This window comes from Rhodamnia argentea, chromosome 3, assembly GCF_020921035.1.
Source record: "Rhodamnia argentea isolate NSW1041297 chromosome 3, ASM2092103v1, whole genome shotgun sequence".
In the NCBI taxonomy this organism is placed as follows: Eukaryota; Viridiplantae; Streptophyta; class Magnoliopsida; order Myrtales; family Myrtaceae; genus Rhodamnia; species Rhodamnia argentea.
This window is the reverse complement of record NC_063152.1, coordinates 13,533,184-13,594,148: the sequence shown is the minus strand read 5'-3', so window position 1 is coordinate 13,594,148 and position 60,965 is coordinate 13,533,184. Positions and strand designations below refer to the sequence as shown.

Sequence of the window (60,965 nt, the reverse complement as noted above, 5' to 3'; positions counted from 1 at the left end):
AACGCCAAAAGAAAGATTAATAAGATAGGAGAGAGAAATGTAGCGACCAAAAAAATAATTTGTGGCTTATTTAGCAATGAACAAAACAATTCGTCGCTAATATTTTCTTTTTTATTTTTATTTGTATCATATTAGCAACGAATAATACATTTCGTTGCTAAATTAGCAACGAAAAAATTATTTTCGTCGCTAAATTGAAATATTTTCTTTTTAATTTTTATTCACAGTGCTAATTTTGCAACGAACAAAATTGTTCATCGCTAAATTAGCGATGAAAAAGCTAATTCGTCGCTAATTTTAATATTTTATTTTTTACTTTTATTTTTATTTATAGCATATTAGTGACGAAAAAAGAATTTCATCGCTAAATTAGCAACGACAAAGTTAATTCATCGCTAAATTGAATATTTCCTTTTTTTATATTTATATAAAATTAGCGACGAAAAATATGATTCGTCGCTAATTTTAATATTTTCTTGCTTATTTTTATTCATAGTGCTAATTTTGCGACGAAATCAACGTTCGTCGCTAATTAGCGACGAACGGCAATTTTCGTCGCTAAGTTTTAAGAAGAGAATTTGCAACAAATTAGGGACGAAAAACGTGGTTCGTCGCTAATTAGTGACGAAATAGGTTTTCGTCGCTAAATGATAGCAACAAATTTGTGACGAAATTTGGTTTTCGTCACTAATTAGTGACCAAAAACATTGCTCATCGCTAATTATTTTTTATTTTTATTGTGATTTTTATCTATATCATATTAGCGACGCAAAATAAATTTCGTCACTACCGTAGCGACGAAAAAGCTAATTCGTCACTAAATTGGACATTTTCTTTTTTATTTTTATTTCTATCATATTAGCGACGAATAATATATTTTGTCGCTAAAATTAGCGACGAAAATAATGATTCGTCGGTAATTTTAATATTTTCTCTATTATTTTTATTCAAAGTGCTTATTTTGCAATGAAAATAAAAGTTCATCGCTAATTAGCGACAAACGTTGATTTTCGTCGCTAACTTTTAAGAGAAGAATTTGCGACAAAAAAAGATATTCGTGGCTAATTGGCGATGAAGCCTATTGTCGTCGCAAAGGAGATTGCGACGAAATATTTTTCGTGGCTATTTTCATCACAAATTAGTGATGAATTATTTTTCGTGGCTATATTCGTCGCTAATTAGCGACGAAATTTTTTCCGTGGCTATATTCGTCGCTAATCAGCAACGGATTTTTTTTTCGTGGCTATATTCGTCGCAAATTTTTCGTGGCTAAATCCGTGTTTTTTTTTGTAGTGGTACTACTCACTGAGCCGTAATTTTTTTTTTTTGTCGGAACCGAGTTGTGATTGATCATACCATTCTTTTTAACAAAACTTCATCTTTAGCCAGCACATAAGTGGGACGAGAGCACTATCTACAAAGAGCTTTTGATAGTTGCATTTTCGGATATGAGTTAAGTTGAGATAGTTTTTTTTTTTTTTGTTCAAAAAGTTGAGATAGTTGAATGGATGGTATTTGTTGGGTTTAGTTGAGTTTGGAGATACATGTTGTATTAGGTGGATTTTAGAACTGTGCTTCTTCCGTAACAAACTCTCTATTTTCCTAGATATATAGACCATGAGGTTTGTGTTAGAAGTTACGCTTTTCAAGTAGAAGAACGGCTATGTCATTATCCATATATTTGTAAAAGTTGGAATGTGAGACTAATAATGTATTACCAACACGTATGAGAAAGCCCACTCCGCCCATGTTTGTTCAAGGCCAAGCCGGACCCAAAAATCCCTACATAAATTACATGCGATAGGCTACCTTGGGCAACAAATTAGGCTCGGGGGCCAGGCCCGAATCCGCCGAATGATCACCTCTAATAGGGTTATATGCGAATCTCCCTTGTACAATTCGTATTTCAACCCAGTGCCGTTTTGTTTGTCATATAAACGAACCGTGTCCACCATCGCCTGCAATTTCACGTGACTTTCGCATCAAAACTCCCACGCTGACCGAACTCTTGTCCGACGGAGGAAAGAAGGCGAGCGGGAAAGCCAAAAACCCAGGTGGGGGAGCAACAGAAGAGAAAGGGCGGTCTCCGGACCACTCATCTTCTTCCTTCCTCGAAGCCGCACGTGCCGAGCGCGTCGTTGCTGAGCTGGCTGCTCGGCCCACGTGGCTCCACCCTACCGGTCGCTCCCGTCTCGCCAAAGATTCGATCCCAGCCGCCCATCTGTTCCCCGCGGGAACGACTCCATTTCTTCTGCTGACCGTTCGTGGAAGTTAAGAGAGAGAGAAAGCACAAGTCTCATCTCCTCTCTCTCTTTCTCTCTCTCTCTGATCGAGCTCTGCAGGAATGTCCGGTTCTGCGACTCGTCGGAATTCTCCCTCCCAATCCATCTTCGCTCCGCCGTCGGTTCGTGCTTCGAGCTTCAGTGCGTGATCGAGTCTTCTTAGTGGAGACTTTCAGCTTCTTGTCGTCACTGTACAGCTGTCGTATGAACTCCTATCTCTCTCTCTCTCTCTTGCTCGCTCGCTCGTTGAGCTGCTTAATTTGTGCTTCCTGCGATGTCCTCTCCCTCTGCTTCTCGGAGCTGCGGTTGTTTTGGCCGTCTTTGGTGGTGTTTGCGTTCGTTTGTAGAGTCGACGACTTTGGTTTGACTTCCATGCTCTGGCCGTTATACTCTCAGATTTGAGGATTTCGGACTTTGTGCGGTCTTTTGTTACTGGGTTTTTAAGGGGCGCGCTGTCTCTGTCTCTTTTGTTCTTTTCTTCCTTGGTTCGTTGTTGGTTTTCTGCTTTTGTTCAATTCTGTTGTGATTTTTCAACATGAGAGCTGAACTGAGACTCCATGAGTTCTTTTGCTGCTTTTCGTTTTGGCTTATTTTTGTTAATTTGGATGAATTTTCTGTACGCTGGTTTGAGTAAGTTGACTTGGTCTCTGTGGGCGGAATTCTCGTAAGCTCGTCAACTTCTCTTCTAATTGGGTGGATCATAATAACACGCTTCACTTAATTTGATCTTTATGGTTTCCTTTTGCTCATTCTATGTTTGTGCAGCCCTCAAAGTTGCAGTAAAGCATATTGCGCCACTTCCTTTCCTCAGAATTTTTGCTGGTGTTCTTCTTTTAGATGTCATCTAGTCCTGTTTTGCGGTTAGGTGAATAGTTAAAAGCAGAATGTCAAACGGATGGTGAGTGAAGTTGTTGAATTGACTGGGCAAGGTTCATTTCTTAGTTTGTTTGAGGGATCTGAGGTCATGGTTTATCCTGAGGTTATCATTCAAAGGAACCAAATAAAGGGTGGGTTTATTTATTTCTTTTTCAATTTAACCCTTCTTAAACTAAGCAGTTGCATTACTCAGTGTTCCAAGTAGTGGATCTTTGTTCGTGATTTGGGTGCACAAAAATGGATTGTTCGTCTTTATCACCAAGTGTGTAAATACGTCATGTTTGGCATGTGTGTGGGTGTGGTGTAAGCCTCTATCCCTATTGCTGAGAGATATATGATATGACCAAACCATGAATAAATTTAGATCTTTGTTTGATATTGAGAATACTTATTTTAGCCTTGGGTACTGGCCAACTGTTGGCCATCTTCTAGGACTGGGTTTTGTTGTGACATGAACAGAGATTGTACTTTCTGTGTCAATGGTTTATTTATGAGGATTATCGACTTTGACTATGCTTGCTCCTTGTTTGGTTGAGAAGTTGCAAATGCCTTCTAAGGAGGAGGACATTACAAGAGCAATCGTGGACAGCAGAGGTGATAAGGCACCTGGTCTGGGTGCTTTCACGTTGAATCTTCCAAGATAATTTGGAGTTTGTTGGTGGAGATCTATTGAAAGTTTTCAATGAGTTCCCTAGTTGCAGAGAGATTGTGGGTAGCCTCAATTGTACGCTCCTAGTCTTGATTTTTAAGAAGACAGGTGCAATACTCTCAAGGATTTCCATCCCGTAGTCTGGTGAGCATTGTCCTATAAGATTAGTGTGAAATTCCTGCTGGTTGTTTCAAGAAGGATTTACCTCATCTAGTAGGACTGTACTAAAACACTCTTTCGGAAGGTAAACATATTTTGGATGTTGCTCCGACTGCCAGTGAGACTTTAGACGATTGCCTTGGAGAAAGAAATCTGGAGTTATTTGCAAGTTGGATTTGGAGAAAGGCCAATGATCATGTCTCATGGGAGTTCAGGATGTATAATGCTGAAATGAGTGGGCTTTGGCAACCAATGGTATCAGTGGATTCCAAATGCATTTCATCACCATCTTTCTCAGTTTTGCGCAATGGGGTTGAGGAGGTTATTTCGAATCTTTTAGGGGATTAGAAGCAGGGGGATCCATTGTCATGTTCTTACTTGTGTTGGTTATGGAGGGATTTAAAGCCGTTGGTGAAGGTTTGATTAGTTTGTTCAAGGTTGGCAATGCTTGTAAAAATGTTTCCATTTCTCATCTTTTATTTATAGATGTCCCCAACAATTTCATTGACAATGATATGCAGCCAATTCTACACTTGAGTTGCAATGTCTTATCCTTGAAGTAGTATCAGGACTGAGAGTGTCTTATAAATCATTGCAAGATCGACACACTAAGAAAAGAGTGTTTGGAACCCAATCATCCAGAAATTAGAAAGAGATTTAAGTTCGTGAAACTGTAAAAGAAGGATTATTTGTTCAATGGGAGAAATGCGTATTTTTCCATTGAAATTGGTTTGATGGATTTGGAATACTGTTTCTGCAATCTTAGTAGTAATGTGGGTTATCTGAAGCAGTTCCCATCATGAACTATGGGCTTGCGGAGGGGCCATTGATTTGTGTGTTGGAAAGAAGAAATAGTGGTAGATGATTCCTCTCCTTGTATTTTGACTCATTTGGGAAGAAAGAAACAAGAGGGCATTTCAAGGAGATAAATCCTCTTGGGATTCTTATGGAAATAATTAGTTTTTACACGCTTCACTTCTGGTATTGTGGGTACATTGGATTGGTACTTCGTGTTTGTTGGAAATGTTAGAAACTCTCTGTTATGCATAATTGAGTGTATGGTTGGCTTCCCTTCTGAAGCCATTTTGCATAAGGGAAGTAACCCTTGGTATTCTCTTAATTGCATTCTCTTTATCATTAAAAAAATCTCCTATAAGAAATTTCTACGAGTTTTTAAAAGGATTGCCTTGGGTGAATGGTTCATTGTGGATTTGATGTTTTTCCTTTAGCATATCCCAGGACTTAGAGATGCTTCATACCATTCTTCCCTGTAGTTTTCCAACATGTGTGTTTTATTGTTTATGCAGGCTTTCATAATCATCATGCTTCTTCTGCTGGTTTGACTGCAGTTTGATTGATTGCAGCGGGCTTGCTTCCTAAGCGGATGTTTCTGGGTCAAGATTGTCATTTATACCAGATCCGTCAATCAAATGCCAGCATTAAGAATGAAAAGCAAACCAGGCAAAGCCTCTTTACGAGAAGCAAACGGTCTTTGTGTATGTCCTAAATCATGTAAAGTTTCAAAAAAATCATGTTCTGATTTTTCAACTACTCAACAAACTGCAGAATCTGACTTTTCTTCTCTGGATTTCTCCACTGGTACGCAATCACAATCTGTTGTCTTTTATTCTTTAGCTGTCATTTTACTAACTGCATGAAAGTTTATCTCTGTTTTTGTTGTTTCCTGTGATGTGTCCCCAAGTTAAAATATCAGGTGAATCGTTAATAACTGTTCTCTTAACTGCATTTTGTTCATTCAATTTCCTTTCCCAGTTAAAATGCAATCTAGGGGAAATCATTTCATATTTGTTTGATAGACTTGATTGTGTTTATAGCATTGATGGAAAATGAAATAGTTTCAATATAATAGATTTCCCATGATGTAACAATTGATGGAAAATTCAGTTACCCACTTGTTGTTGATTATTGTATATGTTGAATTTTTGAACTTTCCTGATACTGAATGTATTAAATATGAACATTATTTGTGTCACAACTTGCATTAGTTACACTGGATACAATGAAGTGCAACCAATGTATTTGCAGACAGGCAGCAAATTTTGTAATCATTTGCATCATCAGCTTCTCTCGATTGAGCATTCTGTATTCTGTCCCTCCTATTTCAGACAGAGAAGTGGTCACTCAAGATAGTGACTGTAATGGAGCCATTGCCAAACTGGAACAACTCAATGACGAGAAGGGTTATGTAGAGAAGCAGGTGTCATTTCTGGCTGATTCATCTTCTTCAGGCAAAATGGTATTTTACTCTTTGGATTTCACCACTCCATCTGTTTTTCTGATGAGCAAAACTATTTAAAACTTAATTTTATGTCTAATTTTGTATGGGTCATATTGTGGTTGAGTTAGCCTTTCAATTTGCCAAAGACTTCATCAGTAGTTATACCAAAAGTGTGAATGAATTTACTAATCCCTCAAACCTGCATGTTTCTTCATCAATAACTAACACTAACAAATGGGCAGGACGATGCTACAGATAATCAGGATAGATCTGACAAATCTAGGTACTTGGGAGGTGTGGGAGAGCTTCAGTCAGGATTTGCATTTTTCGCTTGTTGTTTTTAGCTAGATATTAACTTGGTTATGCATTCATTTTCTGTTTTCTTTGTCTGGAATGAATCTATAGGGCTAGCTTTTCCTTTTGGTTACCTGGGTGATGCATATATTTTTATATTCATTTGCTTTAAAATATATGTTCAAGTGAGAAAATGCAGGGAGGACTAGAATGATTAGTTAGGTGGGTACAAACAACATGACATATTATCTCGTGTTAAGTGAAACTCAAAAAGATCAGAATTGGGAACTGTATTATGAAAAGTTGAAACATCCAGATATTTAACCAAGGAAATTGGCTCAAAGAAGTTAATTTTTGTTTTTTGAAAAGCAGTCTTCGAATTCCATAAATGTTGTCTTCAGTGGGGCAAACTTGTCAGCAATTTCTAATTCTGTATCCAATCTGCAGAGTCCAGTTTGCTTCTTCAATATGTTCTGAAATAGTCATTACCGTCCTGGATCCTGTGCTAATGTAACAGTTGGAGTTTGCTAATTGCAGGAATATGCCCATTCGAGTCCAACTAATTTGGAGACTATTTTTTCTCCCATTTTGGAGCCTGGTGAACTACTCAACATAGAAAGTGTCTCCATTGGTACTGTTTTGACTCTCATCCGTCAAAGATGTTCCTTCTGCTAGATAGTACCGTTTGTGCTCTCTCTTGTCTTGTCATCTGTTTACATTCATTTTCTTACTCTACTGCAACTGCAATGGGGGAGAGAACAAGTTCTTGTTGAAGAGATTGTGTAACTGTTGTTTATCTAAATTGATGTGACTAATAGCCTGTTTTTCCCCTACCTTTCTTTTAAGCTCTATTTTTTGGGTATGGCATTGAGATAAGCATCCCTTGCTGCCAAGGATGCCATAATTTTACCTGATAGTGTATTTGATCGCCCACAGGGTGTTTCTTTTCATTAATGCATCTGTACTCCACGAATTTTATCCCTTGTCTCAATCCTTAAAATTCTAACTTCTTAAAGCAGGCTTCATTATCCTTTTCTTGTCAGATCATACAGTTACTTCAATATTTCTCTTGTATGAACATTACCTGTTTAACAAGGAACTACTTATTCCGCTTGTCGAGTTGAGGGTATTTTATTTTCCTAGTGCACATGCCTTCAGAGAGTTCTTATTTTGTTTTTGAGGAGCTTAATTCTAATGCCTGTTTTCATTGGCAGATTTGGTGGGGAGCACTTGTGATTTTGGTGTGGCATTGTTGGAGGCAGATGAAAGCTTTGAAAACAAGGGTTCACGTGACTACCAAAGTTGCAGTATATCAGATTTCTACATTTCTGACATGTTTATAGCGGGTTTACGACCTGATGATGTTACAGTGGATGATGAGGATGCAACTGATTTAATGCCTTTAACTGGGTACAAGGGTGATGAGTCAAGTATGTTGTTTGATGTTTCTGAAAAATACATGATGGTACCACTTCTAGGGAGTACACTTATTACTAGTGCAATTGAAGATACCAAGTCACATGAAGGAGGAACAGTTGATGCAGATGGATCCAGCTTTTATATGTCAATTGATCAGATGAGATGCTACAATTCTGAATCAGAATGCCATTCTGTTTTGGACGAAGCAGAGTGCTTCGATCCACATTTGTTCATCAGAACATTACCTGACTTGTCCGACGAAGTGTCGACTTGTCAACCCACAGCATCGCACATGGAAATTCAGAAAAGGAAGTCTGTGACATTGGTGCTTGATCTTGATGGTAAGAAGCTTAGTTTGTAATCTCTCTCTCTCTCTCTCTCTGGTTGAAGTAAATAAACAATCATAACTATGTGTGTGGATAGGTAGACTGACAGAAAAATCTGTCGAGAACAATTTTCCTAGCCCAGGGAGAAACTTTTGATCCTGCATGCTCCTCTCCTCTTTGTTTCTTATCCCTTCAAAGGAAAATTTTGTTGCTCTTTTTTCTCCTTTAGAAAGAAAAGCGTCAGAATCCAAAGTCAATGTCTTGTGAAGATACTATGATACCTCCTAAGGTTCTGGCACTTTTAATGTCAATTTGTGAACTGATTAGCTAGTCAAACGCTACTTCTAAAAAATATGCAGTATTCATCTGGGGTTGCCTTTCCTCTACTAATCATCACCTTTCATAGTCATGTATCAATATTTCTTGTTAGTTTCATTGTCTTATAAAAGCCCTTGATAGAGTTTTATCTGTGATTTTTCCCATCAGGAAAAATGAATATTGTAAATATGCTTATATTAGCTGTCTATTCTAGAAGCAGAGAGCCAGACATATTATATGATTTTGAGTGATAAGCACAATTTTGTATGAAACTTGGGCATTCTTGCCAGTTGAGCATGATTTTTACGTATAGTAAAAACGAATCATATAAATTTAATAGGTAAACATGATTTTGTAGCTGTCTTGTTCTTTTTGTTGCCACTGTAACTGGTTTATGTGTGGTAAGAGAAGTTTCAGAACTCTAATGACAGGCAACTGTGAATGTGAATGGCAACTGTGAATGTGAATGGCACATGTTCATCAAACTATTCTTTCGTAAAATATTTTGGAATTTTCCCCTTGAAAATAAACAGGTAAACCTTTTTTTTCTCAAACAGTTAAGTATGCTTTCCACTATTACACTTTTAGTTTACGATGTATTCTGGGAAAGAAGTCCAAGAATACAAAGTTGTTCTAAATTATTCACATTCATACAAGCACTAAAGATCCCATTGAGATAGGGTGTTATGTCAGCTAACTTATAGGAGTTCTGAGATTTTATCCTGTCTTTTTTGGATAATCACGTCGTCGTGGTCTCTCAGTTTGAGCAGCCACGTCTATCAGCACTAATGATTACTGACATCTATATCTGATTGCAAAGGAAGTATTTGCCATATCCTCTGAGAGCGTCTGTGAGAGAGAAGAGAGGGAGGGAGGGTCTGATAAGTGTCTGCCCAGGGTTCCAAGCAGTGGCAATGCATTGTCAAGGGTGTGCGCTCTCTCCTATCCTTGCCCGTTTTCGCATGGGCAACTACAGCCCCCCAATCAATGTCTCTGTCTCTGTGTGCGCGCTCGCGGAACTGCATTCACATAAAATGTCAAGTTTCTAAAAAGTCAGCCATTTGACAGCGTTTAATGTCAGTAACGGCCAGCGATAAAGGGACTCATATCAAGTGTGGTAGATTACCTGATTGCCCCCAAAAAAGAAAAGGAAAGCTAGAAGAAAGTGCACCAATGACACAAGTTTGCTGACTAGGTCTCAACCCTTTTTAAGCCAATTAGTGTCTGTTTGATAGAATTAACCAAAAATCCAAGAAGCTCTGTAGAATTGGCAGATATATTCGTGGTTGGCTTCTTGCATATAATTTACAGGCATAAAAGCTGGTGTTTTCCAATAATTCTGTGTCCGTCATACTTAGCGTGGATATTATTTCATTTTTTGTCTGTTCCATATTTAATTAACCGAGAAGATGCTTTGAAATGCATCTGCTGGTGAAATTGATTGCCTTAATTAGATTCTCTTATTTCTTAGCCCCATGATACAGATACACAAACAATATCTAATTATGAAGTGCCATTGCACTCGGTTGTGGTTGTTGCAGAGACACTCGTCCATTCTACATTGGAGCACTGTGATGATGCTGATTTTACCTTTACTGTCTTTTTCAATATGAAAGAGCACACTGTATATGTCAAAAAAAGGCCTTATCTGCAAACCTTCTTGGAGAGAGTTGCAGACATGTTCAATGTCGTAATCTTTACAGCCAGCCAAAGCATCTATGCAGAGCAACTGCTTGACATACTGGATCCATACCAAAAGCTAATATCACGTCGAGTTTATCGTGAATCATGTACTTTTAGTGATGGCACTTACACGAAAGATTTGACCATCTTAGGTGTTGACTTGGCTAAAGTTGCTATTATTGATAATTCTCCCCAGGTACTCTCCTGTCCACTTCCTATTTACTTACTTTTTGCCTCTTGATGACTTCCACTTTCATTTTCCTTATCATGCTTACCATGAGTACTCATCTTTTTTGTGGTGCCAGTTGTGCTTTACCATTTATTTCGATTCGATTACCTTCTGCACTCTCTAGTTTAAAAGCTTCTGGTTTTCACCCTGAAAATTGAAGTCTAACTGCAATTCAAATAATCCTCTGTGAAATTGTCAGTAGTTCTATTGGTTAAATCTGTCTGAATATTTGAACTATAAAAAGTTAACAAACTTGGTTATTATTTGTGGTCCAGGTCAATAAAAATGGTGTTGATTCGGGAATCCAATTTGTTAATTTGCTGAGGGTGCGCACAAAAGGTTTAAATCTAGAGAAGAGGGTGGAAAGTGTAAATTTGGAGTGTTTTGTGCAAGTTCATCCAAATGATACATACTATATTTGCAAAGAAGTGTTGTGAAGAATCATAGAAAATCTTTTGCCTTAAATAGAATTCTCACTTTTGGGGGTTACTCCACTTTGATTATTTCAGGTATTCCGGTTGCAAGTGAATAATGGAATTCCTATTAAGAGTTGGTTTGATGATCCATCAGATTGTGCATTAGTATCACTCCTTCCCTTCTTAGAGACTCTGGTTGGGGCTGATGATGTACGTCCTATAATTGCTAGAAGATTCGGTAACAAGGAATAAGAACCCTCGTCATCTACATTTCTTAAATAGCAGTCCCATGTCCCTATTGTTTGCCCTCTACTGTTGTTTTCTTTCACTTGGTGTTTAGATAATTGTTATAGGTCAAAGCATAGATTTTCATATTCTTGAGTCTCCTTCAATTGCTTCGATGTTTTTCCATTTTTCCCTTTTTATTGACAGTTCCACGGAGTGTATTGGCTAATTTTGTAAAAAGAAGGTTCCAGAAAGGGCTTGGCAATTTCTGCTGTGGTTTAAAAATGAGCTATAGCATTCTTCATTCGGGTGTGTAAGGAAACTTCATATTATTGATGTCAGCATTTCTGATTCTGGCTTCTTATGTCTGGCTAGGAAGCTAAATTGTCTTGATCTCTTGAGACCTTTTTCCCCTGCATAAAGGAATTAAAACATCTTTAATTAAAACGGGATTCAGATGCATAGATGTGTTAACTGCTAACATATTACCTTGACAATATCGTTCTTGGTTACAGGATCTGCACTTAGTTTATACTACTTTCTAGCTCCATAAAATGTTGTTTTGTAATTTGCGACTGCTAGGAGATGTTGAGATTGCAATAAAAGCAAGCTCTTGCTACTTGAAGCAGAGTTTATTTCGTTGAAATGGTGCTGTCTAGCCTTTTCGAAAGAGGATATGAAGTTCTTAACTGTATTATGACTCAAATATGTGAACAAAATGTAAGTGCAGGAACTTAATGGAAATTTAGTTGCGGGTAGTTGTGGAAATACTGGACCTTGTCATGATGGATAGAGAGGGTGTTACTGAGCTATAACATTCCTCATTAATATGAAGATACATGAATGAATTTTCCAAACTTTTTTTTCTTGGGTCTGTTCTGTCGCACTATGACCTGCAGATATCTTCCTAATTCTACATAGTTGAAGAATTTCAAGACTATTTATCTGTTTTAAAACACATTAATGTGTATTAATTTGGTGTAATTCTTGTTGGAGTGTGCTTTTGAGGGATATCTGTTTATGAGACGTCTATAACTTTGTAAAGAAATTAATTTTGGTTGTTTCCTCACTTTCTTTGGTGATGTGACTGATTATGGATACAGTAGCACCAGATCTGGTTCTGTTTTCTTTTGGACCAGCAAGAACAGTCATCATATATTCCAGAGTTGTAAATTTGTAGAAAGGTGCTGTAGTTGAAGCTCCATATTGACAGAGACAGGTTGCTACATGAGTGGCAACTGGCACTAGACATGGTTGTTTCTTTGATCGATATACGCAAAAGCAGGTAAAAGTTGCAACCTTCATGATGTTAACTTGAAAGTAACTTCATGTGAGAAGAACCATTCATCAGAATATTTGCTTGGGTGAATTATGAAATGTCAGATGAAACAGAAAAATGATCAATCATGTTTTATTGAGGAATGATAGATCGCTCTTAGGATCCAATCAAGGATGACTCCTGTTAGGATTTGGTATTGTGGCTCTGTCTCAGGTTCCATTTGGGTGTTCTTGATCTTACTTTAGTTGACTGTGGTCAGCTCAGGTAAAGTTTTTTGTTTTTGCTTCTCAGAATTGTCATTTACTGGCTACATAAATCCACCCACTTGCTTTCTTCACTCCAAGTGAATTGATTTTCTTATGTATTTTACTTCTTATTGCTACTAAGCATTTGTACCATTTTCGGGCATCCTCTACCTTTAACCTTTCATTGGAGCAATTATAGAACACATGCAGATAATCCACCATGTTCATCATCATACTTTCCTTGGTTTTAATCATGTTGGCATATTTGATGATAATTCTAACCTTTGTCTCTAACTCGGTCTAGGGGAAGAGAAGTTAAGTGGCTGTCTTAAGAAAATGATTTTAGATCTTCTGGCTGTGTGGAAAAATGTTTGTCACTGACCTTTTGGCTAGCACCCCCTCTGTTGATTGAAGAATAGGGTGTCAATATATTCTTAGGGCATCAAACTTCGGAGCATCATTTTCTACTAAAAACAGCTTGGATGCCAATATATTATTGAAAGTATAAGGCTGTGGTCTTCTGAAGCTATAATGTTCAGCATTATTTTACCTTTGTCGTAGAAAGCAAGGACAGGACCAGGATCCCAGGATCGAAGCTTAATTTATCTTAAAAAAATCGAGCTGAATATTTGGGATATACGGGGGACTTTATTGGTGAGCATTAGAGTTGGGAAGATGCATCTAAGATTAAGAATTTAGCAGTGTGCATCGAATTGCTAAAAATTGTTTGAATTGGAGCAAACTCATTGTCGCCTGAGTGTGAAAAACTCCCGTTAGAACCTATTGGGCAAAATTGAGATGTGTAGATGATAATATCAGCAGCCAATTATGCTACAAGGGGGACGTGTTAAATCAGATGTCATATCGGTTTTTCTAATCAATTGGTCTGACATATTCTTAATAATTATACCGTTAATTTCTTTTTCCTCCAAATGTTTGTATAGGCAACTTGCAGGTCCTCTGGAATCAAGAATAGAGTTGCTGTAGTGTATGCTGACTTGCTTCTTTTAGTGAATCTATGTGTCCACTTGACCGATTATCGAACTCCTGATAGTAACATTCCCGGAAGTTTGATAACCGAGCAATTGTTGTACCCTTTTTTTCGTGGAGTTAAATTGTGTAAATTGCGACTTAGTACTCTCTTTGCTAATATGTTTGCTTATTATGCTTGCTAATTGCGATTTAGTATTGTGTTGCTATGCACTCATGTTCCTTATTCTGCTTGTATTCGACGGTTTGCCTCCATGTATGTTCACTGTCTCCCAACACTAGTTTTATGAAACAAGATTCGGTCTTCTTGCTACAATCATCAGAAGATTTTGTATTTGGAGCTGTGAACTTTTTGATAATTTGAACTTTAAGAAACGCCTATCGAGCTTTTACTATCTGTACTTACTATCCGTACTTTTTATTGGCAATGCGTATTTTATCTGTGAATTATGTCAGCCATTTAAAGACATCATGTACTTGGGTGTCTTCAATGGTCTTATCGGACTCACGTGAAAAAACTATCCACGGAAGCAATTTAAGGGTTGCGATGCATCATCATTGGTGGCCATTCAATTTATCCGGCACTTTCTCTTCTTACTTGAAGGATGCCCCTCCTTCACCTGAAATGTCACATGGTACTTTTCGCCCTTTATTCGGTAGTTTTTTCTTAGCCAAATTGCTTGCGGCGTACGCTCGTACTTATTTTCACCCTTGATTTACACAAGTTTGCTTTGAGGTGGTCAAACGACAGAGCACTTTGCGTTCGCACCTTCTTTCAAGGTAACGCTTCGATTTCATTGGAAAGGAGTTCCTCTAGCTTGAGGGTAACATTTTTCACTCTTGACCTGTTTCATGGAATGGTTGAAGAGGTTCGCACGAGAACATAAGAAGCATAAGTGAGAAATCTTTTTTCTCCTTAATTAAAGAACTTATACACTCGAGGATAGCAGAGAGTAGCAAGATGCTATCTTCATTAACCAGGCAGCTCTATAACTTCACCAACAAAAGTTTTAATCAACGAAGAATTGATAATGTTGCAGAGAAACGATTTGGGTCTATGAATACCGCCGCTGCAGGACCAGAATTCAGCGGCAGCCCAAGAACAAATGGTACACAGAGATCACTAATCCAAGATAAATACGATAATGTAGTGAAACCAAAAGGAATAAAAAGTGTTTTGAGTGGTTAAATTTCTGAACTCATTACAAATGACTCGAGTCATTTCTCACTCGAAAAATTACTCCCATCTTATTGAGGAATCGTGGATTCAATGACCCCACGATATCGACACAAAATAAAGACCACCAACATCAACCCTGCGTCATCAAGAAAGCGATTTCCTTAATGGTTCCGCACCAAGTCAGCGATCCCAGATCTGCACAAAGAGGCACCCATGCTGCATCGAATGAAGAATCCACAATACTTTTTTTATAATCTAAGCCCTACGCCATGTGATTGATTATCTTGTTGACACCTTTATCCGCTGGCTGTCCCCATTTTTTTCCCTTGAGTGTAGTAAGGTGAGAACAGAAGTCAACATAAGAAACTAACGAAGAGACTAAACAACAATATCCCGTTAGGTCTTCGCAAAACATGTTTACGACTAAAAATATTGTCAATAACACTAGAAGATATAATTCAGAACCATGCAAAAGCAGAATAGACGGGTAAAACTGGTGTCCTGTGAAATATTGTTAACTTTTTTTTTATTTCTTTCTTGACAAGAAAAGAAAAAGAGAGAATTCTGATGGTCCAATTTACAATCCAACAGAACGATCCAGTTCAGTTTTGGGACAATAACTATATCCACAGTTCACTAATTCCACATAACAAAACAAAGTTTTATGCCACCTTCGAAGTAGAAGAAAAGAAACTAAGAAGTGTCACTTCTCGGCCCAAACCGAACTCAAGGAAAAGTACATACTTCTGAAAAAAATGTCAAAGTGTAATTCTGCATGGACGATTTCTGGAGGGCACGCTTTTTTACCCAGTCAACTTCTGAAAAAAATGTCGAGTAATTCTGCATGGATGATATCTGGAGGGCCAGCTTTTTTACCTAGTCAAAGGTGCACAGACTTGTAAATTACTAAAGTTACTCACAAAATCAATCAGTAGGAACTAGAATCATGTGACTAAAAGTTAAAAGTTGAGTCTGAAGGACAGAAAAATGTACTTGAGCTAGCATGAAATACTCCATGACTCTATCAAGTTGTGGTTTGACCCCAATCTGATAAGTCTGCATGACTGCATTATCAAAGCATCTATTCCATCCTACGGACAAAAAACAAAAGAGAAAGTTGTTTTAATTGCACTGGCAAGCAAATGAAGAAGCCATTGGAGCATACAAGTTCGTCATTTTCCACCTAAAACTTCTATTAAGATCATGTCCAGGAGAGTGAAATTGAGTTTCTTGACAAAGCTTTTAACTTAAAAATCATTCGTCAAGGATGGCAAGAGCAGAAACACAACACTAAGTGCTATGATCAGATATTTAAAGCCGAAAACAGCATATAAACAAGAGATAAGCATTGAAGCATTGTCGCAGGAAGAGTATAACGGCATTTAAATCACTAATCCACCTAGAAAGTCTTTTGGTTGACTCAATCAGGGTTTCACTTTACCAAAGAAGACGTGTCCTGGTAAGTGAAAAGAATAACAGCATGGCACATGCGACTTACTTTCAAACCAAGTCACCAAATAGAGATGCTGCAGCCAATGACCTCGCCAGTGGTCATTACATGGAAGCAAATAGGCCAGCAGAACCTCAGGATCACCATTAGCAGTTGCATGGGTATTACAATAAGGGCAAGGGTGAAGAGATCCCTTTTGTGATGAAGAACACAGACAAATTGACAAGTCATCCAGTACAATGCTCCTAAGTAGCCAAAGATTAAATCCAAGCGAATTGAAAACTAATTCTTTATTTAGGCTGCTTTAAACTAGCGTTTGACTTACTAGGAAACAAAAAAGGCTTTGGAAATTTCAAAGGTCACAACTACAAACTGAACATCTAATCCAAAAGCAAAACTGCAAGCATATATATTCTTAACCAAAATGAAAAGAAAAAGGTCAAAAGCCAGTGCAAAATAATGGCGTGGTCCAACTACAAGATATTAGACTGGTAAGACCAGTTAAATTGGAGATGACACCAAAGTAAGGCAGTAGCCGGAATATTCTAGATCACAAAGTAATTATGATCTCAACTATTTACAATCAGTTCAATCTCATCAAACTTAGTGTGGCAGCAAACAAGGTAAAACATTTTTGTAGTGTGTATAATGCAGCAACTTTCATTCAAGAAATTTTGTAGCCTGAATTTACAAACCTGATCTATCCCGCAGTTTGATCCATGTCCCGTGACACCATCCCATGTCTGTGCTCTACAAGGAAATGAATCAGAAAGAACAGCAATATAATGCTGCCTTGGTCCTGGGATGGTGAGAAAAGGCATGAGTCGAGAATTCAGATAGAAAGACCCATAGATAAACGTTAAAGAGTATTAGACACATGAAAGGAATAAATGGGACAAAAAATGTAGCACAACAGACATTACCTGCAGATCGAACAAGAAGAGCATGTCCAATAGAGCAAAAGGAAGATCCACATAAGAAGAGAGATGCTCTTGGTATGGATCATAGGCAAACCATCCTGCTTAGTGAAAAGCTTATAATTTCTCACAAGACATGAGCAACTTGGTCTATATTGAGGAGAGAGATTTTTTGCAAGAACTTAAGTCCAAAAATTCAGGTAATTATCTTTCCACGATGGAGTTGACGCAGCTTCCATTGCTGAACTGTGTAGCCATGCAAACTTTCAGCACCGTGTTCAGCCATGCTAACTTCCAGCATTTTTATCCAGCTCCTGAAGCAATGGCTTCATGACTACTTCAAATGTATAGGCATCTGGAATTACTCCATTGAGGACCATGTAGTCATGGAGTTCAATCACTTCCTGAGGACTGCAATTTTTGTTGAGACTGTTTATCAGAGTAGTATAAGTTATAGAGTCAGGAGACATTCCTCGTGTACACATTACCTTCATAAGTTCCTTTGCATGTGACATGCAGCCAAATTTGCAAAGAAAGTTTATCAGTATATTGCAAGTGACTATGTTCACCATACTATTTACACCACCAATTTTTGATGCCAAATTAAATACCATGTCGACATTCCCACTCATAGAATAGCCATGTAACAAAGTGTTATAGGTCATGGAATCGAACAATCCCATCCTCTCCAATGAATCCACCAAAGATTCAGCCGCATCCATTAATGCCACATTGCAGAAACCACTTAAAACAGAATTGTATATAACAAGGTTAGGATGTTTTTCCAACTTGGCTATGTTATCATAAACTTCAATTGCCAGTCTTATATTCCCCTCCTTGCAGTACGCATCGATCAAAGTGCCATATGTTACAATGTTAGGAACTAGACCATGGACAAACATGCTGCCCACAAGTTGCCAGGCTCCCAAATCCTGCTTGCTTCTACAAAGATATTTGATTAGGACATTGTAACAAAAATTATCTTCAGCCAGGTTCTTTTCTAGAATAAGCTTGTGGATTATGATAGCTTCATTCATATGTCCACTACTGCATAGCCCCTCTAGAAGGATAGCATAGGTGAAACTATCAGGGCATATACGTTTTTCAATCATGTCGGACAACAATAAAGATGCACCCTTCAAATCTCCTTCTTTGTAAAGCCAACATAATAAAGAATTGTAGACAACAGAATTGGGCATCAATCTCCGTGTCACCATTTCATTGCACAATCGGAATGCCTCATCCAAACTCCCCACTCGTGGGGAACCATCAATTAGAGTTGCATATGTTCTGACATTTGGCTCAATACCCAGAGTAATCATTTCATTGAAAACTTCTTCTGCAGCAGCCATCCTCCCTGTTTTGCAGAACCCATTAATGATACAATTGAACGTGACTGAATTAGGTTGAACACACTCTCTCGACATTATTCCCATTTTCCTGACAAGTTTGAGTGCAGATTCCATATCATGCATCCGACAAGCTCCATCTATGATCATGTTAAAAGTGACCACGTTAGGCCAAATTCCTCTCTTCAGCATTCGATAGAAAACTGATATTGCTTCCAGTAATTTATATTCCTTACAAAGAGCATGTATTACCAAATTGAAAGAGTACACATTCTCAAGATACCCATTTGAGACCACTTCCTCATAACTCTTCCAAAAATCTACAATATTATTCTGCTTCAAAAGATGACTTAAAAAGTTATTCCAACCGTGGATGGTAACCATAAAGCCAGCCTGCTTGGATTGCTGAATAATCTCATGAGCACTTTTTGTGTCCCCAATCATGGTACATGCCCTAACCAACGCGTCAAACACAGCTGGAGTTGAATCATACATTTCACAGTTACTAATCAGTGCTTGCAAAATCTGCAACGGCGACATGCCTTTTGCACATATTAAATCGTTCATTAGTAATAACGCATCATTAAACCTCTTCCCACGTACCAAAACATGAATCATAGAACAGGAAGAAGCTAATGAATGTACATACTTCTCCTTGCCTGCAACCCATTTGTAAAATTCCCATGCTAACTTGGGGGAGTTTTGAAGTTCACAAATAACACAACTTACCAACGAACTACTGAGATTCGGCAAAATGTGCTCCACTTGTTTCCACTTCCTTTGCCTCAACTGAGCACAAACTGTTTTTAAGACAATATCCTCAGAATTGAAGTTGGAGAAATGCTTGCCCACATGAAACTCTCTCATCAAGTTACAACTTCTCTTGCACGCATTAAAGCACGAACGCATAGCAAACTTAATGCTCAAATCATTCTGCAATATGGACAAATAGTTTTGATATAAGCATTGCTTTATCTCTACGTAAACTGGGGTAAGAGTTCACTTTATGCATGATTACTTGCATTGAATACATACCCAAATGGAAAATACTCATTAAATAGAGTGGAAAGAAAAATTCGTATGAGCGCCAATTTAATTAGTTAACACATGCTCATTAAAACTGGAGAGGTAGATCAGCCCAGCAAGATCTCCATAGGTGTGCACTGACAAATGTAATTTAAACAGTAATGGTCACACATATCTAGTATCGATTTTGTCCTGTTCCTACATACGTATTAATCTATCAAAGGGAGACTCTTTACTACTTAATATATGTAGTGCATAAAAAAAGTGGGTAATTGAACAACTCAATTTCTTTAACAGGTTTCTTAGTTGATTTGGCTATGATGGTTGCCGCTCACTTACAGTACTTACTTATAAGCTTGTCTTTTAACAAACCGAGTACATGTGAGAAGAAAAAAACAAGCCTTCTGCAAAATTCAAAATCCCAGTACAGTGGATATGTCTTCGTGCCGCTTGGAGTAGTCACTCCTCTTTTAGACTACTTGAGAACTAGTTAGTCCATGCGGAAGCTTAGCAATGTATTCAAACCGCAGTGCCCACCCAGTCGTGCAGGCGCTAGTGAAGCAGAATTTACATCCGAAAGCAGCAGGAGAATCCCGATTGAGTTCTAATGGGACATTCAACAAACACGTGCCGAACATAACGCGCAACTCAAGATAAGCACACCATGGGGTCATCAAAAGCACGCGGGACAACCCGGGGCCGTAAAAACTTCGCAAGTGGGAGCAAGTTCTTGAAATGGGAAAACACGAACGAAACACGGAATGGGTTCAGCAGCCCAAAAGCAGACCAGTAGCAAAACCGGGGTCAAACTGAGATACACCATGCGTGCAAAGAAGAAGAAGAAGGAGAAGAAGAAGAAAGGGACTGAACCTCTAGCTAAAGCTTTGCGGCCGAACAAGTTCACAAACTTGCAGTTGGGGGTCGCTGCGACGGTCTACAGATGATTAAGGGAGACGGGAAGGATTCGAGAAGAACACGCCGACTCTTGCCCTCGTGTGTGCAGTGCTCTGTAAGTTGGCGACCACCAACAATACGTATAGGTGCTCAAGTCTTGAGCACCAAGTAGGCCATTATTAAGGCCATTGACTGCTTGCCACGTGTATAGGTGGGCCCCGCTTCAGAATTTTCAAATCAATTTCCTCCCGTTAATCAATCTCTCTCTCTCTCTCTCCCTCTCTCTCTCGGCTCGCTTTCTTCTTTCCTTATTTCAATTTCAAATGCCGCCACCTCCTCTTCTCTGTTTTCCTTTACTCCCCGTTACCCCCTCTCTCTCTCTCTCTCTCTCTCTCTCTCATTCTCTTTCTCCTCTTCCTCCTCCTCCTTGAACAAATCACCAGAGAACCAGCCGCGCGCTCGCCCCTCGACACCCACGCGGTCCGGCGACCTTTAGGCGTCGAACGGCTCGCGCTGCTCATTCCGGCCTCGGGTCCCGGTTGCCACCGTGAGATGTCGTCGTTCGCCGGTTTGTTCTTACCGTCCCGGAGCCGTGACGGGAGGATGTTGTCTGCAGTCCTCGCTGATCGTGAAACGGAGCCAGAGCCACTGGTGAGGCTTTTTTTATTTTTGAGAAGGACCCTGGTTTTTTGACCGATTCCGGCGTCGATCTCGCATTTGACACCCTTGCGACCGGTCCCTGCTCGCTCAGGCCTCGGATCCGGTCGCGGCGGCGACAGATTAGCCCTGGACACCCTCTCGCCGCCGTGCGGTCACTTGGGTGTCGAAATCACGACTCTTTGATGTCCTCAAGCATATAAGCACAAAGAAGAACACAACACGCTTTGCCTAGCCTAGTCAAATTTGATTCCCTTTTGGGTGGAGAACTTTGCAACGGGTGTGCTCTCTGATTGTGTGTGCGTGTGTGTTTTCCATTTGTTTATGCGTCTTGAGCCACCAACACCCACTCCGTCCGAAAAGGGCGAAGGGAAGCACAACTTTAGCAGATGCAAAAGGTTCACCTATCTAGGGGAGGAAATAGCGGTGAATGTCCTTAAACATGAACCTGAGGTTGATTATATCAATGCCATCTTGGAAGAACGTTGGGAAATGTTCTTCAACTTGGCTCAAATCTCTGGAGTCAAATTCTACGTGATTAACTATGCCTTCCTTGTCGGCGTTGAGATCAGGATGTGATTGATATTGTTGCAACTTTCTGAAACTCAAAACAACCATCATTTTAGCTGGAAACCTTTGCAATGCTGTGCTCTCTGTCTGTGCGTGTGTGTGAATATGTGCATTGGGCAGGGGAAGATATATTCTTTCACTTTTTTTACGTGGCAGACAGTGAGATGGACATTTGTGAAGTGGTGTTGTCTGTGAGCTGTCCTCGTTCGTTAAATGGAGCTGACGTTACAGGTGAGGTCCTTTTTTCTGCACGTTTTTGGTTTGCCGCCGATCTCGGCGTCCAAAACACTTTGCACGTTTGAGGTTATCGTATGGCTGAATCGGAGGAAATTCTTCACCCATACTATTTTGAAGTCGTAAAAGGTTCTTTTTTGTTTGCTTAAGCACTTACATTACTCTAAAGAAGTTTTCTTGCGAAATATATTTTACTTGTCTCAAGTAGTGGCCGAGATGTTAGCTTGTTTTTACAAACAGTACTTTGAATAGAGCTTTAAATACTTTCTGTAAGCTTTTTGTTCCAGCATGAAATTGCCTAATCTTGCACATGTAATTCATGATTTGCAAAAAGATTTTAATTCTAAAGTAGGAATAGATTTTCAAGTGACCTTGAAGCATATAATAAGTATGTGGCATAAATAGGCTGATGTTATGGAGGGGTGAATGATCAGATTTATAAAAATTCAAACAAAAAAATAACTCGACGAACTTTTTTGTATAATTGTGAAGAGTTTTCTCGCTATTCATGTGAATCAAGAAAAGAAAAATGAAAGACTTGAAGTTAGATTTCGTTGTTATGCTCTTGTTAGCTTTAATATTGAAAACGGTGTTTGTGAAGTCATGCAGAATGTTTATGAGCATAATCATGCATTTATACTAGAAAATCAAACACACTTCATAAGATGTGGAAGAACGATCTTGCTAAAGCTGACATTGGGTTGAATATGGCATCTAAGTTCTTGGCAAATGCAGCAGGAGAAAGCCAAAACTTGGATTTCAACCTGCGTGATTGTCAAAAAAAATTTGCAGATCGAAAGATTAAATTGTTTAAGTGATGGAGATTGTCAAAGTCTTTTGAATCGTTTTAACCGCATGCAAATGCAAAACCCAATGTACTTCTACACCGTACGTGTAGATCGAGATGGTACGTTGACCAATCTATATTAGAGAGATCATTTTATCCAATTTTGATTATATGATTGTTTTATGATGTGATGATGTTTGTTTCCATGTATCTTACTTATAAAGATGATATGATATATGCACCTTTTGTTGGCTAATCAACGTTGGAAGAATACTTTGTTTTGAATTTGCATTTTTGTTGGACGAGATTGCAAATTCGCTTTCTAGTTATTTGAGGTGTTTTGGAGTCTATGGAAAATAAGGCTCTACTATATGCACTAATTAAGACCAACTTTTGGCAAAGGTCATCCGAATGGTGTTTTTGATTGCATAATATTATATACACACTTGGTACATTGGGAAAAATGCTAACCAAAGTATTTCATATCTTTATAAATATTTCTCAAACCTTATGTATAGATGCAAATCGGATGATGATAATTTGAATCTACTTGAAATAAAATGGAGGAGGAGTGGAGCATTGAAATAATAGTTGGCTTAAGAGGTTATATGACTTGAGGCATAAATGGACTAATATCAAGTCAAACAAGCAAGAGCATCGATAATGTCTTCCCACAAATGTCGGTTAAGACATTGACCCTTGTAAAAACTTGCACACTACTCATAAGAACTATTGAAACATGTGAGAGAAATTAAAAGTCGTGATGATCAAAGTTCTCATGAGAAGCCCCAATTTTAAGGTTCTTAGGAGTGGTGTACAAGTTTTTACAAGGGTCAATGTCTTATTCGGGATGTGTTGGAAGACATTATCAGTGTTCTCGCTCCTTTGACTTGATATTATATCACATGAAAAAGTTATGTAGCTCCAACACTCTCTCGAGGCTATCGTGTGCGTGTCAAATTCATATCGGTGTTCGATAAGCGCCCGGCCGCTCACGACCCACAATTAACAAAAAGGGACTCGTGAGTCTCGAGGAAATTTGGAAAAATGCCAATCTTTAGGGGCAAAAATGTAAATTTTGAAAACCTAATATTGTGAAACCAAAATTTGCCCGTCCTAAATCACTAACCCTAATTTCATTGTCCTATCTCGCTCTCTATCTCTACTATCGTCCTCTCTTGCTCTCGACTCCGCTCTTGCACAACACCGTGGCCTCGCCTCACGTCACTTCACTAACATCGGCAAAAAGCTTGAGCCCTCGGAGTTTAACGAGTGAGAGCCTATAAGATAGGGTAATTTCTAATTTGTGATGTTTGGGTGTCCTTTGTGAACTTGAATGTCCCCCCTTCTTTTATGCTAGATGGTGGTTGTTCCCTTTGGGATTTGAAGATTGTTTTTTGATATGGAATGTCCAATGTGGTAGAGTTGCTTGTCCTCTTTGTTGTTCTTTTTTCGTCCTAGGTTTGGCTATTATGTCATTAATTTGTTCAATTAATTCATGGTGGCTTATCGTTGCGGGCATGAAGCGTGTTTATTTTTCACGAATGAATCGGTTTTAGCTTATTGGATTGGATCGTATTGCAAAGAGAGTGTACGAGTAGATGAATCATAAAGACAAATACGAGTTTCTCAAGAGCTAATCTAATATTGGTTGTATGTTGAACATAAATCCATGCTCATATTATTATTGCTTCTTTGTCGGCCTCTAGCTTTAGTACATATGAAATTTATAGTTCTTGTAATTGTATTTTTTGTAGAGTGATATCCACCAATGAAAAATTAAATAAACCAATGTGAATGTATACTACTAGGTTCGCTAATCATGGCAATGGAGGGTGGAATTTGTCTTGGAAATGTAAATTTTGTAAAAAAGATTTTAAGAGTTCATACATGAGAGTTAGGGCCCATTTGTTGATAACATGTGAACAATAGATGGGAAAATGCGGAAAAAGAGAAAAAAAGGATCTTTTGGAGATGAAAAGATTAGATAGAGAGGTCAATGCTAGAAAAATGAGTAATGCGCCTAGAAATGTATTTTTGCCTCTTTCTAGTGTTTCAGCTAGTTGTGATGGTTGTACCGTTGAGATGGATTTATCTTTTGACTCTAGAAAAAGGAAGATTGAAAGTGAGAGTGGATGATCAATTGAAAAGGCGTTCAACATGACACAACAAAAACATTTAGATTATGAGATTGCTAAGGTGTTCTATTCAACGAGTTTACCATTTAACCGAGCATGGAACCTTTACTTTCAATTATCTTTCTCTTATGTTGCTAATCACAATATCACTAGGTATGTACCATTGAAACAAATTGTTGCAAGAAGAGAAGGCAAATATTGAGAGGTTGTGTACACCTATTACAAACACGTGAAAAGAGAATGGAGTAAGTGTTGTGAGTGATGGATGGAGTGACTCACAAAGAAGATCACTAATTAATTTTATGGTAGTGTCGAATGAAGTCTTATGTTTATAAAATCGGTTGATTGTTCGGGAGAAACGATGGGCATGTATTTTATTTTTAATGAAGTTGGGGCATGAAAATGTGATCCAAGTCTTCACGAATAATGCTTCAAATTGTAAGGGCGTGAGACAACTCATTAAACAAAAATTTCCATCCATTGTTTGGATACCTTGTTTGGTGCGCACCCTTAATTTAGCTCTAAATGAAATTTATGTCATGAAAAATGTGGAGACCAATCAAGTAGTATATTAGGAATATAGTTAGATATCAAAGATTGTTGAGGATATTATGCACATCAAACATTTCATCATTGACCATTCCATGAATTAGCAATATACAATGAGTTTGTTCATTTGAAGTTGCTTTTTATTGCAAATACACATTATGCTTCAATGATTGTGATGCTTATGAGGTTTAAGTTGATAAAAAGTGGTCTTCAAAACATGATTATTTGTGATAAATGAAGTATCTATCCAAATGATAATCAAGGGAGGGCTAAGTTTGTCATGAAGAAGGTGTTGGATGATTTTGATGGAATTCAATTGATTATATACTTTTATTTACGGCTCATATTTATGACTTATTTAGAATTTGTGATATCGACAAGTCTTGTCTTTACTTGATTTATGACAAGTGGGTTCAATAATTGAAAAAATGAAGAGAGCTATATATATGCATGAAGTCAAAAGGTTAGATGAGCAGTTTACATTTTGAGAGGTGGTTCCTACAATTTTTGTGAATCTTTGGACTAAGAACAACACTTCACTTCATTGCTTGACATATGCCTTGAATCCTAGGTAAGTTCTAAACTTATATGAGAGTAGTACTATAATGATCATTCTTTCTTTGACATGATGATATAATACTCAACCTCATTGCTTGGTACTATAGTGATTAAGGGCTCAATGAAGATTCTTATTCAAGTTTCTCCATGCAAGAATTATGAGATCAACCAAGAAAAAAGAAATGCATGAGAAAATACTTTTCTAACTTGGATGAGCGATACAAGGTGAATATGGAGTGTACATTTTGCATGCAAAAGTGGGGGTTTTAAGAACTTGATTCCATTTAAGATTGATATTTTATGGAACTTAAGGCATGATGGGTTCATAATGGTGCATGTCCACCTATGCTTCACAACATAGCTATAAAACTTTTTGCACAACCTCTTCTTCTTCATCATGTGTTGAGAGGAGTTTTGAGTACTTACTTTTTTGTGCACTCGACGAGAGTAAATAAGATGACCCCAAAACGTGTAGAAGATTTGGTTTTGATTCATAGCAATCATCGACTTTTATCAAGAAAAAACCCACCATATTTAGGTGGAGAGACCAAGGTGTTGGATATTGGTGCGGATGCATTTGACACGTTTAAAGATTTTTTTTTTTTCACGTTTGAAGATGTTAGGGTTCTTAAAGTTGTGAATCTTTCACTTGATGAGTCGGATATGAAATCCGTTGTTTTGTGAGGAGCAGATAATGTAGATAAATGACTTATTATATTTTATGGTGAAATGGGAATTGTTTTTTACTTTCGACGTATCGTTTATATTATACTAGCACAAGACATGATACGTGATATGACACGACACGTCGACACGTGATTTCTAAAAAAAGAGAGAATAAATAAATAATAAAAAAAGGGCCTAGAATGAATTTGTACTAAAAACAATGATCCACCATGTTTCAAATTGGAAAATTTAACTACATTTCATTTCAATAATCCATATAACTTAGATGAAAAAAGAACAAGTAATCTACAATCCACATTCCACCATTAAGTTTAACATTTTTCAATAAGTCGAGAACAAAAAACAATCTTTATTTCACCATCAAATATAACAAGACGTCATTTATCTACATTATCCGCTCCTTTTGGTAAAAGAACGGACTCTACATCTTGTTCAACAAGTGAAAGGCTCGCATCAAACATTCTTAAATGTGTCAAATGTATCTCCGCCAATATCCCACATCTTGATCTTTCCTTATAAATATTGTGGGTTTTTTCTTGATAGAAGACAAATGTTGATGTGAATAAAAACAAAATCTTCTACACGTTTTGGGGTCTTTCTTATTTCTTCTCGCCAAGACATAAGGGAGTAAGTACTCAAATTTCTATCGGCACAAATGATGAAGAAGGTTGTGCAAGAAGTTCGAAGGCTATGCCTTGAAGCCTTGAAGCATAGATGTACATGCGCCTTAGGTTCAATAAAATACCGATCTTGAATGAAATCTTGGAGACGTCCACTTTTGCACGCAAAATCTACATACTCCATATTCACCTTATGACGCTCATTCAAGTTAGAAAAATATTTTCTAATGTATTTTTTTTCTTTCTTAGTTGATCTCATAATCCTTGTATGGAGAAACTCGAGTGGGATCTTCATTGAGCCGATTGATCACTAATTCATCTTATAAGTATTATATCATCATGTCAAAGAAAGAATAACCACCTCATAATATGTAGACTCATCATCTAGCCTTTTCACTTCATACATATACATATGTAACTTTTTCAATTATTGAATTACATCAGTTATAAATCAAGTGAAGGCAAGCTTGTTGGTGTCTCAAATTCTAAGCATGTTATAAATAAGAACCATGAAGAAAAGTATACAATAAATTGAATCCGTTAAAAACTTAGCATTCCCTTGATTATCATTTCGATAGATACTCCATTTCTCACAAGTAATTATGTTTTTAAGATCACTTTTTATCAACTTAAACCTCTTAAGCATCACAATCATCGAAGCAAAATGTATATTCGTTAGGGCAAGCAACTTCAAGTGATCAAATTTATTGTATATTGCTAATCTCATGAAATGGTTTATGATGAAATGTTTGATGAAGATAACATCCTCGGCAATCTCAAAATCTAACTACATTTCTCATAAACTACTTGATTGGTCTTCACATTCTTTGCTGTTTAAATGTTCGTTAAAGCCATATTAAGTGTGTGCACCACACAAGGCGCCCAAGCAATAGATATGGAAATTCTTACTCGATGAGTTGCACTACGGACCTTCTGTAGGATAATTGCCGTTACGGACCTTCCGTAAAAGTAAATTTACCGGATATAAACAACAAGGAATTCAAAATCCCTATTTCAAAGATAATCCACTCGATTCTCTCCGTGACATATACATGTATACATGTAAAGAGTGCGGTAGAGATGTAAGTTTCAAGAACAAAGGAAAATATAACGGAAATATCGCACTTCAAACTACACAAAACAGTAATTCAAAAGTTATCATCCACAAGAAAAAAGATTCACATGAAAACTTACTTTTTAGAAGTTCATTTTGCAGTAATACATTTCCACGGTTACAAAAAAATTAACCACCCCCCAACCCCCACAAAAAAAAAAATTGTGAGATATTATCTTATATATTCATTGAGGTTGATTTTTACAACTTAAGATGGAGAAAAGAAAGACTTTTGATAATATTGGTCAGATAATACTGAAATAGTATTGCTGATCATTAAGGGTAGATTGAAAACTGGCGGTTGAATTTCATTGGTCTTTGCTAATACATAGAGCGATAGTCATTAAAATTACATTTTAGCAATGTATTTGACAATATTCAAATTCCTTATTTTCTTACTATATATGATTTTTTTTTTATAAAGGCTAGGGATACTAATCTCCCCTCGCCTCAGCCATATTGCCGTGCCTATTGAGGTAAGAAGTTCTAATCAGTCGCCACTTACAGCCCATGTGATTTCTTGGCGTGATGCAACATTTAAATATCCAATAAAACATTCCTAGTTGCACTTTCTTTTTTTTGTATGCCAAGCAAAAGTATATGCACTGCAATCAAGTGACCCGCCTTCTTGCAATAGTGGCATATGATTGCGGACATGTCTCATTGGCCTGATGCACCAGCAGAGCTTCCAGATTGAAGATTCTGACCACAAGGTCGATATCCCAAAGCATATTCGGGGCTCAAGTCGAGTCTCCTCGAATCTCTAGCTCTTATCTTAGTGACTCTTGATCTTTTCTTTTCTAGTTTTTTTTTTTTTTTTCTGAGTGTTAAAAAAAAAAAGGGTAAATTTTTCATTTGCAGATGAATTGGATCCACCCCGATTCGTTTTTTCTTATTTAAAATTTCCAAGTTTACTAAAATAGCACGCGCGTGTGTGTATATTATAGGTGAGCCTTACAAGTGTTGCTTCGTGAAAGCTCGAGATTGGCGGCGAGATCTTAGATCATACTTTATCCTGTTGCAATGCAGTAAAGAGTTTTTAACAATGTGGACTCTAAGCGAAGCAAATTAAAGATAACTTAGTTTACCCCTACATCTTTCTAGTGGCTTGATTTCTCCTTGTTTGGATTGCCATATGGTAAGATATTGCTCATTGAACACTGTCGCCCTCGTCCATTTATGGACTTCTGGAGGTTTGGCCATTGAGATCTCTTCACCATCTGTTACTGTCATTTCTGCCTCTTGACTTCCAACAAGTCTAGGCAACACTGTGCTCTTCACATGCCAGGCTTTGCTGAGTCCACCAAGAATGCCTCTTTACTTCTGCTTGATTGGATTTTTGGAGAAAACTTTTTGATAAATGCAAAAGATTAGGGTTTTTCGAAATGAAGAAATTATCCAAAAAATTCTAAGCCGGTTGTAATTTTGTCAATTTAGTCCTAAACATTTTAATTTTGCTAATTTAGTCCCAACATTTTTAAATTTTGTCAATTAAGTCCATCCGGCCAATCTTGACTAAAAATAGCTAACGTAGATGACGGCCACCTACCCAATGCTGACATGGACAACCTTTACTAATATTTTAATAAAATATTCAATTTTTTTAATCTTTTATTCCTCACTTTTTCTGCACTTTTTTTTTTTTTGCTGTGGCTGGCCCTCACTAGCAACTGGACAAGGTCACCCAGCCTTCACCGGCCGCGAATGAGGCCGGACGACCCTTGCCTAGTGGTATGTGAGCACCTGGTGACCCTCGTAGGCCAGAGTAAAGAAAAATTTAACAAGAAAATAAAAATTAATAAAAAATGAAAATAAAAAATGAAAATATTTGGAAATATATTAAAATATATTATTAAAAACCATCCATGTCAGGCGTAGCAATACCACGTAAAATGGCTGGCATCCACGTCGGCGATATTCGGTAAAAACTAACCGGATGGACCGAATTGGCAAAATTAAAAAGGTTTATGATTGAATTGGTAAAAGTGCAATAGGTTTAGGACTTTTTGAACAATTTTCCCTTCGTAATGCATATTGTATTTGATAAAGTGTAATTTAAATGTGCATTAGAAAATCAGTACTGATTTAAATGATATTTGAAAAAATACACTGGTGAAGGACTTCTGTTCTTGTGTTTCATAAAAGAACGCCGGCGAAGAGTTACCGGCAAGCCAAATCACAATAAGATTTCACATGGGGATCCCTGGACATGGTCCTCAAGAACCTCAATATTGGGCAGAACTTCTTGTCCAATTCAAGTTTGTAATCTTCTTTTAGTTTGGTACAACGATACTAATGTTATATTCAACTACTCTTCATACTTTTCAATTGATTACTAAGCTTTTTGAAAATTCAATTTGATATATGATAGGGGCAAGAGCCGCTACTATGCTCGAGCAAAGGTTGATGTAATAATCGGGGAAAAGTACACTAGAAGTGCCATAACTTTTGCATGGCGTTCACTTGAGTGCCATAACTTTCAAAACGTTCACTTAAGTGCCATAACTTTTAAAAATCGTTTACTTGAGTGTCATGTTGATGTGGCAATGGAAAACCAACGTAAGGAAAAGGTTTACGCCGGAAAAGCTCGTGCCGGAAATACGTAGACGTCGGAAAGATGACGTGGCATGCCGAAACGCTGACGTGGCACGCTGGAAAAGTTACTGTAGCACTTAAGTGAACAATTTTGCTCAGGCGTAACACTTAAGTGAACAATTTTTTAAAGTTATGGCACTTAAGTGAACGTTTTGAAAGTTATGGCATTCAAGTGAACGCCGTACACAAGTTATGGCACTTCTAGTGTACTTTTTCCTAATAATCATAATTAAGTCGAGGAGGTTTGCTCCTGATGTTCTTTAATCTTGCGGAAGGATTAGCTTCGAGCCGAATTAACACCGAAGTAGGGTGAAGTTGAGAGGGCATGATAGGAGAAGCGGGAATATAAAGGTTTCAATTAAGAAAAATCCCCGTATGAATCAATTGATGATGCATTTGTAGTGGGAGAGTCAGTGCACTCAATAATCTCAGATTGGTGCCTCACGACACATTGACCTTAAATTAATTTTCATCTTGTCAACATTCTAAAACACTTACTCTCATGGCATATTTATCCTACATAAATATTCATACCACAAAAAATCCCAAAATGGCACCCTTAACTCAAGCATCAGTTTGGTATTTCTCTTTGTGGGTCGAAAATTTGTTTTTGTGATATATGTCATAGGGATATTGATTTGGGACTTTTCATGGGAAGAAAATTAATTTAAGGTAAATGTGTGATGAAGACTGGTTTGGCATATTTTATAAGATGAAAACTAACTTTAATCTATGTTGAAGATATCGGTTTGCGATTAATATTATCAAATTGCATCAATGGTCAAGCACCTAAAAGTCATAAAATAGCAAAAAAGTACAAATTGGATGATCCAAGGCACTCAAGAATCATCAAGGAATTAAAACCTAAGGACGTGGCCGCACCTAATTGGTCAAGATAAAGCCTAAATTCTTTGGCAAGGAAGTTTCCATCACATTCTTGGGAAAAAGAACAAAAGAAAAGGGAAAACCTTCGATCGCATGCTATTGCCAGTAGCATAATGAATCCATCTTCATGGTCAAGTGTATCGGATTCCAGCACAAGTCTATTGACTAAAAGAGGTCAAAATTTTGAAAAAAAAAAAAAATGCATTAGTTATTAGGAATCATATTTGCAAATTTCACCTAAATTTAGTGGCCATCATACAAATCAACTTTTACTTACCTGAGACAAAGGTTTTGAAGAATATATGGAAACTGATTGTATTAGTTCTCAAATTTTGACCCAACGTACAATATTATCATTAGACCTATTTAATTAGTTAAATAGAATACTATGAAAAGTCTCGAACCGGTACATTTACAACAAATTTTTCTCGAACTAATTTTTGGACCACAAAAAATCCTAAATTGGTATATTTGTAACAAATTTGCCCTCTACTAGTTTCCATTAAATTTGACCTTTAAATTGCTAAATTAGATGACAAGTGGCTATTGACGGGTTTATCAATTTGAGGTTTTCATTCTCCGTTTGTTACATATGTACTAATTTGGAGTTTTTTTTTTGTGATATTAACTTAATTTTACAAAAACTAACGATGATAAATTTGTCACATAAATTTATCACAAGTGTACTCATTTGAGGTTTTGTGGTAAAAAAAATTAATTTGGGGGAAATTTATCAAATGTATACTAGTTTGAGGTTTTTGATGGTCAAAAAAATAATTTGGGGTAAATTTATCACAAGTTACTAATTTGAGGTTTTTCATGGCATTATCCTTTAGTTAAATCTAGTCCTTAAATTATTCTTATATATTTAATTTAGTCCCTAACCTTTTGCAATAAAATCAAACCCATCCTTGTACAATTCACAAGTATTAATGGTTACATTATTGTCCAAATTTTTCCGTCTCAATTTATTTCTTAAATCTACAAAAAAATACGCTATCTTTTTTTGTTACGTTTTCACTCTCTTTTTAACCCTTTATGGATATTGCAATAGTTTTATTTAAGTATATTCCGACCTAAACCAATTTAATATTCTTTCTATCCTCTTTGTCGAAGCCATCCTGTCATACTAGCGTGAGATTTTCCGACTACAAACAATAGATGGACTTAACTGGAGTTTCAAAATGCATTATATGTGCAAGTTTTAGGACTTAAATAGAAGACAAAAACATTTTAAGATTTATTCGTTTGTTTCGTGAAAATTGAACGATTCAAAAAATATTTTTTAAAAAGGCATTCTCTTGTATCTTTTGGAAAGATGATTCAATCAAAAATATTTTCATCATTTACCAAAATATTTAGACATAGATTATTATCAGTGATAAATTTTTTTAATTGACTAATTATTTTCGACAATATCATTTTTAGCAAAACAAATGGATATTTGAGAATCGAAAACTCCAATCATTGTCCGCTAAAAATTATCAAGGATCTTCACAAGATATGCAATGTGATTGTTTGTTTTTAAGTTCTTACCCTATGTGCAAAGTCATCATGGACTCTTTTGATTAGTTAAATTTGGTTACTAAACGATTTATAAATGTTCAATTTAATCCTTAAACTTTCGGTTTGTTCAATCTAGTGCCTCAACTTTTCGCAATAAAACAAAACCGATCCTCGCATAGTTCACAAGTATTAAAGGTTACATTATTGCCCAAATTTTTTCATCTCAATTTATTCCTTAAATCCACAGAAAATAATATTCTTTTTAACTACATTTTCACTCTCTTTTTAAGCCTTTATGGATTTTGCGATAGTTCTATTTAAGTATATTCCGACTTAAACCGATTTTATACTCTTTCTATCCTTTTTGTCCGAAGTCATCCTCTCACACTAGTGTGAGATTTTCCGAGTACAAACAATAGATGGACTTCATGGAAGTTTCAAAATGCATTTCATATGCAAATTGTAAGACTTAAATAGAAGCGGAAAATAAATGATTAAAAAACTATATTTTTTAAAAAGTATTTGTCCATATCATTTACAAAAATGATTTATCAAAAATATTTTTATCGTTCTCGAAAATATGCAGATATGAATTATTTTCACAAATGAATTATTGATTAATATTTTTCAACAATACAAATTATTATTTTTAGCGAAATAAATGGATATGTGAGGATCCAAATCTCCAATCATTGTCCGCCAGAAAAATATCAAGGATCTTCGCGAAACTAAAGTCGAAATCATGGATAATCCTCACACTCTCTCTCTCTCTCTCGATCTCTCGATCTCGCTAGATTTCCTAGTCAGGTCTCTGCTTCTGCACTGTGTCTCTTCCCTCTGGACTTTCGCTGATCTCACTCACTTTCGAGCTTTCGGCCAGCCAAAACCCCAAAAGCAGAGAGATGGCGACCACCTTTTCTCTCTCCTCTCCGAACGCGCTCCCTCTCTTCCACCACATCGACAAGGAGCCGCCACTTCTCTCTCCAAGACCTCCGCTCGGCGTCGTCGGCAGCCGCTTCTCGCCGTCTCTCCCTCCCCGCGCGAGCTCCTTCGCTTACAACCCTCTCAGGTCCGTCTCGTCCGTCTTGAATTCGCTGGTTTCGGCCACCATCGATCTTGGGGACGTACCCAGTAGCGAGCTGGCTTCGAAACTAATGTCGGGTCTTTTTGTGCGATGGTTTTTGCTAGATATTCGGTCGAGGGCCAGAGGATGGCTTTGACCAAGAGGAAGACGAAGAGGAGTGGAGGCGTTGGTGCTGTTTGCTTCGCCGCGCCGCTCACTGTCCGTAATCTCCAGTGGATCTCCACAATCTCTTCCGCGTGAGGCTTTCTTTTTTGTCTCTCTGTGATGGCGTATTTGATGAATGCTGCGATATTTCCTCTCAATGTTAGTTAAATTTGACTCGATATTGTTTTAAGGGTTGTTGATATGGTTCATGGGATGGTCTAAGTTGCCAACTTGGTACTGAGACTTGTGATCGTGCGAACTCGCAAAGTAATTTCGGATTCTATGAACTATATTCCGTTTTTCTTTCGAAATTTATCGCACTCAATGAATTTGAAATTTGACCTTTCAGATCAACATTGATTTAATTGGACACGAGAGTATGGAGAATGTGATCTGATAGCTTTCTTTTTTCAGTAATGCTTTTTGAGAAATGCAGTAACCTTTAGTGTTATTATCCCTTCAGTTGACTGGTCGAGTTTGCTTTTTTCTTGTTAATAGTGTATGAATAAGCTGAGAAGTAGTTATTGGTTCCTTCCAGGTGCTCCTTTTCTGCTCGTTGAGACTGTACAGCATTTTCTTATGATTTTTTGCGCTGATACAGGGTACTGATGCTTGCGAAGGGGACTCCTGTTCAGAAGTCCTTTCTTGTTCCATTGTTTGCTCTGCAAGCACCATCCAGCGTCATTTCATGGGTGAAGTAAGATATCTTCTCATATCTGATGTTGACCTTCTTCACAACCATGCTATTATTTTAACCAGCATTATCCTTCATGGGGTGGTGATGGACTTGTTTCGGCCAAAACTTCTTGACGGAAATGACAGATCTGTGCTTAAGTATTTGTCCTGTTGATGGAGCACAAGATTGTCTCTGCCCTAGTATCATGTCCTGATTGAATTTGTGAAATACTCAATCTGTAATGTGCTTCAGAGTTGCATCTTTGAGTAAAATTCTGGCGATTTGAGTTTTGCAGGGGTGAGTATGGCATGTGGGCTGCCTTCCTGGCACTTCTTGTCCGTCTTTTCTATTACATTCCAGGTATGCTGACTACCTATGCTTGATTTGCTACTGGCATGTGTTTTCACTCTTCCAAATTAGGCGGGATCATACATACTGCCCTGAACTGTTGACTGCCTGGCTATGCATATTTTTTATTTTTCTCTCCTTTGGCATAACTGGGAAACTTGCAGATAGATTGGCATAGTCACTGCCTTTAGGTTACTTACGAAGCATTCTGATGTTTATTTGGTTTCTAAATGGCAGTTTTTCTTGATTTCTGTACAATTTATTCATATTTGCTCTGGTTTTGCAGCAAACTGTGGTTGTGTATGAGATTTTTTTTTTTTTTGACTTATTTTGTGGGTTTACATATCAGAATAAGCTTTATTGTTCACCAGAGGGCTGTCACCAGTCCCCACCAAGCCTAAATTCACAGTAACTCAACACTACATTGAGGGTCAAGGGAACCCCAATGATTTGTTTGGGAATATTGGGGATTGGTGAAATTGAGAGATGGGAGGAGAAAGTTGGAGCCTTGTACTCGATCTTTTTTCTGTGCTGCCTTGTACTTTTAATTCTACAAGTTAACAACGGCTAATTTGGATGAATTCTTATTTTGTGATTTGGCCCTAGGTGAACTTGAGTTGCCATTTATGGCATTGCTACTGGCAATTGTGGCTCCTCAGCAAGTAATGAACTTGAGGTGAGTTAAGTCTTCCTATCGGCAGAGCCATAAGTCGGGCTTTTGTTTATCTTTTTTTTTCTCACATCTATGATGTAATGTACAGGGAAACGCAAGAAGGTGCTATAATCGCAGTGTTAATAGCAGCGTATCTGGGGTTTCAGCACTTCTCCCGCACCGGCTTTCAAAAATCATTCGAGCAAGGTTCCATTGTCGCCACCATAGCCATCGTTTGCATCACGGTTGCCTCGCTTTTGTTCCTAATCTGAATCTCGTGGAAAAGGTTATGAATAGATGTGCCGTGTGTTGTGCCGTGTAGATAGTAGAATCATCGTCGGTCTATGTCCTGGGAGTTGTTCCGTACAATCAGGGACAGTATAGTGTTCTAAGATAGGTTGAGTGGTATACAGAAGTAGATCTCTCTCTTTCTTTTTTTTTTTTTAATGTAATTGGCAAGTTTTGATGTTTCCAACGGACTTTGGACATCTTGTATAATGAATAAATGCCTTTTCCTCAGATGGGTTAGAGATTTTCTCTCTTTTCCTTGTATTTCTGGGCAGTTTTCATTCTGAGGTCTGAGGTGAGAGCGGAAGGTGAGGATTAGACGTGGCCGGTTCCACGGAACCGGCGGTTCCGGTTCCTAAAAAAGGTGGAACCGAAATTGGCCCTTGAAGGGCTGGTTTCGGTTTCGGGTTTGGAACCACCGGTTCCGGGCCGGTTCGGGCCGGTTCCTAGGCCCAAGGCCCAATAACTCTTTTCCCCCAAGCCTCCTCCTTTTTTTTTAAAAGCCTGGTTGGAACCGGCCCGGAACCGGCGGTTCCGGGCCGGTTCCGAAAATTTAGAAACCGGAACCGGCCCTTGAGGGCCGGTTCCGGTTCCGGGCCCACAGTTCCATATGACCATGTCTAGTGAGGATGGAGCTAGTCTCTATATCTATATGATTTCCAGTTGTCCCCGTAGGACTCAGTCCACCGTCATAATGCATATTATATCAATGTATTTTGTCAAAACTCCAAGATAACTTATAAGACAGGCTTCAATGAAAAGATGAGATCTATTATTTATTTGGAGAAAAAGGACACAAAATGGCCCATGAATTTTGGCCCGAATGTCGTATATGAATTTTTAATTTGTTTAATAAGATTATGAATTTTGTATACATATGCAATGTCATCTTTAAATTTTTGAGTAATTTAATATGGTCTTTGAATTTTTTATACATGTTCAATTTAGTCCGTACACTATAGGAAATGTTCATTGTTATTTTCTCATTAATTTAAGTTAATGAAATTTGCTGGTTTGGCTTCCAATTCAGTATACTTGGACGGTAGACAAAAATGAACTTACACATGAATTATCATGTACGATATTCAACTCAAATTATAATTTAATAATTTATCTAATTTGTTTAATTTGGAGAAATGATTATTCATATTATTTAAAGGAAAAAATTATCAAAAAAATTCTAAAGTTATTGGGGAGATGCCAATTGAATTTATAAACCTTTCAATTTGACCTTTCTTTTTGGTGAATTTAGTTATAAATTTTTTGACAATTTGCCAATAAAAATTTTTCAGCCAATTTTGACCAACGATCGCCGATGTAGACATCAAATGTCTTACATGGTACCACTCGGCCGGTGTTGACAAAGACAAATTTTTAATAAATATATTTTAATTTTTTTTGAATATTTATTGTAAATTTTTTTAATTTTGTTTTCCTTCTTCCTTGGCCGGTTGCTAGGCCTTGGCGATGGCCGGCAACCGACCATAGGCAGGCTAGCAAGGGTCGACCTTACCAGCATTAGGCGACGGGAGGTGACGATTGAGCCTTTGTTAGATCCGGCGAGGATCGACCCTTGCCAAATCAAGTGAGAGAGAGCCTCGCTTGGTTAAATCGTCTAAAAGTTTAGGACTAAATTGGCTAAATTAAAAAGTTTAGGATAGAGTTGATATACGCATAATATGTTTAGAACTCTTTTGGTAAATTTTCTAGTTATTTGATAACGTAGACTATTAGAGGTGTTAGCATATTGTTGATTTAATTTTTTTCAAAACCTGCCATTTTTACAAAGCAAATCAAGGGACACTAAATTTGAGTTTATCATCTCAAGTGATGCTTGCTTATCCCTTCATATTTATCTCTTGGTATTTAAAGGAACCAGAGATGGTTCGCTTTGCATTGGAGGAGGGGGGATGATAACGTTTTGACGACACCTTAAAGGAACGTGTTCTTGAGTCACATGTGGTTACTGCACAAATTTGTAGATACCTTATCCCACTTGCTCGGCTTCCTATGTTCCCTTCACCACTATCAAAATCTGAACAATCAATGCTATTTGGTGTCCACGAAGAACAAGTAGACATCTTGCTCATCCAGTAAAACTAAATGAATTATTATCTGTGTTGGCTAATTGTGTATAGAGATTCTTACACTGTATATGACTATTCTGACTCCTATATTGCAACTTATTCTTCTGGGTCCTGCATCTATTCTGATGTTGATGACAAAGACAAGAATACAAGAGATCTCGTGCATCTTGATTGCTTTCGAGGCGGCATCTGTAGGAAGAGAGAACCGCCTCGAAGGTCGATCAGGCTCCGATGAATCAAAATGCCTCCTTGCGTGTCCCGGGTGACCCCTTCAAATGCAAATACCATGAGATATGCAAGGAAGCGATTGAATTGCCTTCTCATGGTAGCGCAGATGCAACTTTCCTTGCAGTGGCTTAGGGACCACGTGCGAGAAGTGACTGTGACAGACAGGCTGCGGTGAGTAGAACCGCTAAGCTGCACGTGATGGAGGTGGCTGAGCTGGGTTGTCCCGTTGGCTCTGCGACCCCAAAGATTGTTGGTGACCCTGGTACAGTTGAAGGTGGGGATTGGTAAACTGGTGTGACAAACGTCGGTGGAGCTGGTGAAGTAAAAGTAGTAGGAGGAGTAAGAGTCATTGGAGTCGGAGTCATCGGAGTCGGAGTTGAGCTGCATTGGAAAGTTCAACCTTGTCATTTTCAGTCAGTTAGCACATCGCAATGAGTGATAAAAAAGAACAGGTTTTGAAGATTACCCGGAAGATGCAAAGTGACAGCTTCCATGGCCTGCCATAAATAAAGAAAAAGGAAAGATCAATGCTAATTAGCCAAATTGATTTTCTGAGGGTGCCAAGATTTCTAAGGTCAAGAAATTTTCTTGATACATAGATTAGTACCATTGAAGTTTGCTCATTGTGGAGCTTTTGTGGGATTGTGAATCAAGTTATTTCCTGTGCTAATTACTCATAGAATTTTGCAGTGATCTTTTCACAAATTTGTTTCTTTTAAAAGGACCAATGATGGATCCCAGTTTTCCAGAAATGGAAGTGTTGACGGAAGTATCTTACTTGGGTCAGTTGAAGTGAGTGTTGCCGTTCCTCCAAAAACACAGCTAGTGGGAATCGGATTCTTCTGGTAGTAGTCGTTGAAGGCGTAGGAGGCATGATCTTGCAGGGTGTTAGGATCATAGCAACTCGCGCCCTGCTGTAGCGCCGAGCAGTCTGAGCCTCCGTAGCCGCAGGCATAGTCGAGAGCCACCTGCAGAGCTGTTTGAGAGGCGGCTGGGTTCGCGATGCACCATTGTCCACTTGATGCCGTCGGCGTGGTAGTTGTCGGAGGCGCGACTTGACTTGGGGTTGGCAACGTGGTGATTGGCGGTGGGGGTGACGCTGGGTTCACAATAGGTATCGAAGAACCTGGAGACGTCGGGTTGACAATGGGGATACTTGCAGGAGTAGTGTCTCGCTGAGCAGCAAATGTGGAAGTTGATAGCAGTGCCCTGTTCTGTTGATGGTGAAGGACTTTGTTATGCTCTTTCGATTGCTGGGCAGCCCCTGAACCTGTGGCGCGTTACAAGAACGAAATTAGGAGCAAATGGGTGGACTTCAAAATTTCATAAACATTCATCTTTGGGATCTCAAGTTGAGATGGCCAAAATCCAGCACAAGTACCTGAATTGAGGCATAGAGAGAAGAGGAAGAGTATGTGGCAATGAAGAACCAAAGGATGCATTGCTTCTGTGATGAGGAGTTGGAATTTCTCCTATGTATCTTATCTGTGAAACAATGATAGAGAAGCCAGAGTTTGTTAAATAAGAGAAGCAACAAGGGCTTTATTGCAGAGAAGGCTTCAGGCATTGGTTCAGAATAGTGAGAAGAGAATTGTAGATGAGAGAGGGTTTTAGGAGGAATCAGAGCTTTCTTGGGCTGAAGAGAGACCCCCAAACAGGAAAGGTGGGGAATTTAGGAAACTTGAGAAAGCAGGCATTTGGGAATTTGGTGGATTTTGGAAGCCAGTGTAAGGTGCCCAAGGAAGGGGGCAAAAGGTGAGAGGCAAAAAGGCCAAAAGGCAAAAGGCAAAAGAGTGATCTGCTTGGGATTTCAATCTGGGTGTATATGGATTCTAAATTTAACATTTAAGGCACTGGTCATGCTAGGGGGCAAGGATTCCTTTCTGCCTTGCACTGCATCATGGGACTAAATGGAAAGGGCAAAGAGAATTTTGGTAATTCCTGTGGTTACTTTACTTTTATGGTCATGTATTGCCAGAGAAGGGAGGCGACATGGGTTGACACATACGGTGCCGTTTGGTTCGGCATTGAATCGCCACTCCGGATTGTGATGGGGAGAGGTGACAGGCTCGCCATTTTGATAATGATGCCTGTTACGACTATCGCGGAAGTGTGAACAAATGCAAAAAAAGAATCGAGCAATAAATAAATTGTCGACACTAAACCTGACATGGGCGATTTACGTGATTCGACGGTGTGGCTACTCCACCAAGCAAGATCAACGAGATGGTTCTACTATAATAGGTAAAGAGAAGATTACATTCGCTCATTGCTCACATTTAATTTCTTCTCCACGCTAGATACAGCAAAACTCACGAGAATCACCGACAAAAAAGGAGTTCTTCTCGCACTCCCAAACTCTTTTGGATGACGCCTCTGAAAAGCTCTTCAGGGTTCTCACAAGTACTGACAAAATACAACATCAAAATTGGCTGGGTAACAATGTTAGATTTGCCGGTAACCCAACCACATCTTGCTTGGTCTGTCTAAGGGCTAGGAAGGCTATTTTCTCATGTCCTCGGATCGTCTGTCTCCTTATCCAAGCCCCCACAAACACTCTTGTAACATCTAGATAGTTACAAACTAGTGCGGGATTCTAACTTAAAGTGGGAAAATTTGGAGTCAACAATCAACAAATCTCCACCTTGGTGAGAAGTCCAACTTTCAGCGCCTCTAGGTTTCTTCATTTGCTGCAAATGCTAACCAAGCCCGAACAGCTTTGGCATTTGGCCAATGGGATAGGCTTTGTTAACATAGTAGTTTGTATAAAGTGGTACGTGACATCGACGTGTTTGGTTTTCTTGTAGTACATTTGAGTTTTAGTCAATTTATTGCACTCTAATTGTCGCGCTAAACATCGATGTTCTTTTGCTGCAATAAACCCAAATCAAAGAGCAAACCTTTGAGCCAAATAGCTTCCTTGACTGCTTCTGTTGACGCCATGTACTCTTGCTTCAGTCATCGACAAAGCAACTACTGACTGCGATCGCCTTTCCGACTGACGGCACCACCGCAAAACTCGCCAACAAAATCCGAATCCATAAAGTTTGTCGTGCCTCTTGTAGCCCGTCTCTCCCCAGAGGTCAAATCGGCAACCTTTAGATCCATTTCACAGCTTCAAAGATCACTTATATACTAGCTCACCATGTATGAAAGTCGTCTTTACATCTAACCGCTCTTGTCCATGAATTGTCGATTCATCGAAGGTGACATCTCGTCCGGGGATTCGTGCCCCAGTCTCTCTAAGAATATGTGCTTATGCTCAACCACCTAAGCCACGAGCGACCTTGGATATTTTCTAGTAATAATAGTTTTTCTATTCCTTATTTTTTTTTTTATATCCTTTGAAAATTGTAAAGAAAAGAATTGTATTGGTGAGATTCGAATGGACGGCCATTTTTCTTTGCGAAAAAGAGCCTCTTTAGGTTTATTGTCCTCTTGCTACAATGGTGTAGTAGGCATGATTGACATATATGGTCTATTCTTAAGCTCTGTTCGTTTCTTGAAAAATAATTTTTAAGAAAATATTTTTCAGATTTTTCGGCGTTTGATTTACCGAAAATAAATGAGTCAAGGAAAACATTTTCTGCCAATAGAACATACACCTTCAAGAGCAGAGAAAATGATTTTTTTCTTTTGAAGAGAGGAAATCATTTTCCCTCATCTTTCATTCTCCACTTCTTCACATTCATTTTCTTTTTAAAATATTTTTTAAAAAATTAAAATTTTTTAATAATTTTAATTTTTAAGATTTTCTTTTTGATTATTTTTTGTTTTTATTTTCTATTTTCCTTCTTCCTCGGCCGAGTGCTGGCCATGGTGACCATCGGCGCCCGTGGCCGATGAACTCAAGGCTCGCCCCGATAAGCCTCGAGCTCGCCATAGGCCGTGAGCTTGAGCTTGCTCGTGGTCATCACCGGCTAGTGGTGGCAGATGTACAAGGAAAAAATAAAAAAAAGAAAAGAAAAAGAAAAGAGAAAAGTAAAGATAAATAAATAATCAAATTTTTAAAAACATAAAAATATTTATTAAAAGTCCTGCACGGATTTTCCATACCGAATGGTGGAAAATATTTTCTAGTTCATTTTTCAGGTTTTGGCACAACACTAGAAAATATTATCAATTTCCTAAAAAATGACTGAATTTTTTTTTTTTTTTTCAGAAACATCTCATTTTACGCTAAATGAGTGGAGCCTAAATCACCAAATTTGCTAGTTCCTGATTTCCCAGAACCTACTAATGTAATCTTATAAAGACAAAGGGCGTGCTCGTGCTTGATGGCCTAGATAAAAACACCGGATAAGATAAATCGTTTCCATTCGCTGCTGTACAGCACCCTCAAATTAGGACAAGCCCGGGTAATAGTCCGAGCCCTAAGGGGGCGGGATAATTTTATCCCACCTTATCCCACCGGACACGAATAAAGACAAACAAAAGAAAAAATAATTAGGATAAGTGCATTGAAAATCTTAAAACTTATCGTGAAAGTACAATTGAGTTTTAAATTTTTTCATAAATGTGCAATTGAGTCTTAAAACTTTTAAAAAGTACAATCAAATCCTAAAGTTTGTCGAATTGATGAAATCAAGTATCTTCGTCGATTGCACTTTTGAAAGTTTTAGGATGCGATTGTACCTTCGTGAAAAGTTTTAGGACTTGATTGCACTTTTTGAAAATTTTAGGGTTCAACTGCACTTTTGTGACAAGTTTTAGGATTTGATTGCATTTTTAAAAATTTTAGAACTCCATTACGCTTTCGTGATAAATTTTTGGACTTTCAATGCACTTATCCCAAATAAAGGCATATCCTAGAAGCAATAGAATCTTAAAAACCACCATGATGATGGCCTATTCAACGAGATCTTTCCTATGTCGCAATGCGACCATTGCAACAAACGCATCGACCATCGCAATAGTCACGCCGGATTAACAAAAAATGAAAGATTTGAAAAATATTTTCCTAAAAACGACATCTTGTATCACTTGAAATAATTTTCACAAATAGTGAAAAATATTTTCATTATCAATAATAATTTACGTCTAAATATTTCGTGAACAATGAAACTATTTTTTCTCCGTCAATTTCAAAACAAATATAGTCTACTGATTACCATAACAATTCAAAAAGCAACTGGAAATAAGAACTTTAAGAGTTTTCTAGTATTGCTTTGAGAAGCAACAAAAGGAGGAATGGAACGATTCCAGACTAATTAAATAATAAAAGCAACAATGAATGCTAAATCAGGTCCCAAACTTGTGTCTTAAACCTCATTTGTCGTGCTTTAGCTGGACAAGGTAGCAACCAAAACTCGATTAGCTGTCTTTATACCGTCCGAATTCGCCACTTTTCAACCTGAGCTGATTTACATCGTTAGCTTTGACACTGATTCCATCCCACATTGACAAGGCAAAACATGGGGAGTATTCGGCTCATCGTCGTCATCACAAAAGCGAATTGGCATTGGTTCGATGCAGAAAGAAATTCAGAATTACCGTGGCGGATCGAGAATGTAATTTTAACAGGCAGATTGGGAATCAGATCGAAGAGACATTGGAATATTTTAGCGGCAAACAAGCAGATAGCTAGCATTCATCTCCGTCCTGAGGAAAGAAAGAAAGCGTAAGCCTTCATGAGAAACCTGACCCCTTTTGCCGACTGCACGCACCAATCTTTTCACCGAAATAGCAAGATTTGTTTCTTTCGTGTTCTAATTGTTGTTACATCCTCTAATTCAAAGATGACAAGAACACTGCACACTTCATCAAGATATCGTATTTACATTGTGGAAATGATCTACGGGAGAACATAGCAAAGCGCCGGCCATACCCAAACATGAGTAATGAACTTTCTGAATCAGAGACCTGGAACTCCAATCCTCAGTGGGGTTCAGCAATGAGCTCACAAACTCCACCTTGGCTAGAAAATTCGGATCCAGAAGAGAAAAATTATCCTCCTCTGATGCAAACAAGTTGCCCTTTCACGGTCCAATGCAATCAGGTTAATGAATAATTTCCCTCACATACTCCATCGAAGCCCTGATCCACCTGATGCAGGAGATAAAAGATAACATTCTGATATCCTTTATGGAAGAGTCGCATATTGTATTCCTATAACAGGTGAAAGGCCTAGAGAGGAAATGGAAGAATGTGAGAGAGCTGTAGTCTATTGCTGAACAATTCACGCTAACAAATTTGTTCCCCAAATGGAAATACAAGCTAAGCAATACACAAAGCAAATACTTACCAGTGAAGGCCGAGAAAGGAAGTTGAAGGGCAGCCAGAACATAGGCTTATCCTTGTCTAAGCATTTTACACTGAGAAATACGCTTGATGACCTCATTCCAAGCTGCATATGAGGGATCTAGTGGATTAGGTCTACGCTACCAATTATCTAACACCTTATCCCTTGTTAGGAGCAATTCTTGCTTTCACTTGGTCTACCGAAAAAACTTTATGAGCCATCTGATCGGGTGGCGTGGAGCCCATGCTTGCAACGATCTAATATAGCTTATCCCAATAGACCAGTCTAACCAAGATTTTGCCCCTACATAGGGGAAGGCGTGGAGCATCAGAGAAAAGGAAGAAAGTATTTGTACCAGGGGGACTTCGATAATCTGGTTCTATTCCATTGCCATTAATGTCCATGTGGTTTGGGGTCACATACTTCCCAATAGTGACAACAACACCAGAACCATCATCGAGTTCAAAAACGGATTGGATCAGACCCTGTGAAGAATAGGTACTCAATCATCTTTATCTCACTCTTAGTTTAGACTCGTGTTTTTTTTTTTTTTTGACTTGTGGTTATTAAGTCGCCTACTCAATCATCTTTATCAATCATCTCCGCAATCTGAACCATTTATCTTAAGCCAGTTAGAAAATAATCAGAGTCAAGAAACGAAATTCTATAAGAAAACGATTCTGGACATGATTTCCTCATATAAAAAGATTCAAACCAAAAGAAAAAGGGAAGATGAATTCTAAGATAACTTAATGAGATGAAATGAGAAAGCAAAGGTGGTGTCTTAATTGACTTTAACATTCCCCTTTTTGCTAATCAAATCTTGCAGCTCACGTACTTTCACATTTTCTTAAACCTGGAACATCTAATACTTCACAAAGTGCACACACTGACACGTAAGTTGACATATAAATCTTTCCAAAATATTTCAGAATATCAAAACGCAGCAAAGTGAAATATTTTTTTTTCTTAAACAAAAACAAACACACCTCCTAAGTGTAATTCATCCCCCTAAATAAAAAGTTTGTTTCATTTCCGTCCTCAATAGAGAGCAAAGCAGTCGTTAAACTGTCTTTGTCCCATCTAAGAAGCCAACCATAAGACCACAGTGGCTCATAAATCTAATGAAACTCATAAAGACCAATGATGCGTCTTCTGCTAGATTACCTGGTTCCAGATCCTCAATGACAAATTGTGTACACGACTGGGTTTACAAAAAATAGATCAATTATGGTACCTTGCCAAAAGTCCTGTCTCCAACCAGAACAGCCCTACAGTTGTCATGAAGAGCAGAGGCAACCTACAATGAAAGATGAACAGTCATGGTAATTCATCTTAAATTGAGATGACAGAATGCACAAGAAGTTGCTCATAATTACAAGTTGAGGAGCTTACAATTTCACTAGCACTGGCTGTTTTATTGTTTACCAAAACCTGCATGAGAGGCTTAACTTATTAGCTAATTTTCGAATAGTAATCTGAATTTCTGCTGAAATGATGATTTAGATGTAACCATAAAATGAAAGTCAGCAGGCTCAGCACAAAAAAGTTGTACAGTTCTAGTTATAACAAGCTACTCAGTGGAAGTCAGTGGTACACTCAAGCGAGAACATAATCACCTCTCTTTATGCCACGTTTTATTATGCAAGTCACGTTAAAGAGTGGCCCCAAGAAACTTGTTAAGCAGGGATTACACAGAACATGAGAACATTCAGTACATTGGTTTCTGCAAGATTTCATCAATTAGTTGCTTAACAAGGGCTTCAAGTGTAGTTTTTAACGAAAATCCTTATTATGTTTAAGGATTTAAAATAAAATATTTTCACTTAATGAATTTGCCTACTAACTGAGAAAATTTTTTGGAACCAGATGGTAGGGTGTCAATCTAAAGAAGACTCCTATCAATGCCAATTGACTGTATCGTGAGAAGAGACTTCTTTACCCCACCAAATCAAAATCTTCGAACAGAAAACAACCTCCTTAATAAAAATTGTCATTAAATTTTTGTTCCCTTTCGTCTTCCTTCAGCTAGTTGCAACAGAAATGCCCCCAACAGAAATACTAGCTCCAAAGGCTTAATTAAGAAACTGCCATATGGACTGAACCAAATCAAGGTTTAGTAATTCAAAAAAATGTAATTTGTTTTATTTGTAATAGGTTTAAAATTTTTTAATAAGTTGCAAACTCTTATATGTCCAAGAAGGAACACATACAATAACAGGATCTTTAACCAAAGGAGCAGCATCTGCAGTAATTGTGGTCTGGTGCTGGGAATCCCTTCCAACAGTATAAGTCACCTGTTTAATTGCATAACAGGACAAAAAATGGTTAACACAGCCCACGTAGAATACAATATAAACATAGTATGATATCAATGTACATGATTACAAGGGTTAACTATCACCAATTCTTTTGAAAGCTACCAAAAAGGAAAAAAAGGACTACCTCTGTACTAGAATGCAAAGGATAACACTTATTGGAGGATAAAAACTTGATCTGAGAAGAAACGATGAGTCATTTTCATAAGCAAGTAGTACATTCTACTTGAATGGGATTCCTTTCTTTTTGCATCCCAGATATTGAACAGGTTTTGCTTAATGATTGACTTCGAAGTACTCATTCAGACCTACTACATATATAAAAGGAACGGGTGCTACAAGGTACTTGTTATTTTGAAGATCATCACACTGATTTTTCTTGCTATGAGCAATTACATCAACATCAACATCACCTTTATCCCAAACTAGTTGGGGTCGGCAATTAGTGTTTTGAAAATTGAATTCCCAAATAAGTATGCTTAAAAGTATGCTAAGACACTCGCTGTAAAATTAGTGCTTATGAAAGAAAGGAGTTTGGTGAAGAATTGATACATTGTCAGAAAATTTAGCATATCAAAAGAATCAGCTTTTTTGCAAAGAACTCCAATGACATCTAAAAAGGTGCCATCCAGTTAATATTTTCCATATAATAATACGTTTTGATGGTCAAAATACCTATGTTCCTTACTTGTATCTTGATTTCTTTGGCCTTCCATCCGACTACCCTCTTCAACCTCCCTATGATCCAGCAGTTCGCATATTTTAACAATTAGAGTAGTCAAATAGGATGATTCCTCTGCTTGTCTTTTGGCTCATTTGGAAAGAAAGAAACAAGAGGGCATCTCTAGGGTTGAATCTCTTGGGATTCTTAATTGGTTATACACCTTTCATCTTTAATATCCTTGGAAAGATCAGTTTCATACTACCAGTTTGTTGGTAATGTTTGAAGCAATCTTCTTTGGCATTATTCTGTTTGTGGATGGCTTCCCTTCTAAAGTTGTTTTGCATGGGAGAAGTCTCCCTTTGGTACCTTCTTAATGGGGTGCAGTTTATCATTCAAAAAATATTTAAAGGAAAAAAGAGAAGTAGTCACCTAAGTAAATACTGAATGATGCTGCTAACTACCTGTGAAATTAGCTGTGAAAATGGATAAGAGACAAAACCGATAGTTGACGCACTCCATTGTCACAAAACAGAGCATGCACAATTTTGCATGGCAGAATCATCAATATAACAGGACTTTAGGAATTCTTCTTTCCAATATTTGCAGGGATGAAGTGGCATTGCTTAAGAACAAATGTATAATTTTCTTTTCTCATATTCTTCCTTGGGATTTTAACTTTGCTTCTGATAAACTACCTAATTATTTGCTACAAACACAAATATGTAGCTAAATAGTGTAATTCAAACTTAAGGCTCCACTTAAAAAGTCAATTTTACTCAAAGGAAAAAAAGCGTGAAGCTTAAATAACTCACTCAGAACACCCTTAAAAGGATTACTTGGTCTGATTGGGAGCAAATAAGCCCTTATGGAATAAATATTCAGCCTCTTGTGAACCTTTTTTATCACATTTTTAGAACCATTTTCATTGCTTATTTGAGGAAACATTACAATCAAATGCCATCAAGGCATTTCTTGGTTACCCAAGAAGGAATGTTGGAAGCTTTCAATGCCCCGTTTTTCTTATATTATTAGTGATCAAATGCTTTGCAAATTGAAACACTCCTTATCAAGTATACTTAAGGAGAGCACTAGGGACCCTATTTAACAAGACCATTTAAAGAATATTTATTTGCAAAAACGGATGAGATAATGAGATTGTGCGCACAAGTACTCTTGGCAATCATGTAGAAGAGAAAAAAGTACTTCAAGTACAAATAAGCACCATGGCAAGACAGTCATTAAATTATGGAAAGTCAACATGAGATAACGTACCGTTTCTCCTTGGTTCAAGAAGAGCTTAGCAATTTCAATTCCAGCCTGAAATATCAGAAGAGACATGGATTTTAAGTTCTTCCTAATCTGCTGATCCTAAGTATTTTAGCTTAGATTTGCAAACAGCTTGGTAATGATCATTAAGGTGACACTCAGACAGCCGATTTAAGATTCTTTTTGGCCTCTACCTACAAGAAGAATCTAATATTATATCATCCAGTTAAAACAAATATCATAACTCTTAGAATCCACGTAACGACCTTTTCACCAAATTTTAAAACATTGGAGCTGTTTTACACCCTTGTATAGGACTCAGTAACCTCACGCTGCACATACAAAGATACAAAACAACAAGGAGGAGACAGAAGTATTTCTTTTGTTTGCATGTAAGAGAGTATAGGTATCCTTCATCAAGCAATACTTTGTACAAAGTAGACCTACATCTTGGCATGGGTCATAAGCTTTCAGATGTAAAGTAATAATGCTCTTGCAAGAACAATAATGAACATGGACGTAATCATAAGACAACATATAGATACTTGGTTTCAACTCCAACTAATCTAAAGCATCAGTGGACTTATGAACAAGTCTAATATCAAATAAGCTCATGCTCTTGAGAAACCTAATGCTGACAATAAGTTCATCCTTTTAGTGGACATAGTGGTCAGATTGTGGAACATATTTTCTTGGTCGATGTCATTCTTAAACCTATTGGAATGTTGCAAATGCACGTACTCAGGCAACAATCCTTTTTATCAATCAATAAAAATGAATTCATAAAGAGGAACCAAAGGGGATGCCAAACCATTTACAAAATAAGGAGTCCAATTCGTCAAGGATAGCAATTACATCAAGACTCGTGCAGTGTATACCAAAATTTTAAAGTAAAAAGGCAAGAATCCATAACTTTTACTGAATGGCTCTTAGAGTTATGGAAATTTCTTCTTTTTCTCTCACTCCAAATCAGCTAAAAAGTTACCTAGGGATCAAAAGAAACATCTTCCTCTTCTCTATGCTAGCACAGATGGCCAACAAGCTCCTAGCTATTTTTCCACCAACCGCACACTCATTCACTGAATGGCCATTACTGACCATTACTGGCAACTTATCTTGCACAGCCATCAGAATGAAGTAAACAACTAAGGTACAGCACAGGTCACTTCTGAATGACATGTGTCTACGCATTGGAGTGTTCCATGATTTGAGAAAGATGTACAGAATTCATCGCCATTTATGCTCATTCAAGCAAATTCTATTCTGCTACATTGAAGTATTTTATGATTTGAGAAAACAATTGCTAGAAGTTCTTCTAGCATCAATTAGACAGAGAGTAGATAGACAAAGAAACATTTTTCTCACAAATATATCATCCATGTCAACAAGCAAACTTTTCCATCTGGAAGATTCATCACAGGAAAGATTTACAATGAAAAAGGAATTCTATGGATCCAAGCAAACTGAGCCTCCTAACTCTAGGATAATCCAACATCAGAGTACTTAAAGCATAATGGTATATCTGCCGATGTCAGATGAATACCTGCACGAGCCCCCCAAGATTATCTCTGAGATCCAAAATGAAATACGAGGAACCCATCTCTTGAAGGCGCTTCATTGCTGCAAAAATCATCATTCCTTCAGATTCATAACAACAATAAATAGAATCTTCCCAAAAACATCAAAGTCCACATTTACAAAAGGAGGGTACCTAGCCCTATCGATTGAGGGAAGAACAACACAATTTTTAGTACTGAGAAGAAAGGAAAAAACCAAAAGAGAGATGAGGAAGGCAAAGAAGAAAATGTCACATTTTCCAAAACATACTAATAATTGAAGGAGGAACACGTATTGAAAAATTGAATTTTGGAAAAAAAAAAAAAAACAATTTTTTTCCAAAATTTTTGAGAGATTTTAATAAAAAAAATAAAATAAAATATTTTATTTTTAAAAATTTTTTTTAAGGTTTAATTTTTTTAATAAAAAAAAAAAAGAGAAAGGGCTTTAATGAGGAGGGAAGAGGGGAGAAAAAAAAAAAAAAAAAAAAAAAAAAGGAAGAAAAAGGTCAATATTTAAAATATTACAAAAAACTTTCAATCTCTAGAAATTAAGGTAAACAACAGATTTTGCATCCAGCATGCATTTCTTTAAAAAGTTAGAATATCACTGTCATCAAAAGACAACACATTTAGAGGAAAAAAACAAAACCAAAGATGACATGACAGAAGTGGGCCAGCATCTTCCTGGTAGATCAATTTCACCTATAAATTTGCAAGACAGACATCTTGTCACCCATTTTCCTGATAACTGAAACTACTATTATGAAAGATTTCTTTTGTCCCAAATTTATAAGCCTGCATTCCATGCACAATGATAAATCAGGCACGGAGCAATTTCCATAATCCACTTCATTTTTTGATCGAGAATTACCATGCCCCATGACAAATGAGGCAGCATGCAATTTGCTAAATCTGCTTCAGTCAATTACACAAAACAGAGATCATTACAAAGATACAGAAAGCTTGTCGTAGTTTTGTGAGAAAACAACAAATTTTACATCCAGCTTGCATCTCTCTCCAAAGTAAAATTTTTAAAAATTTGCAAGAAAGACATTTTATTGCCCACTTTTAGCAAAATGGGAAAAGGCTGATCACTTAAACTACTATTATGAAAGATTCCTTGTATCCCAAACTTGTAAAAGCACCCCAATCATTTTCAATTCCAGAAGAAATTCGAATAACATCAGCTTCATCAAGCACCATTGCGAGAAAACAACAAATTTTACATCCAGCTTGCATCTCTCTCCAAAGTAAAATTTTTAAAAATTTGCAAGAAAGACATTTTATTGCCCATTTTTAGCAAAATGGGAAAAGGCTGATCACTTAAACTACTATCATGAAAGATTCCTTGTATCCCAAACTTGTAAAAGCACCCCAATCATTTTCAATTCCAGAAGAAATTCGAATAACATCAGCTTCATCAAGTACCGTTGACCTTACTGCCCGTAAACTATATGTCATGTCAACCTCACTCTGAAAAGATAAGGGGTGTCAGGGTTGACTTTTACTAAAAGCATTATAGTAAAAGCATTTATCCAAGCTCCCTATCTTTTGAAGTTTGTGATTGCAACAAATCATAGACCTCTTGTAATCAGCATCGGGAATTTCCGCATCATCTCTACTTCCAACCTAAATCTATGGTCCGTAAACACTGAGAACAAGACTCAAATAGTCGTATGCTTAAAGTTATATTGATATTAAGAAATTCAAATAACATTAGCTTCATCAAGCATCGTTGACCTTACTGCCTGTAAACTATATGTCATGTCAACCTCACTCTGAAAAGATAAGCGGGTGTCAGGGTTGACTTTCACTAAAAGCATCATAGTAAAAGCATTTATCCAAGCTCCCTATCTTTTGAAGCCTGTGATTGCAACAAATCATAGACCTCTTGTAATCAGCATCGGGAATTTCCGCATCATATCGTTGACCTTACTGCCTGTAAACTATATGTCAGGTCAACCTCACTCTGAAAAGATAAGTGGGTGTCAGGGTTGACTTTTACTAAAAGCATTACAGTAAAAGCATTTATCCAAGCTCCCTATCTTTTGAAGCTTGTGATTGCGACAAATCATAGACCTCTTGTAATCAGCATCGGGAATTTCCACATCATCTCTACTTCCAACCTAAATTTATGGTCCGTAAACACTGAGAACAAGACTCAAATAGTCGTCTGCTTAAAGTTATATTGATATTTCTTGTGCGTAACTATCTTGGGCTTTTCTTCTGCAGGTGGTACCTTTCGTTTATACTACAAAATGAGGGAGCACTAGAATTCAGCAAAATATCCCAAAAAGACAAATAGTGCTACTATTATCTAAGAAAAAATTAATTAATATATCTACAGTTCTCCATTTTCAATATTGGCAACATATAATCACCATTGTACATTATTCCATTAACCTATTTTCTTGTTTGACATGCGTAGCTTGTTCATCGTCTAGCTTTTGCATTAAAACCTGGCTTATTTGAGGCAAAAGGTAAGTGATTTCCATGATTCTACAAACTAGACAAACAATTTAATATGATCCTACGAGTTTTAGACCTAATATGAGGTTTACCTTGCAAATTGATGGGGTTTTACAAGATGGCTTACATTATACAACAGTGACAAAGAGTATTTATCATAGAGAACATCAATTAGAAGGAATGAAGGAGGAAGTAAGTTTTTCTAGCAGCTACTAGCTAAAAATTAGATACGGAAAGTATGCAGGAGGAAAGATAGGAAAAGTTACCAAATCCATCCTCAACTTTTCCCTTAGTTACACTTCGATTTCAAAACCAATGCTTTGCACCCCTTGGTTTCAGTATCTCACACTCTTCACCTTTTTTTCTCTAGTTTCTTAAATTTTTTAAGTGTAAAGCGTAGGTTTTTAGGGAACCTCAGGGGGCAAGGTGTTTATTTCACAAGTGCATGCGCACATGCATGCGTGAACAAATTCAAAATTGATAACATTGTCTACAAAATGAATGAAGGTGCAAAAAACTATAGTTAAGAAAGTTAAATAATAATTGTTCACCGGTAACTAGATCTTTTATGGCCAATGCATTGAACTCCTTCAAACGTATGTAACCAATGGACATCGTGCCATTTTCTGCATCTTCCAACCGATAGAAAACTGGGGTTCGCGCAACAAGTTGCCTTTGGACTTCAAAAGATTGAACAGGTCCACAATCCCGGTGTTTGACCTGTCATAATTTTTCTAAACATGATAATTCAAAAAGAAGATAATCTTTCTCAATGTTAATTGCACTTGAAAGAACAAACTAACTGAAAGAAACAATACTCCCAATGAATTGCTTCAGAATTAACCTCAATTTTCACTGAAGTTCCATTTGGTCCTTGCAACAAAGAAGATACTTCAATTGCTGACTTCCCTCTGATATCATCTCCATTAACTGCCAAGATTTCATCCCCCTGCCATGAAGAGAAAAGACAGAGGAAGACTCACAACATGCTTTCAATTGTATACATATGCAAGACCATCATTAGAAATGAGACTATCATGAGATCAAGTTAGGAAAAAATGACAAACATGAAGCATAGTTTTAAGATGATAGTTCAGAATGTGAGAACTCTTGAACAGCCAATGCTATAAGAGAATCAACCAAAGAAATCTAAACATGCCAATCATATGCATGTTCAAATTTCTTCTAGTTGAAACCGAAACTGGTAGAGTAGGAGCTCATAAAAAGTGCTATAACGCATAAATATCTTTTCCAGGAAATAAGAACATCCCCATTGAGAAACTGTTCTCTGCCTTCTGCCTATAGCACGATAGAAGGACGTGGAGGAGTTTCATTTAGTCTCTCGCATCAAACACTAAAGCTATCAGAATGAATTTCAGTAAGTTATTGAGAGGCTTTCATAGACTAAATAGGGTCCTCCAAGGAAACACTGCTCATACACAAGGATCAATTGTACATTTAATTGTCCAACAATGCATGACAAACTACATTGCAATTTTATGCTAGAACCGGTCAAGGATAGAGCAGTTCTTAAAATGTGAAGAAAACAAAACCCAGACATGAAGATGCACAGATTTCCATGATAAATTTAAGTGAACCATGGCAGGAGGAAGGAGAATTCTATTCCCTGATGAAAAATGGGACAAGAACTCTGTTTATTCCTTCTTCACCGTGTGCACATCCAACAGCTGTGATCTCAACGTTTCGATCCTGTAAGAATGTGACTGCCATAAAGCTAACGCAAGAGGGTTCACTTTTTCATGTATGTGAACAATCCTAAGAAGCCCATCATTGTGAATCATGCAAAGGCGGTGACCAAACTGTGAGCTTTAATGGGTTTCATTAGGGGCTAAAAAAGTCAAGAAATTATGAGCTCAACTCATAAACAGCTCAAGTCAGCTCTATTTTTTTGGAGTTTTGTCCAAGTCAAGTAGTTTGAGGACTTAATCACCTCAAGCTCAAGCTTTAAATTCTATGGGAGTTTGGAATTCTAAATGCTTAGTTGAACTTTAAATATTATATGTGTATCTATATATCCAAGTCAAGTAGCTTGAGGACTTAATCAACTCGAGTTCAAGCTTTAAATTCTAGGGCAGTTTGCAATCCTAAATGCTCAATTGAACTTACATATTTTAAGTATATTTATATATTCATAAAAATAAGAGATAGAAATACGCATGCATTGAAGACATTACTACTTTGCTATATTATTGCAAGTCCAAAACTCGATTGCAAGCTTAGACAAAACCAACTGTTTGGTAATCCAGACGACACAAGTCGAGCTTGGACATATTCAAGACTTTGTCAAGTCAAGCTCAAGCTTGAAACATCAAGGTCAATGGAGCTCAGGTTGAGTATTGGGTCTTGCATTGTCGAGTCATGTTGAAATCAGGTATGCTCAAATAAAGTTAACTAACCCCTAGCAATAAGTGTGAAAGGCATACTCAATCATCAAATAATGATGAAAACTAAGCATTCACATGTAGATGCTGGTCAGTTCGACCACTTCCAATGAGAAATCGACCAGTGAAGACTGGAGAGACAGGTTAATCGGAAATGAGCATGCATGTGCACGCATCAAAGAGATAACAAAATTGGGGTTTCTAACAGCAAATCAATAGGACTAAATTTACGTATTTATTGCAGTCAGAAGATGTGCGCTTGTTACTAAGTTGCAGATCTATGTTCAGATATATTTTTACCTGCCTCACACCAGCAGCATGGGCTGGTCCATCCAGTAGAAGTCCCAAAACCTTCAGTTTGACCTTTCCATCATCATCCTGGACTTCCCTTAGATTTATGCCAATACCCGTCATGTCATACCTAGCCATCCTGGACAACTTTCATCATAACGGCATATTGAAACTGAACAGATTGTTAGTAAATGCTGAAAATTTGGAGCAAAAGCTAATCTCTTTTCTGCCCAAATAAAAAGACAATCACTAGACAATTGAAAAGGGATAATTAATATCTCACATTACAAAAAAAATAAGGCTCGAAAAAAAACTCCTTTCTTCTTCTCTCTTTAATATATACTACTTTTATAAGCAATCCCATTTAGATAAATAAAAGGTTCTAAAGAGATATTTCAAATAAAAAAAAAAGAAGAAGCAAGTTCAGTAATGTGCTAAACTCGTACTCTAAAAGATGCTCATAATTACTAACACATGAAGTCAAAATCCAAATGGTATATCCCCCCTCCCAGGTTCTTCTATTTATGGCAGTGGATTTTCCACCCTTTTGGAGGTATGAGGTGGGTTATACTATTAGGATTGGGTGACTTCAAATTCAAAGGAACAATCTCCTGGGGAACAAGAATTTGGCATAAAATAAGAACAAGAAAAAGTGTAAAGGATGGCAACTCGACCTAACCACAAGAACATTAACCAACATCTATGCCACTAACATTCTCCTTAAACATCCAGTTATATAAGTTATAACTCCCAGGCCTCTTCCCGCTAAGTAGAGTTGCCTACGTGGATCTTCAAATGATGTAAATTATTCTCCTAAGAACATGGCTGATGTAGCTCTTGCTTTTAGATAGTCAATTATGCAGAACCACATTCAACTTATTGAGCAAACATACCAGAGAATCAAAAATAAGATTGAGAAATTTCTCATACAGATTTATCTAACAGATTGGAAAACAATTATTACACAATAAATCATGCTTGAACGTGTTGCATTTCAGGCCTTGAGCCCACTGTATACCTATATCAGACCAGAAGATTCACCCCGCAAACCTTCCATTTTTAAGAAAGATTATGCATCAGATGTCCAGTGATGATATGTGAGTTTTGCCTTATAACTGGAATGAGGTTGGAAGAGGGAGTAGTTTAGACATATGAAGATGTCAACAGAAACTTTAAGTAAAGATCTCGAACACTTAAATCTTGCCTTACACTTGATACCTTCAAAAGGACAGTGGTGCGAGAGGATCCATGTGGCTGACACTTATAAGGGGATGACAGTTTTTATGGTCAGCTCTCAATTATGTTATTATGATGTACTTGATCAACCTCAACCTAATGGATATTTATTTTTATTTTTAATTTTAACACATGCAAAAAAGACTATCTTGGACTCAGCTTAATTAAGAAGAAGCACTAGAACTCAGAAGCGTTATATATTGTAATCTATGTACATCAAATATATCAACCTCATTTATTATAAGAAACAATCCAAGATCCTATAATCAGAGCTCAGTGGTCCTTAATATAGGAAAACAATACTTCTGAACTTTCACGCCGAACAAGGGCCTGGCCATGTTCCCTTTGAAGCTACCAATCCCTTATATACCAATCATAATCAGTGTTTGTTTTTCTCATAACACATTATCACTTAATACTGTGTTATGACAATTTGTATGAGTTATGAAAAAAATGAACTTCGATTATGGCTAGTACGTTAGGGAATTGGTGCCCTTTGAGGGACCATAGAAAACCCCCACTGAACAAACACAACTGCACAAGTTCCTAGGCATCAAGTTCAGGTCACAATTTCAGCATCTATGCCATAATGAAATAAAAGCTTGTTTAACTAATCTATATATTGATGATGTCTAAACCATCATTTTCCACTATACATGAGGGATTAAATACAAGACCTCTTCAGGAGGCAGAATTACGTTGTGATTGGGCGAGGACATCCATGAAATTTGTGAAGCAAAAGATGATGACCAAGTAAATTTTCACGCCGATAGCATACAAGTTGACAGCTGAAGCTTTGCCATAATCTTTCACAAGTCTTCCTCACCGTAGTGGATAAGATTAGACTAACAATTAAGGAAAAGAGTTCAACCGACATTCATGCATGTACTACTGCCAATTAGGGTAGGTGCTGTATAGAGGACACTAATAGACCCAGCAACAATTTATTAAATAATTATAGAAAGATGAGGTCGAACAAGGACTGAGTTCTGCATTACTTCTCAAAAAATTATCCTTTTTATCTGCATATATTGCCACCCATCTGGACATTCGATTGAATGGTGCAAATTTAAGTATGTAAATGTAATGCAAGTAAATTGGCCCGAAAAAAAAAAATGTAATGCAAGTTCACCGATGTTTGTAACTCAAGTATGCGGGATGCAAATTATATTACAGGGTCAAAAGTCTATGAAATGCAGACTGACTAGCAGTGTCAGACTCGTCCATCGCAACATAAACTGCCATATCCACAAACATAAATTCACTACAGAATTTACACGGGCAAAAAAGGAGCCAATCACCTCATCAGGAGAGAGAAATCGGGTGTAAGGATCACCCAAACCCGCCAGCATTCGTCTTATCAATTCGTGAGCCTTTGATCTTGTCGTAATTGAAGTATTCAGTACGTCTTCTTTCTTCCGCTGCAAATAGAGCAAACAGAACGGCTCATTAACCCACTCCGCTTAAAGAAAACATTTCAGAGGGAAAAGGAAAACCAAAAGACAAACGAAAATTAGCATTGAGAGAGAGATTTTGCCTGCCACGCTTCAGGCGACCAGCGACGGCGACCAGTACCGAGGAAGCTTTCATTGACGATATTCCAAGCTTCCTCCACGAGTCCCTCATTGGTCACTTTCTCGGGCACAGCGCCTGGCCCATCCTCTTTCTCCTCCTCGCGGCAGTACTCCACCGACGGTTCGGACTTCGCCGTCCGTGCCGGAGAAGACTCTGTTGCGATCGACGGAGGCGAGAACAGAAGGCTGAACGAGAGAGCTCCGGACAGCGCAGCGGACATGAGCTTCCTCCGAGCTGACGAGGTGCAGCGGACGGGAGCCGCCGCGGCGGCGCGAGGGGAGAGAGGCTGAGCCGGAGAGGGCAGTGGTGAGAGAGCGACGGAGGAGCTGCAGAGGAGCAATAACAGCCCCATATTGGCGTTGTGGTGGTGGCTCGTGGCTCGTGGCTTACGGTTATGAGAATTATTTTTTCCTTTTTCTTTTTCTTTTTCGGTGAGCGGGCTTGGGAGGGCTCGGATCGGGCCTGTTTGGGCCGGATTAGACGTTTTGCCCAGACAGGCCGATGGGGGCAAGGGTCCAAACCTTGCCTATTGGGCCACTTTTTTATTTTCTATTCTTTCAAATTTCAGCTTGAAAATTGAATAAGTATGAAGAACGATTTTTATCATGAAAAATCCCAAACTAAAATACCCATAACAGTTTTATCAAAAATTAATTTTTTGACTACAAAAAAACCGAAACTAGTGTACCTATGACAAATTTACCTTAAACTATTTTTCGACCGCCAAAAATCCTAAACCGATACTTTCGTGACAAATTTATCACAAACTAATTATTTTGACCACCAAAAATTTCAAATTAGTATACATGTGACAAATACCACAAATTGATACAATAGAGGGTAAAAGGCCCAAACGTGTACATCTAGCAATTGCCACGTGTCATCCAATTTAGCAATTTGACGATAAAATTTAACAAAATTAACGAAAGTTAAATTTATCATAGGTATACCGGTTTGGGGTAAATTTATCAAAGGCGTACTAATTTAGGATTTTTGGTGGTTAAAAAATAATTTTGGATAAATTTATCGCAACGAGACTACTTTGGAATTTTTCGTGATATTAACCATTTATTTAATATTTTACTTATGATTAATATACTATTTTTCATGCTACTTTAGAAATTTGGGCTTATTTATACTATTGGTATATCATGAGTATTATATGCCACATCGAAATCATCGTTGTAGTGTTATTCATTAGCTATTTTAATAAATATGTAGGTGTGGTGGACCTCGAGGCCCTTGCTTAAGCTCAGCTTGCCTACTAATCAGGCCAAGAAGTTTTTACCAGGCATGCTGATCAAGTCTAGTTGTGATACACGTTTTGCAGCTTTTCTTTTAGGGATAAGTGTATGGAAAATTTCAAATAAAATCCCGAAATGGGGTTGTTTAATCAAATACAGACCCGAATAAACATTGTTTCAAATAAGGCCGGTCTCAAATAAGGGCATGAATTTGCCGGCCAACCAAATGTTCACCTGCCGGTGAGTGTGTGACATTTCCGGTGGTTGAAGTATGGACATTTTTATCTAGAAAAATATGGGTAAAAACTAACATACCTTAAAACGGAAACAAAAGAAAAAACCCCAAACTTGTGCCTTCTTCTTCTACGTTGTTCTTTCGTATCACTTGGACCACCCAAATTTTTTGCATGTGGATCACAAAAAACAATAAGAAACCCCTTCATTTTTGTTCTTCATGTATTCTATTAGATAGCATCCATGATAGGATATGATTGAGAGAGGGCCCTAAAAAGAGGTGTCTTTCAAACGGTTGCCTTCTTATATATAAATAACGTAGATAACTTCCAGGGGCCAAATTAACGTTAGAAAACGAATGATAGAAACGTACGTTCGTTCTCTCTCTCACACACAAACTCAAAACAAAGGCATATATCGTTACTTTGAGAATTGATCGGCATTTACGTTGTGGAAAGTGGATATCTTCATCTATGATTATATTCCGACCATCGTGGGTTTGAAGATGCATGGACACATCGGTGATTCAACAATATTCCTAGGCAATTCAGCAATCAAACGTCGATGAAGGTTAGTCGTACCTCTCGATGTATAATTCCAACATTGGTATCAAA

At 37.6% G+C, this 60,965-nt stretch overlaps 5 protein-coding genes across 24 annotated transcripts; 2 read left to right on the top strand and 3 right to left on the bottom strand.

Annotated features, from left to right (window-relative positions):
- The first annotated feature begins 2,260 nt into the window (after positions 1 to 2,260).
- LOC115757007 (CTD small phosphatase-like protein 2-B) lies at positions 2,261 to 13,776 on the top strand. 11 transcript variants are annotated; one of them, XR_007197953.1, is made up of 9 exons: positions 2,261 to 2,484; positions 5,274 to 5,565; positions 6,093 to 6,223; positions 7,037 to 7,130; positions 7,714 to 8,259; positions 10,104 to 10,441; positions 10,984 to 12,400; positions 12,608 to 12,658; positions 13,584 to 13,776. XR_007197953.1 is itself a non-coding variant. In XM_030697064.2 (8 exons), exons 2-8 carry the CDS (start codon positions 5,397 to 5,399, stop codon positions 11,140 to 11,142), a joined length of 1,332 nt encoding a protein of 443 aa, XP_030552924.1. In that variant the 5' UTR covers positions 2,261 to 2,484; positions 5,274 to 5,396; the 3' UTR covers positions 11,143 to 13,776. The 11 variants fall into 11 exon arrangements, 7 of the variants coding, with proteins under 7 accessions (XP_030552924.1, XP_048132801.1, XP_048132800.1 ...); XR_004017276.2 differs by lacking the exon at positions 12,608 to 12,658; XR_007197951.1 differs by having other exon boundaries at positions 12,608 to 13,776.
- Positions 7,150 to 20,754, bottom strand: LOC115757024 (pentatricopeptide repeat-containing protein At1g11710, mitochondrial). 6 transcript variants are annotated; one of them, XM_048276841.1, is made up of 5 exons: positions 20,422 to 20,754; positions 17,183 to 19,458; positions 16,955 to 17,058; positions 15,329 to 15,480; positions 7,150 to 7,167 (listed from the first exon to the last, which is right to left on the bottom strand). In XM_048276841.1, the coding sequence occupies exon 2, from the start codon at positions 19,432 to 19,434 to the stop codon at positions 17,464 to 17,466; it is 1,971 nt and encodes a 656-aa protein (XP_048132798.1). In that variant the 5' UTR covers positions 19,435 to 19,458; positions 20,422 to 20,754; the 3' UTR covers positions 7,150 to 7,167; positions 15,329 to 15,480; positions 16,955 to 17,058; positions 17,183 to 17,463. The 6 variants fall into 6 exon arrangements, with proteins under 6 accessions (XP_048132798.1, XP_048132797.1, XP_048132796.1 ...); XM_048276840.1 differs by lacking the exon at positions 7,150 to 7,167 and having other exon boundaries at positions 14,750 to 15,480; XM_048276839.1 differs by lacking the exons at positions 7,150 to 7,167; positions 15,329 to 15,480 and adding an exon at positions 16,307 to 16,504.
- A 13,359-nt stretch (positions 20,755 to 34,113) lies between these two features.
- Positions 34,114 to 36,665, top strand: LOC115757023 (cold-regulated 413 inner membrane protein 1, chloroplastic-like). Its single transcript, XM_030697098.2, has 6 exons — positions 34,114 to 34,414; positions 34,534 to 34,665; positions 35,175 to 35,270; positions 35,545 to 35,609; positions 36,204 to 36,273; positions 36,359 to 36,665. Exons 1-6 carry the CDS (start codon positions 34,248 to 34,250, stop codon positions 36,519 to 36,521), a joined length of 693 nt encoding a protein of 230 aa, XP_030552958.2. The 5' UTR covers positions 34,114 to 34,247; the 3' UTR covers positions 36,522 to 36,665.
- A 1,961-nt stretch (positions 36,666 to 38,626) lies between these two features.
- Positions 38,627 to 40,597, bottom strand: LOC115730091 (PLASMODESMATA CALLOSE-BINDING PROTEIN 2-like). Of its 2 annotated transcripts, none has more exons than XM_030660674.2 (4): positions 40,234 to 40,597; positions 39,631 to 40,122; positions 39,319 to 39,352; positions 38,627 to 39,233 (listed from the first exon to the last, which is right to left on the bottom strand). In XM_030660674.2, the coding sequence occupies exons 1-4, from the start codon at positions 40,292 to 40,294 to the stop codon at positions 38,981 to 38,983; spliced, it is 840 nt and encodes a 279-aa protein (XP_030516534.1). In that variant the 5' UTR covers positions 40,295 to 40,597; the 3' UTR covers positions 38,627 to 38,980. The 2 variants fall into 2 exon arrangements, with proteins under 2 accessions (XP_030516534.1, XP_030516535.1); XM_030660675.2 differs by having other exon boundaries at positions 39,319 to 39,349; positions 40,234 to 40,594.
- A 3,814-nt stretch (positions 40,598 to 44,411) lies between these two features.
- On the bottom strand, positions 44,412 to 59,249 carry LOC115730092 (carboxyl-terminal-processing peptidase 1, chloroplastic). 4 transcript variants are annotated; one of them, XM_030660677.2, is made up of 13 exons: positions 58,836 to 59,249; positions 58,600 to 58,719; positions 56,072 to 56,209; positions 54,214 to 54,318; positions 53,921 to 54,089; positions 50,885 to 50,961; positions 49,348 to 49,392; positions 47,307 to 47,390; positions 46,489 to 46,527; positions 46,331 to 46,393; positions 45,449 to 45,578; positions 45,097 to 45,198; positions 44,412 to 44,978 (listed from the first exon to the last, which is right to left on the bottom strand). In XM_030660677.2, the coding sequence occupies exons 1-12, from the start codon at positions 59,223 to 59,225 to the stop codon at positions 45,143 to 45,145; spliced, it is 1,416 nt and encodes a 471-aa protein (XP_030516537.1). In that variant the 5' UTR covers positions 59,226 to 59,249; the 3' UTR covers positions 44,412 to 44,978; positions 45,097 to 45,142. The 4 variants fall into 4 exon arrangements, with proteins under 4 accessions (XP_030516537.1, XP_030516539.1, XP_048132258.1 ...); XM_030660679.2 differs by having other exon boundaries at positions 44,412 to 44,897; XM_048276301.1 differs by having other exon boundaries at positions 44,412 to 44,907; positions 45,100 to 45,198.
- Positions 59,250 to 60,965: the final 1,716 nt, after the last annotated feature.

Coding starts and splice junctions, on each gene's coding strand:
- LOC115757007 (XM_030697058.2), top strand. CDS start 5,397: ATGCCAGCATTAAGAATGAAAAGCAAACCAGGCAAAGCCTCTTTACGA. Junction 6,224..7,036: donor CATCTTCTTCAGGCAAAATG/GTATTTTACTCT, acceptor TGCTAATTGCAG/GAATATGCCCATTCGAGTCC. Junction 10,442..10,983: donor TTATTGATAATTCTCCCCAG/GTACTCTCCTGT, acceptor TGATTATTTCAG/GTATTCCGGTTGCAAGTGAA.
- LOC115757024 (XM_048276841.1), bottom strand. CDS start 19,434: ATGCGTTCGTGCTTTAATGCGTGCAAGAGAAGTTGTAACTTGATGAGA.
- LOC115757023 (XM_030697098.2), top strand. CDS start 34,248: ATGGCGACCACCTTTTCTCTCTCCTCTCCGAACGCGCTCCCTCTCTTC. Junction 34,666..35,174: donor ATCTCCACAATCTCTTCCGC/GTGAGGCTTTCT, acceptor GCGCTGATACAG/GGTACTGATGCTTGCGAAGG. Junction 36,274..36,358: donor CAGCAAGTAATGAACTTGAG/GTGAGTTAAGTC, acceptor TGTAATGTACAG/GGAAACGCAAGAAGGTGCTA.
- LOC115730091 (XM_030660674.2), bottom strand. CDS start 40,294: ATGCATCCTTTGGTTCTTCATTGCCACATACTCTTCCTCTTCTCTCTA. Junction 40,123..40,233: donor CTCTCTATGCCTCAATTCAG/GTACTTGTGCTG, acceptor AACGCGCCACAG/GTTCAGGGGCTGCCCAGCAA. Junction 39,353..39,630: donor ACTCACTTCAACTGACCCAA/GTAAGATACTTC, acceptor CTTTATTTATGG/CAGGCCATGGAAGCTGTCAC.
- LOC115730092 (XM_030660677.2), bottom strand. CDS start 59,225: ATGGGGCTGTTATTGCTCCTCTGCAGCTCCTCCGTCGCTCTCTCACCA. Junction 58,720..58,835: donor GGTCGCCTGAAGCGTGGCAG/GCAAAATCTCTC, acceptor CTCTATTTGCAG/CGGAAGAAAGAAGACGTACT. Junction 50,962..53,920: donor CATAAAAGATCTAGTTACCG/GTGAACAATTAT, acceptor TGATTTTTGCAG/CAATGAAGCGCCTTCAAGAG.